Genomic DNA, 54,928 nt, shown 5'->3' on the forward strand with positions numbered 1-54,928 from the left:
AGGAGAGCATCACTAGTACCAGCCTTTTTGTAAGAGAAGACTGGTCTCCTAAAGGTGGGCATCTACCTTTAGAAGCAAGTTCCAGCCTCTGGATCCTAAATGGATGGAGGCTCCTCCCTGCTACTGTGAATAAAGGGTAACCCTGCTATGCTCTGTCATGGTTATGTTCTTTAATGGCAACTTTGTTTATTCCTTAGGAGCACACCCTTATTAATACACATGTTTGGAGGTCTGGGAGTTACTTTTGTTTGTTTTCACTGTTGATGGATGAAGCATGCAAATATAAAGAGCCAGATGAATCAGATCTTTGTGCCTTCTGGCCCTGCCTTCTAAAATTGTGGAAGTTAGAGGTGCACAAATATTACAGAAGGAAAGTTAAGGAAAAGCCACCATACTCACTATGAGCTGGGCAGAGAGCTCTGCAGTCGGGTGGCCCATCAATGGGAGCAGGTGTCAAAATATTTTTGGGGATCTGATTCTTAAAACCAGATTCTAACCATTTACCCACTTGATCGGTCCTGGTTTGACTATTTGTGGAGTAAGATGCTTGCTATTTAGAAGGAATTTAAGACTGTTAAAATCTGGCCCCTGGATGTTAAAAACCTGAAAGAAGATTAATTAAAGACTGCTAGTTAATGAGATATGAACCTGATCCTAATCTGTCACTCTGGTTTGTATTAGGAATATTAGGAACTGAGGCCAGGGGAGTTACATTGGTGTAAAACCCATGTGACCATATTTGTTTGCCCATCAATAGCCTAAGAAACAAACAAGTAAAAAGCCCATGTACAAGGAACCCACACAAGGACAATCTCATACGGGAGCCATGCAAAGTTATTATCCCAAATTTTCAGTAATAAACATAGTAATAATGGCTCATCAAGCTCAACGTTACAATATCTGTTCATTACAGGGAGACTGTCAAGTTACGAGTTACAACTCCTCTGGGAGCTGCTTTAAACGGAGGATTCTGTTAAACCTCCATCTGCAGAGATCTGGGAAAAAACAGATTGTTTATATGGAAATATTAGTCACTGCATATTTCTTTTGAAAGTCATGTATAAGCATTAATTTATTATTCAAATCCCAAACAATGTTTGGAAATCCAGAATTGTGGCTTTTATGAACTGCTAACTGCAGGCAACGTACAGAACAAAATGTCTGTATTCCATTCATCTTTCTATACACATTTATAAATTTGCATTTATCAATTGATAAGTGTCTCACAGTTACCACAGTACTATCCCTGCTGTACTGTCACACAGTGCTACCACCTGCCTTGTCCACACCAGCAAAAATCAATGTAAAAATCTGCACGGGTCCTAACTAGGATGGCCATCACAGACGACAGTCCGGTTTTCTGCTACTCTGTCCTCTAGTGATAGGAAACCCCACGCCTTTATGTTTTTCAAGAGAAAAATCTTGAATCTCTCTTTTTTCAAGAGGAAAATTGAGGCCATAAAGGCATCGGGGTTTTGTATCACTAGAGGACAGAGGACAGCCGGACTGTCCTCTACGATGGCACCCTAGTCCTAACACCAGCTCTGCTGAACTGCACAACTGGGGCTGAGGGTGGCAAAAGCGACCGGAGGGGAACAAACCCCCGCGGTGCGACACAGCTGTGTGGCACAAGCGCAGACGAAACCTGCCAGCTCAGCACCTCCCCGACAACCCACCCCCACATTTTAGTAAGTTGGGGGGCGGGGGGTCAGCGCCCCTCTCAGGAACAGGCGTGTCCGGGACAGGGAGCCATCGCGGCCGCGTGCCCACGCGCAGGCCCGTCGCCCTGACCAGGGACCGACACGTTTCTTGGCCCGGCTGAAGAAGTGGGAGGGAGCGGAGCGGAGCGGAGCGGGCTCGGAGGTCCGGGGGCGGACGAGGCGGCGGCTCTCCCGGCCGCCGCGTGTCGCGCTCGGCTGCAGCCCCCGCCCGCGGGAGGAGGGCCCGGCCCGGCCCGGCCCGGCGCCCTTCGCGCTCGCGCAGTGGAGCGGGGCGGACGAGGCCGACATGTCTGCGCTGCGGGTGGCGCGGGTGAGGCGGCGGCGGGGGGCGAGGGCGGCGGCGGGCAGCGCCCCGGGCTGCCCCCCGCCCCTCCCGCTGGTGGCGGTGCGGCCTCACGGGGGAGGCCCCGTCTCGGACCCAGATCCGGAGCGCGGGTTGTGGCTGCGGGGCCCTGCGGCCCGGGCGGGCAGGCGGCATTTCCCCGGAGACAAGGCAGAGCCCGACAGCGCCCTCCCCGCCTCCGCCTCGGGCCTGCCACACTCACTTTGGGACAGTTCAACAAAGCCCTGAAAGAGGCTTATCTTGAAGGTTGATTTCCCCTCAGTGCGTGTTGTGTTGAAACCCGCTCGTTTCTGGCGCTGGTGTCTGTGACCAGCACGAGCCGGGCGAGCGAAGGAACCGGACACAGCACGGCCTTTATTCCTGTGTAATGATATTGGCAAGGAAATGGTCGGTGGATTTGGCTCTGCTGTGTTCGTTCGTAAATCCTTTGCCGGTCAGAGGGTTTGTACTGGAACATTAGACTGACAAAGCAACTTTACTTAGCTCTCTGTTTCTTTGCTGGGGGAATCCAAATTGTTTCCTACTCGTCCTTTGATTCATTTCACCTCTGCAGTTCAACCTACTAAATATTTTCCTTTTTATTATTTCCAAATAATTTAAGAATCGGTGGGTATATCTGTTTTGGGGAAAGCTTACCCGTTCTCATCAGCCTTAATCAGAACCTGCACGCCAGCTGCTGGTGATAGCTGTTAGGGCTGTGCGAAATTTCGTTAAGTTTCGACTCATTTCGAGGTCAAAACAATAAAATCGAAGCGAAACAAAGGGCGTAGAAACCGCCGTGAAACAAAACGAGGCTAGTCGAAACGTTTCGAAAGTCAGAGCGCTGGGGATGGGAAGTCAGTCCAGCTGGCCTGACTCCCCGACCCCGGTCCCATCTAGCGAAATGTCGAAACAGCCTCACTGCTTCGAGGAAGCAAAACAGAGCAGCTGTTCTGAATCAAAATGAAATGCGGAACGGAGCATTGTTCCGTCGAAACCCCAGGCAAAACAGAACGGTGCTGTTTCACACAGCCCTGAAGTTGTGCGTGGTAGGGGGTGCTGTAAACAGAAGCAGTATCATAATTAACACTACCCTGAATTCGTAAAAACATCCAAAGCACGGGCAAAAAAAAAAAAAAAAGAGGAAATAAGTAATTGATTAACATTAGGGAGGAATGTGTACTCTGCTTTCTGCGTAATCGTGTTTCTGAAGCAGAGTAACTATAGATCAATAACCATCTAGAGGACGAGTTTATTACACAGATAGCGAAAGGACTGCATGCTCTGCAGATTTGTTAGACGAGGATTGTCCCTGCAAGCTATTCTGGCAGATTCTGATGTCTGCAGGATCTAGTATCACTCTTATAACTATATAATAGAGAAATCAAAGATGAGATTATGATAATTCATTTGAAGTGGTAGAAAGGGGTGGGATGTACCTTGCATTAGCTGCTCTGTGCCAATTCGTTTGTGCATCCGGGCCCTTTTGTGTACGTGGGCTGTGGCCAGCAGCCCGGGCATGCGGGGTCAGAGAAGACTGGGGGCGAGCTAGAATTAGTCATAGACGCGTAGTGGTTGATTTAAAGATTGTTTACTTACACCAAAGGTGGTCATGGTGTAGGCTGGACAGTTTCCAGGTACAGCTCCGCTTAAATCCTCATTAGAGGACTACGACAAATTCATTCTTTTCCCCAGAGTTGTTGAAGCTTCGCAGGTTCGGTAGTTTCTCGTACAGGAAGGGATACGTCTAGGAATCTATCAGCGACAGGGAGAGGCTAGAGGCTGTTCAGGCCTCTATTGCCTTTTAAGAAATGCATTGGGTCCGTAAGGATCCACAGCACTTAGAGATCTTCATGCTCTCCCTCTCAAACTCCAATTTCTCTCTCTCTAACTTGGGTGGAAACCACCCAAGTTCTTTATACGGCTAGCAAGCCAATCGCTAGCCGCCACGTGTGCATATGTTAGAACCGGCCAATAATGTGGCACGAATTCTCATACAAATGGCAGGAACTCCTTGCACTGTGCATTTCTTAGGTGCAAAAGAAATGCACCATGCAAACAAAGCTTCAAATTGGCGGGAAATTCTCCGTTGCACCGGGGTTCTCTTCTGCAGCAGAAAACTCCACCGTGCAAAGAAGCTGCAATTTAGCAGGAAAATAATTTAGCAGTGCCGAAGCGCACACGAACAAAAAATCACAACTTTGGGTTGTGACACCCTGTAGTAAATAAAAGCTAACCTGAGGCATAACCAGCACTAAAAGAACTGGAATCACGTCCACACACTGTATGAATAGGGTCTAAAATAGCCAGAGGCTTCCCTTATTTTTAAAAGCACTTGTAATTGCTGTGCTATACTTGATACAGTATCGGTTTTGAAATGGGGGAACTATTGCTCAGCAGTGGTGCTCTCAGGCATGTTATGTTGCTTCGCATGGGGTTGTCTTCCAAAACGGAAGCAATGTAGCTGTGACTACAATAAGTAGTAATAAGTAGACTGAATCACTTAGGGGTGAGTTAAGTAGCTTAGGGGTGGCAGAATGTTGCTCTGATTCCAGGTCAGCAGGCAGCCTAGGCCAGGGGTGGGCAAAATACGGCTGGATCTGGCCTGCCCAGGAATTTTATCTGGCCTGTGGTGGGTCCTTTGGCCCCACCCAGCCCAGGTGCGGGGGGCAGCCCATATCGTGACACATGGCTGGTCCTGCCACCCCTGGGTGCACAGCAGGGCAGGGGCAGCATGGTGGCTAGACTTCACTGCCCAGCACCCCCACAGCGGCAGCTCCTTTCAGCTGCCATTGCTAGTGTCTCAGCTGCTCCTAGACCCAGCCCCATTGACCGGGCACCCTGGCCCCGCACCCACCACCAGCGGCCCTGGATACAGTTGTGGGGGGGCGGTTCCTTGAAGACTGGCTAGGACCCCTATGAGCAAGGCACGGTCAGCTGTGTGGATGGGATGGGAGTTTTAATGTGTTAGAAAATTGCACTGGGGTCATTCTGGTAGTGTTTGGAGCATTGAGTTGTGGACATCCTAACACTCATGTTCCTCTCTTTTGAACAGGTGCTTCGTGGCATAGCTCAATGGAGATCACATTCTACTGAAGCTGCTGCAGTGTCACACAAAGTCAAACCTGGAGTTGGTTTTAATTTAGGTAATTAATGCATGTCTGAGAAATGTTGCCAAGTACTCGCTAATACAATTTAAAGATACTTTTGTTGTAGATATAGCATAGCTATCCTTCAGTTGCTTAGGAATGTTTTCAGATTATTGTAGTGCAGCATGATACTGTAATTCTGATTCACATGGGATTCATTCTACACACAATTGTTTGCTTATCTTTTTAAATACTGCTACAGCCAACACTTCTTTCTTGATCAGCTAAGAAAAGCCTTGCATAATTGTAGTTTAAAAATTCTCACAATGTGGTTTTTGTTCCTCAGTGCTGGAGGCTTCCGCCCCTGGATAACATAGTCATGGTTTGTTTTGAAATAGGGGGTTAACTCTAAATAGTTATTTCTCCTAGTGCATGGCAGCAACCTTGGACTTAGGGGCAAAGACTGTCAAACCTTAACCTTGCTCATTCCCTGCTCCGTTCCCATCTGTACAGCATTCCTCATTTATTTTGATAGTATATTCAATTTATGTGAATGTGAAAAATTTAGCTCTTTCTTTTATATATATTTATATTTATGTATATATATAAAAGAAAGAGCTAAGTTTTTCACATTCCTGAAGTGTAGACTTTAAGAACAACACCAAAAATCATGAGAATTGGAAACATTGGCTTAGGGAGTGGTGGGTTTTGGCGCTCTGGAATCTGTCAGGCTTTTTTCTCCTTCTTTTAGGTAGGAACAGATTAGTGGATAATCTTATAAGGAATCTTATATGGGAAGTTTAACTACAGTGTAGAATGCATAACTAAACCATTTTGTTTTCTAGAGCTCACTGACCAACAGAAAGAGTTTCAAGCTACTGCTCGTAAATTTGCTAGGGAGGAAATTATCCCTGTTGCTGCACAATATGACAGAAGTGGAGAGGTAGGCTTGCCAGATTTTAGAGGAGAAAAATAGTTTTATACCCTAACCTTCACACAACTGGACTATATTGGCTTCATGAACCAGGATGTTAACATATCTCTCTTTTTATTTTCAGTATCCTGTTCCTCTCATAAAACGGGCATGGGAACTTGGTTTGATGAATACCCACATACCTGAAAGTTGTGGTGACTAAGCATTTCTAAACTATAAAATTAAGAGAGAAGAATGTTAAAATCTATTTTGAATATGAAGAAATAAAGGGATAGCAAGCAGAAAGAATAAGGCTGTCTTAGTGAATGATTAAAAAGTACTAGATATTAAGAGGGATAAGATATGAGTGGAGAGTATATTGGTGCATGAATTTAAGTTGTAGACTTTGGGCAGTTATACATGTGCTATGGAGGGGAGGGGCAGGGCTTGAATTAGAATGGCTCCAAGAGCCTTTTTAATTAAAGCGCCTGCAGTGTTTTGGATATCAGTGTCCGTGGAGCGTCTTGTGTATCAGTGTTGTCAAACGAGCTTTAGTTAAAGCGCCCCATCACCATTTTTCAGCACGGGGACGCTACTGCATGTGATGCTGGAGTGCAAAAATTACTATACTCCTGACACACTGTAATTACAGCGTATCAGAGCAGGCTCGCTGCATGTGTATAGGCACCCTAAAGGACTAATCTAGCTGACTACAGGAATTCAAAGATCATGGGGTAGCAGTCAGACTTTCTGCCATAGCTAACATTTGGATTAGTGCAGTATAAGAATAGCCAGGAAACTGATTATGTCTTATTTCTCTGCCTCTCTTGGCCTCTGTTCTGGCATAGGTTGGAGTCATCTAAGGTTTAGCTGCCCCATTTGCTGGCTGAGGCTAGCTGCAGCACATTAGTGTTGTGGCAGTCCCTAGGCACATATCCTATGGTAAGAATTCTGGTGGTATAGAAGCCCAAGCTGCCAGTTTTGTGCCAGCTGAGAGCTCTTTTAATACAGAGAAATTCTTGGCTGATCAGATAACAGCTAGCTTCTCATGGGCCTGGAATCTGGGAGAGAATCTTGACTCTTAGACATAGGAAGAAAAAAAAAAGAATTGACAAGACGTTTATTATAAAAACACTTTCCCAGAGGTAAACTCCTGAGGTTAGCTCATATACAGACCTTGATGCTGTGACATGCTACTTCTTAAGTAATTTGTTATTACTTCCACAAAACTTTGAGCTCTTGTGCATGGGAAACTAACTATTCAAATGAAATGGGTGGTAAATAAAAAACAATATGTGAAGGATATGGTTTTGCTGTTTTATTGAATCATTTTTTATAATGAATCATTGCATACTTCAGCTCTAAACTAGTTTTGGTAAATGAAATATTTACCTGTAGGTGGACTTGGACTTGGCACTTTTGATGCATGCTTTATTACAGAAGAATTAGCTTATGGATGTACAGGGGTTCAAACTGCTATTGAAGCAAATTCTTTGGGAGTAAGTTACATCTCTTTCCTACTATTTTAGACTGAAACATATAGAATGTTGTTCACTATATTTAAAGAATAAATCTTCTTTTGTAGCAAGTGCCCGTCATAATTGCAGGAAATGAGCAACAACAGAAGAAGTATTTGGGGAGAATGACTGAAGAACCAATAATGTGTGTAAGTGCAGCTGCTACTTTGTAGTGTGTTTAGGACTAATTTTACCTTATTTTGAAAAAAGTTACAAGGCATACTGATAATTTGCTTAACCCATATTAGCAAACTGACAGTCTCCCTCATAACAGCTTTTATCAGGAGCACTAAAATCTTTGTAATAAAATTAATAATTTTCTTTTTAAGAGGAGTGAAATAAAAAGAAAAGTATTACATTTATGTGAGCAAATGTGCAACTCAGAAAGAAAATAGAGCACCTCATTTCAGAGTATCAAAATACTGAACACTCAGGAGCTATTATAGCTTGAAGGTTGTGAAGACTTGTGTCTGGTTCAATTAGGTTGTCATAAGTAAGGAATCCAAAAGAGAGTATTATAAAAGAACAAGATAAACATCCAACATTACTTTGCACTGTTATCTCCAGGTTTCAGAGCACTTCACATACGCTGATGCAGAAACTGAAGCAGAGAAAATTTGAGATTCTTAGGTCATACAAAGCTATAGCTGTGGAACAGAAATCACCCTTTGCTTATATATAATAGTTTTTGAAGTTTTGTTGGTGTACAAACCTAGGGGTATATGGATTCAATTAACCCAAACTTATTTGTAATACTTTTAATCTTTAGAGCACAGCCTCATAAGTAACTTTTTTAAATCTTGTCATCCAAAACTACATACTTGGGTAGTCATACCTGGGTACTGTGGCAGGGTGTGGGGCCCAGGGCAAATCAGCCTGTGGGGGGCCTGGATGCAGCGGCAGTGGGGGTGGGTGACAAGTGGCTGGATGCAAATCATTTGGTGTTCTTGCATATTCCAGTTGTTTGTAATGGGATTCCATTGTAACAGACAGCATAAGACAGCCCCAATTTCTTTAGATCTACAATATCAAAAACTGCAATATTGCATCTGGAACGCAAAACTAAAATGAATGTGAGGTTCATTTTGCTGATTATAAATGGTATTTTTAGTAAAAGGCTTCAGTATGTCCTGAATGGGCTTTGTAATGAGAAATTGCATTTGAAATGTAACATGGGAGCAGTAGATGCTTGTCTCCATGTGTTTATGCTGTATTATACTTGACAGCCTGTTATTATGTATCTGTGCATGTGCATTTTTACTGACAGGCTGCCTGTCAGAACAGAGTAGTACAATTAGTTTTCTTGGCATTGAGTACAAATGTTATCACTGCCAGTGCTATTTTTGATACTGTGATGCCACCTTTCTACCCTCTGCATATATTTAACTATGAAACCTATATACTCCTCATGTAATTCTTTTTTGTACTTAATAAAAGACTTTTTAGATATATCCAAATGTTAGATTGTGTTACTGTCTGCTGTGCTAGTAAACTCTTCTATCTTTTTAAGATAGTAGCTGATCTCAATATATTGTACAATATGGGAACTTACATTTTTCTCTCTGGTATATTACATCACCAATGTGACATTGCTTTGTCCTCCTGAGAGGGAAGTTGGTTTCTGTATAGCTCACGTGTTCTGCTGAAACTGACAACAAGGTGCCGCTGTAGACCAGTGAACCCCTAACCCATGGCTCAAAAACATGTTACCTGCAAGACCCTTTGACATTGCTCATGACCACAGGAAATTATGAAGTTTAAATTGAAATTGACAGGGAGAGCAAAGTGCCATGCTACCCGGAGCAGATTACTTGCTCAATATTATTGGTTAGGGACCAGCAAGAGTCAGGGATTACTGCCGTAGACTGAATTATTAACAGTTGTTTGCAATAAAATGCATAAGGAATAAACAGAAAGGTAATAGGGACTTAAGAATTCTTACGCACATCTCTGCCTACTTTCCCATTACTCCAGAAATCAATTACAGATCCGCTTATCAAACTTTTCCATATTTTCTAGCTAGTGATTGACTCTGAAAGTATTAAACCTACCTTGCTTTTTACCTAATATTTTTTTTGCTAAAACTTCTTTAAATATTTTTGTGGAAACATATTGCATGACTGCATACAAAAATGCAGAACTGTTACAGGTGTTAGTTTGGTGCACATGTTGCATGATAACTTATGCTTTCTTCTTCATTAAATATAGTGAATTTTGTCTTCAGTATTTTGCTTTGTGCTTTCCTTTAGGCATACTGTGTAACAGAGCCAGGAGCAGGCTCTGATGTGGCTGGTATAAAAACAAGAGCTGAAAAGAAAGGGGATGAATATGTCATCAATGGCCAAAAGATGTGGATTACAAATGGTGGAAAAGCTAACTGGTATGTTAGTTAGTTTAGTATTGGCATTACATTTTCAGTTACTGTTTAATTCTTCTACTTGCTTTAATAAAATTGAACATTTTTACAGCTTAAGTTTGGGATAAATGAACATCTTATATACTGAGCTAAAGGGGTGAGGGAGACTTACTGCAAATCAGGTGCTCCACAATAACTGTTTTGATGTCCACTCCTATCCTGTGGTAAGTGGAAGCTAAATTCATTAACTCAGAGCAGTTTCAGTTGAGGTAAGCTGCCCTAGCTTACTTTTCTGCTTACCACAAGATGGGAGTCAACTCAACAGTTACCATAGAACAGTAACATGCAATAAAGTCCCACCCCTTTTTATCTTAGTATAAATTGTCTGTCTGACATGTGTTGCATTTATGGTGAGATTACAAATATTAATCGTGCCATAAATAGCAACATGACTATGTCCAGCCAAATTATGGCACTGTAAATTAAATATGTGCATGCTTCAACATCCTGATGCCAGGAGTTGACTGATTGTCAGCACTGGGACCTGGGTAGCTCTTGTCTGGGGTTGTTTCAGTCCCAATGTCATCATGGTTCATGCCTGCTAACGCTACATCACTGTAGTGATGAACTATATCGCCACTTGTCGCTACAGCGATGTAGCATCTTGTGTAGACTTGCCCCAGTGAGTCCTGGGGCTGTTTGGGTCTGGGCCTGACAATCAGTTGATAAACCCAGTGCAGGGTTTATAAAAATCCAATATCCAATTTGTATGGTGTTTTTAAAAGAATAGACTTTTACAACTGTCTCCACCTGTTACCAGTGAGCATTTTTTTAAAAAGCAGTTCCCTTATCCTGTCCAATGTAATATCTTGTACCAGCCGCTTCACAGATATTCCTTTTAATGATTCAAATGAAAGTGTTACATTCACAAGAGGTGATAATGTCTAGGATTTTCTATTTCCTCAAGGTTTTGGGGTAAAAAAACCATGTAACTAGCCTGCAGCTGTTTTCTGGTATTGCTGAATAGTACAGGTGTGACTTAGGAGTTAATAAGCTTCTCTTTTAGAAATTAGCTACAACTGAGAGCCGAAATAATAAAACTATGCCCGTGCCAGGGATCTGTGGTAGTTGTGTGCAAAAATTTACACAAATTGTTTTGTCGCTCGATTTTATGTCTCTGTTGTGAAATGATCCATCTCTTTAGTAGATGTTTTGTGACGTTCTTAATAATGGCAGCATCACAAAAACTCACTGTGAATTCTGAGGAAAAAGTGGAGAATAGTCTTTCATATTAATTATGTCTCTGTAATTTTGTTGGTGCTTGGATACCAGTGGGTTTACTAAAAATGCACACAAAGAAATGTTTTACTATTTAAAGCAGTGTGCTTATTGTTCATGTCATCTGTAAAAATAAAAGTACATAGTGCTGCCTTTTTTTGTAAAGAATTTCTTGATGAGATTCATGTTAGGTAGTAAGTGCTAGTTTAAAGATATCTGTTAACCTGCAACCCGAGTAAAGTATCTAGTTAATTGTGAAGTCAAGTTAATTGTGAATCTCTTGTTTCTCTGTGTTTGCACTAGGTATTTTCTGTTAGCTCGTACTGATCCTGATCCAAAAGCCCCTGCAAGCAAAGCCTTCACTGGATTCATTGTGGAGGCAGACAGCCCTGGAGTTCAAATTGGAAGAAAGGTGAAGTGTTTATGTAATTTATTGTTTTAAATTAAGATACCAGGAGTTAACATTTTACAGCTCAGAAAGCAATAGATTAGTAGATCAGTGTTAAAGGAAAAGTTACCATTACATAAATGAATATTTATTATTTATATATGTATGTGTATCATAAGTCTTTGCTTTGCATATGGATCTTCTGTGTACTTAGTAGTGCTGTTTCTATGTTGTGGTTTGCTTAAGATGTTGTTTTAGGATATTTGGGATAGGACGTAGAATTAAACTGATGACTTGCTACTTCTGTTTTATTAATTTTGTTTAAGTCGGCACCAGTCAGGTCACCATGATGTTTAAACTGAAGATCTAGTTTGATCTTACTTTCAGTAGTGTAACTCTTAATAATCAGGGAGTCATACCAATGCAAATCAGGAGTCATTGAAATCAGAATTGCAGCCAAGGGCTTCTTATGTTTTGGCTGAAAATCTGAGATCTCCAGGCAAGCATAACTAGTAAGCATGAAAAGGAAGCAGCTAATCTACACCCTCTTAAATAAAAAAATCCATGTGTACTTACTCTTGCAAATAACACTGCACAGGAAAGGAAAATTCTTTACTCCAGGTTTCCCATTTTGCATGTTATAGCACTTTGTGTATGTCTGCATAGAGAGTCTGTTGCTTTTTTATGTGGATCTTTTGTAGGGAAAAGAAAAATATGATTTCAAATCTGCCAAAATTGTCCAGTCCATTCAAGTGGCAAAATCCAGGGATATCAGATTTACCCAAAAACCTTGTCTGCCTATGTCCTTAGACCAACATGGCTACAACCTATACCCCTGTAAAATCCTGGGATAGCATTTGTATTATACTGACTCAAAATGAGCATTTAACCAGAAAAGAAACATACCTTCCCTAATTCTTATGGTATGTGAGATCATTTGAATGACAGCGTTTTATGCAGCACGTCACATTTGGTTCTCTAAGCTCTTGAAATGTTGCCTAAATACTGATTGACTAATTTAACGAGATTAGAGGGACTGTCACATAGATTTAGAGCTGATGATTATAGCTTTACATTCTTTAAATGTACACTGAACAAATCATGTCTCAATAGAAAAGACTTGATTACATAACATTTTAATAGAATTCTTTTATTTCTGAAGGAATGATTTGTCTCTGAGTGTTTGGAACTGTAAATGTTACTTGTTTACAAAAGGTGAAATTATCACTTCTGATTGTATGATAGAAATAAAAAAAATAAAGGTCAAGAGGACAAAAGCAATTAATAAAACTGAAATATCTTTAAATATCAATTTTTCACCATGAATATCTCAAGCAAGGTTAAAATTATTCTGCAAGAATCTGAAAGAACAGCCTTCTTAATCAGATTTTGTTTAAAAATGTTATTTTAAAAGAAATGGGTAAAAATTTTAGTAATAGCTGATTCTACATTGGTATTTGCAGTATGTACGTATGAGTATTTTGTAGGTGTAACAGAAGTGTTTATTGGTTGAGAAAAAAATTGGTTGAGAAAAATCTATTTTTTTCTCTCCTAGCAAGCCAACATTTAGAAAACATTGCCTTGGAAGCATTTTGTTCCAATTACACTTTTGTAAACTTTCTTTGCAGGAGTTCAATATGGGTCAACGCTGCTCAGATACAAGAGGTATTGTCTTTGAGGATGTGAGAGTGCCAAAAGAAAATGTACTCATTACTGAGGGAGCGGGCTTTAAAATTGCTATGGGAGCTTTTGATAACACCAGACCTCCAGTAAGTAGCAGAAATAAGTTGTCTTCATAATATTTTTTTTTAAATGGCAGATTCTGATTTCACTACATGTTGTATCTACACAATGCAGGTAGCAGCTGGTGCTGTGGGGCTAGCGCAGAGAGCACTGGATGAAGCTACTAAATATGCTATGGAGAGAAAAACCTTTGGAAAGTTGCTAGTAGAAGTAAGTTTATTATAAAATAATAAGCTGTAGTTTAATAGCATGTGTGCTACTAAAATAGCCTACTTTCATAAATCTGCTTGATTTCATAAGGTAGCACAGCATCCGTTCACCCTTGCTCTGGTTTCCAAAATTACAAATAAAGCTAGCCATGTGCTAAGTCCAGGGATTCTTAAAGAATGAATTGGTAAGCAGTCTGGCTTTCAACCCAAGTGCTCACACTTAATGGCAGCAACCAGATATTCAGTCCTCTTCCTTATTAGGAAAAGAGTTTCACAGAAAGAAAGATTGATCCCATATTCTCTTTGATGCACATAAAACAAAATGTGAAATATACTAATATGGTTAGAGACAAAGTAGACTGGCAAACATTGAGATTAATGACTGGTTTAAAAAGAACTTTAAACTAGGTTTGCTGGGGATGGAAAACAAAGCCCTGAGGTAAATGGGGAAGCAGGTGACCTGGAGGAAGCACAAGCAGGCAGGGCCAACTGGGGAGGCTTTCTCATTCTTGAGAAAGTAGGAAAATTGGCTAGTTACCTCAGATGTCTGTATATGAATGCACAGAGCTTGGGAAACAAGCAGGAAGAATTGGAAGTCCTTGCACAGTCATGGAACTATGATGTGATCGGAATAACAGAGACTTGGTGGGATAGCTTGCATAATTGGAGGGAGTACTGTCATGGATGGGTTTAAATTGTTTAGGAAGGACCGTCAGGGAAGAAGAGGAGGGAACTGATGGATAGAATCCCCTGGGAGGCCAGTTGGAGTGGGAAAGGATTCCAAGAGAGCTGGTTGTACTTTAAAGAAACCTTACTGAGAGCACAGGAACAAACCATCCCACAACTAGCAAGTATGGCAGAAGACCAGCTTGGCCTAGCATGAAACTCTTCAGTTTACTAAAACACAGAAAGGAAGCTTACAAGAAGTAGACAAACTGCTAGAGAGGAGTATAAGAGTATTGCTTATGCATGCAAGGATGAAATCAGGAAGGCCAAAGTGCATTTGGAAGGGTTTCTACTAATATGTCAGCAACAAGAGAAAGGTCAAGGAAAGTGTGGGTCCATTATTGAATGAGAAAGGCAACCTAGTGAAAAATGATGAGGAAAAGGCTGAAGTACTCATAGAATCATAGAAGTAGGGTTGGAAGGGACCTTGTAGATCTTCAAGTCCGACCCCCTGCCTGGGCAGGAGAGAAACTGGGCTCAAGGGACCCCAGCCATGTAGACATCGAGCCGCTTCTTAAAGACCCCCAGAGTAGGAGCCAGCACCACTTCCCTTGGAAGTTGGTTCCAGATCCTAGCCACCCTAACTGTGAAGTAGTTCCTACGGATGTCTAATCTGAACCTACTGTCCAACAACTTGTGGCCGTTATTTCTTGTTATCCCGGGGGGCGCTGGGGGAAAAAAGGTCTTCCCCAAACCCTTCTGGTTCCCCTAGTTAGTTTATAGATGGTCACAAGGTCCCCCCTCAGCCTTCTCTTGTGAAGGCTGAACAGGTTCAGGTCCCGTAGCCTCTCATTGTAGGGTCTGCCCTGCTGTCCCCGGATCATGCGGGTGGCCCTCCTCTGGACCCTCTCAATGTTGTCCACATCCCTCTTGAAGTGGGGCGCCCAGAACTGGACACAGTATTCCAGCTGTGGCCTGACCAGTGTCACGTAGAGGGGGAGGATCACCTCCTTGGCCCTACTCGAGATGCACCTGTGGATGTACAATAGGGTCCAGTTAGCCCTGCTGACCGTGACCTCGCATTGTTGACCCATGTTCATCTTGGAGTCAGTGATGACTTCAAGATCCCTTTCTGCCTCTGTGCTCTCAAGAAGGGAGTTTCCCACCTTATAAGTGCGTTGCCGGTTACTACTGCCCAAGTGCAGCACCCTGCACTTGTCCGTATTGAAATGCATCCTGTTTTTGTCAGCCCACCCTTGCAACCTATCCAGGTCTTTCTGCAGTCTTTCCCTCCCTACTAGCGTGCCCACCTCACCCCAGATTTTGGTATCATCAGCGAATTTGAACAGGTTGCTTTTCACCCCATCGTCCAAATCGCTGATAAAGAAATTGAACAGTGCGGGCCCAAGGACCGAGCCCTGGGGGACCCCACTGCCCACTTCCCCTCAGGTTGAATATGACCCATCCATCACCACCCCCTGAGTACGACCCTTCAGCCAATTAGCAATCCATCTGACTGTGTAGACATTGATGCCACAGTCGCCTAGTTTTTTAACGAGGATGGGGTGAGAGACAGTGTCAAAGGCCTTGCTGAAGTCCAGAAAGACTACATCCACAGCGACACCTGCATCCAATGCTTTTGTGACCTGATCGTGAAAGGCAATCGGGTTGGTCTGACATGACCTGCCCCTAATGAAACTGTGCTGGTTGCCCCTCAGCATCACCCCTGATGCTGGCCCATCACAGATGTGCTCCTTGATGATCTTCTCAAAGAGTTTCCCCAGGATTGAGGTAAGACTGATGGGCCTATAGTTGCCCGGGTCCTCCCTCCTCCCTTTCTTAAAGATGGGGACCACATTGGCTATTTTCCAATCATCTGGCACCTGGCCCGAGCACCACGAGCACTCGTAAAGCCGTGCCAAGGGCCCTGCGATAACCCCTGCTAGCTCCCTCAACACCCTGGGGTGGAGAGCATCTGGACCTGCTGACTTGAACACATCCAGTCCTTCCAAAAGCACTCTAACCTGGTCCTCCTCAACCTTAGGTCTTGGGGCGTTCCCCTCGAGTCCATCTTGAATCACAGTGGGGGAGTCCCGGTCCCTGCCCAAGAAAACAGAGGTGAAGAATTTGTTAAAGATGTCTGCCTTCTCTTCTGGCGCGACCACCAGACTGCCCAGCGTATCTTGCAGGGCAAGATATTTGATCGCTTTTTACCTCAGTCTTCATAGACAAGATCAGTTCCCAGACTACTGCACCTGGCAGCATAGTTTGGGAAGGAGATGAGCAGCTGACAGTGGTGAAAGAACAGGTTAAGGACTGTTTGGAAGACCTGGATGCGTACACAGGGCCAGAAATGATGCACCTGAGGGTGCTGAGGGAGTTGGCTGATGTGATTGCAGATGTGGTAGCCATTATCTTTGAAAACCTGTGGCAATTGGGAGAAGTCCCAAATCATTGGAAAAGGACACATACAATGCACATCTTTAAGGAAGGGAAGAAGGAGGATCCAGGGAACTACAAGCTGGTCAGCCTCACCTCAGTCCCTGGAAAAATCATGGAGCAGGTCCTTAAGGAATCCATTTACAAGGACTTGGAGAAGGTGATTAGAAGGAGTCAGAATAGATTCACTGGGGGAAAGTCAGTGACCAACCTGATTGTCTTCTGTGACAAGATGACTGGCTCTGTGAATGTAGGGAGAGCAGTGGATGTGATATACCTTGACATTAGCAAGGCTTTTGATATGGCTTCCCACAATATTTCTACAAGCAAACTAAGGAAGTGGGGGTTGGATGAATGGACTGTAAGGTGGATAGAAAACTGGTTGGATTGTTGGGCTCAAAGGGTAGTAATCAATGACTCAAAGTCTAGTTGGTAGCTTGTATCAACCAGGGTGCCCCAGGAAGCAGTCCTGGAGCCAGTTTTGTTCAATATCTTCATCAACAATGTAGAAGATGTGATAGAGTGCACCCTCAGCAAGTTTGTGGATGACATCAAGCTGGGTGAAGTAGTAGATATACTGGAGGATAGGACTAGCGTTCAGAGATGTCTAGTCAATATGGAGGATTAGAGCAAAAGGAATCTCATGAGGTTTTATAAGGACAAGTGCAAAGTCTTGCACTTAGGACAGAATAATCCCATGCACCACTACAAGATGGGGATTGACTGGCTAAGCAGCAGCTCTGCAGAAAAAGACCTGGTGGTTATAATGGACAAGAAGTTGAATATGAGCCAAGTGTGCCTGTGTTGCCAAGAATGCTAATAGCATATTGGGCTGCATTAGCAGGAGTGTTGCCAATAGATTAAGGGTAGGGATGCAAATATTGTTTTAAAAAATATTCATTTAACTTCCTCTAGTTATATCCATTAAAACGATTAACCGATAAAACAGCAACTCTGACAGAGCTGTTGCTGGAAGCCACTCCCGATTCCTGGAGCCCTTTGACTAGGAGAAGGTGGGGAGGAGGCAAGCCCAGCCAGACAACACAGCTCATATAAAGCCCTGCCTGGGAGGGAGGGAGCAATTGTGAAGAGCAGCTAATTGCTTAATTGATGAGTCATTAGGCTGCTTGCTGTTTTCCTCTTAGGTTATGGGTACTAGCAGTGGCGACACATAGCTGGTGTCAGGGGGTGCAGCATGTGCACGGATGCAAGACCAGGGGCCTTGCAGGATGGATTTAGACCAGGGGCGAGCAATTATTTCAGGTGGGAGGCTGCTTAAACAAGGTTTGGTGAGCTGTCGAAGATCGCATGGGCAGCCCTGCCCCTTGACAGTTGCCCTACCCCCTGGCAACATCTTGGGACCAGAAGTCCTACCCTTAACCCCTCACATTTGCTACCGGAAGTCCTTCCCTTGTGCTGCCCTAACCCCCCCGAAAATACTCCCTTGGGATGGGGGGTTGCCATCTTAGAACCAGAAAAAAACAAATCATACACTAAAAGTCAAAGACCTACTAAAACATATTTTAATTTTATTACAAAAATATTTTTGTCATGATTTGCATTTGTGTAGTGTATACAGAGGTGATTGCATAAGAACTCAAAAATAAATTCTTAGTCTTTTATATTGTGTTGGGGGTGTGTCTTTGTGTGTGTATATGGGGGGGTGTGCGTGTATATGGTGTGTGTGTGTGTATATGGTGGGTGGGGAGTGTGTATTGTGGGGGTGTATGGTGGGTGGGTGGGTATATGTACAGTGGGGGGGTATATGTGTATAGTGGGGTGCGTGTGGGGGGGGGTGAGGAGAGTTTGTGAGGGGGTGTGGCTATGTAGGGAGCCCCGGGGATACAGACAACCTGGCCGGGGCTGCATTCCTTGCTGCACAGTGCTGGCACCAGGACCAAGCACAAGTACCCCCGCCTGCTGCTGCACCGTTGCCTGTTGGGGCTACGCACTATGGGGGGACTGTGGAGGGGAGTTCCCATACCCCCCACCCTCCCTCACACCCTGCCCAGCTGAGCTCTGTGCTGCCGCCACCCCCTGGGCACAAGCTCCTTGGCTGGAATGATCTCGTTGGGTCTGGTCCTGCTTTGAGCAAGGGACTGAACTAAATGACCTCCTGAGGCCCCTTCCAACCCTGATTTTCTATGATAACTAGAATAAATAGTAGGCTGCAATATAGATCCCACTAACAATGTAGGGAAACAGAATAATTCAAATCACTCAAAACTCAGTCTTGTCATTCAGTAGTTTCTAATTCTTCATCTCTTAAAATCCTTCATGGACTTGTAATATCCTGCCATCCCCACCTATATACATCTGCAATAGAATTAATTCAATTTTGATATAACAATATTAAATATATTGTATTTTCTTTTAATGTTCTATACAGAATTCTTAAGTAGGCAATATTAACCTTTTTTCTTTCACCAATCATAGCATCAAGCAGTGTCCTTCATGCTGGCTGAAATGGCAATGAAAGTGGAACTAGCTAGAATGGCTTACCAAAGGGCTGCATGGGAAGTTGATTCTGGTCGCAGAAATACCTACTATGCATCCATTGCAAAGGCATTTGCTGGTGACATTGCAAACCAAGTAGCTTCAGATGCAGTCCAGATTTTTGGAGGAAATGGATTTAATAGTGAATATCCAGTAGAAAAACTAATGAGAGATGCCAAAATCTACCAGGTAAGTAAAGCGAATAATTAAAATAACCCTATACAAGTCAACTTAAGTGTATAAACACAAGTAATGGTTACTAACTTAAAAAATAGACTGCTGAATATGAAAAACAGACTAAAAATAATTCACCTGTTATCTGGGGGCATAGATACACAAGTTTAAAAGAGAGAAACTATCTGAACTGTAGTGCTTTGCACTTTTCTTTATTGAATTTCATCTTGTTGTTTTTAGACCCTTTTTCAATTTATCAAGATTCAATTTCAATTCTTACCCTGTCTTCCAAAATTCTTGCAACCCCTCCCAGATTTGCTGTTCTCAAGTTTTATCTGTGAGCTCTATTCCATATCCAACCTGTATGAAATATCGAGAAGCAGGAACTGGGATTGGGGAAGCTCTCCCCACCCCTGCTTCCCTACGCATCTGGCTTTAAATCACCATGTGTGCAACCCATCTGGGCTGTACACATGGCAATTTAAAAACTTGTGGGCTGTCTTGATAACCTTCTCGGGCAGGGGAGAGGACAGGCTGTCAAGTAATGGGCTCTCCTAACAGCAGAAGTGGGCCAGCAAACAGCCTTATTTTTATTTTTTGCCTGGAGAGCTGGAATGCGTATACACTCCTGTTCATGGGCTGTTTTTTCACTGGTTAGAATTTCTGACATTCTGAAGAGAGTTTGAACTTATGAAGGAAGCTTTGACATTAATCGGATCAACATAGATAGATATTCATAAATTACTGCAAAGCAGCTCCACCTCTGTCATTGTCTCCTCAGATTTTTTAATTGTGTACTCAGGGTGCCTTGGATTTGTGATATGGTTTTGTTTTATTTATACAAGTGGAATTAATTTTTCGCAATATATTTTTATATTAGCAATTCCTGTTATATTTGAGGAATGCATTCACATATGACTTGATGTTTCTAAAAGGGATCAGATTCTGGGAATTTATTGCTATTATCCAAAATGACTGGGACTTTCTGATTTCAAAGTTATTTTGTAAGAATTTGTAGTATTAAGTCTTCCACCCAGAGACTTGGATTTTTTGTTATCAAATCTCTATTGGACTCAAAAGGAAGGTTAATAATCAGACAGGTGCTCCAACTTTTCTGTAGTCATCTTTGGGTCTTACTGGTTTTAAGGTTATTCCTACTAACCTCATTTCAAGCAACACTTTTTTTCATTTATTTGTTGGTTGACTTCGGCTCCTTTTTAATTCCTGAAAATATTTTCTTTTGTGGTTTTGATTGATTTTCTGTTATAAATGCTTGCAACATGCTTAATTATTTATAAATGCTTGCAACATGCTTAATTATTTAACTTTGTATTGACCTCCCCCCGGTAATAGAAAGAATTTCTTTACAGCATCCTTCTGAATGTGATCTCAAGAGTTTTAATTCTTCAGACATCAATTACTCACCAGCTGTGTTGTAATTCATTTTCTAACAATTTTATCCAGCCACACTTCTGGCTGGGGAGTAGGTGGGAGTACCTTTATTTTTTGTGTAGCTTAAGGAAAAAGATGATCCACCATGTTTGTTTACAGATTGAGGAAACAATCTTTAAATGACATACCGCTTTTATCCACTTTCATTTTAAAAGGAAGTATTCCACTCTCGGATACATGGATATGGTATTTTATGTGCTTCTTGTCTTTGATTATATTTTACACGTCATTGTCAGCCTTTCTTTATTACTGCCTCATCCTATGGTATATACTTGCTGACCATATGCTTCAAAACTGAAAACTTTTCTTTTCCTCCTACTCTTTTATTTCTGTATTTGATTGTACTCAGTATTAGGTACATTCTTCCATATGGTGTTCTGGTATAATCCTTTCACCACATTCTGTTCTCAGTTTAATTTAATCTACACATCTGAGCCAACAATGATCCTGATCTTAGAAGCTCTGTCTATGCAACTTCATTTTTTGAAAATGGCCTTTGTGCTTAAAGTGCAGAAAATTCTTAAGAGCCTAAAGCTAGTTCCAGTTGCTTTCAAACTGAAGTCCTTGTGAACCTTAACAAGACTTAAAAGTTTCAGTGTTCTGATGATACTTTGTAGTGTCTTTGATCAGAGAACCTAGCAGCACCTTATTATAAAAGTAGAGAAATTGAGACCGTGTAACCTTAAGCAAGTTGCCAAATTTGTGCAAGCCTTTGAAGGAGTTTGGAACCAAAGTCCGAACTCCCAGGGCTGGCCTTAATTACTAAACCATACATTCCTCTCAGTTTTAGTGTACTTGAAAAGGACAGAGACCATAATACAGATGTCTGCATTAACACTGAAACCTTAGTTTATATTTTGTAGTTGTGTTTTTGTTTTCCTGCCAGCACACTGATTAGAACACAGGAGTAATGAAAAATAATAAGAGAAAAGGTGGGAGGGAATATATGAGAATGTGGCATGAACACTGGAATAGTGGTGTGGGGCTGGGTCATAGCAAACAAAAGGAAATGGAGAAAAATGGAATAACAGAAGGCGACAAAGAGGGTAAGTAAGAAGGGAAAGCGATGATGGAAAATTGAGGTTTAAGGAAATGTAGATACAGAGGTACTGAAGCTTCTACCATAAGCAGTTTCCTTTTATCTCCGCGGCTGTTCTCAAACTCAATTTTACAGGCTGAATAAAATGCATTTCTGTGTAATGCTGAATGGCAGCTTTCTGGTTGTGCAAGTGACTTGTTAAAACCTGTACCTGAGTGCATCTTGCCAATTCACAACTCTGCACCATTACAGTTGTCATGTGTAGGGTCCTGTATCCTCCTCACAGCGATGCACTGTAATGTTTCCCCCCTCCCTGGGCTAATATAGGCCTGGGCTAATACAGGCTGCATGACCAAATGCATATTTTGAAGTGTTTCAGCTTACACCAACTATGTACCAAGTAGCCACCATGCTAGGATCCTGTATCTCCTTCATTCTCTACAAAGCCATGTAACTAACTACGATTTTTTAACATTCACTAATAAAGTTTTTAATTTTTGCTTCCCTTGTACCGTGGGTGAGTAAATGTGCCCACCCCGACTGAGGATGCTCAGCAGGCTACAAACTGGCTGGGCAGGTATGTCATGTACCTGCTCTCATTCTGGATGCATAACTGCATCTAAATGCAAAAACATAGCCAGCACAAAACCCATGACTATTGAGTGTTAAATGCCAAGAGAAGGAAGAAGGCCCTCCTGTGTTTTAGCCCCTACAGCTCAGTGGGTAGAGCACTGGCCCAGAAAGCCAGAGGCCTGGGTTCAGATACTCAAGATATTCCTGACCACTACATAACCTACTGAGCGTGCTCAAGTCTGCATATGCATACTTACATATCCACAGCACAGAAGCAGGGCCTATAACAACCACCCATGTACACAGCTAGAAAAACTGCCATTTCAGGTTCACAAAGGAAATAGAGGTCTACCCTTTTCTTTCCTTTTTTTTTATATGATCTTCATTGAATTTACAGTGGTCAAGAGACAGGGACGGTGATTTTCGGTGTTCTTGTAAATAATTCCTCCCACTTAGCCTGTTGTTGTCCAGTTTCACTATTATTGTTTTCAAGTCTTCTTTTTATCTCCTTACTTTTCATCTATGGTCCCAGACAGGATTAAAGATTTAACCTGTTTGTGCTTTTTTAGATTTTTCTGTATGCTGTGTCTGAATAGATTTTTCTGCATTTTTAAAAGCAATGTAACAATAGTTTAATACTGTTAATTTTTTTTCTTTTCAGATCTATGAAGGAACAGCTCAGATCCAAAGGCTAATCATAGCCCGAGAGCACATTGGCAAGTTTAAAGCTTAAAGACATTTCTATAAATTGGTCTGGAATTGAAAATCTCTCTCAATATCCTCATTAAAGAAAGAGATTGTTAATATATTTTTAAGTGGAAGAAGTATAAGAACATTTCTTTCACAAACTTTTGTGTTTTCTGTACATTCTCTCATATAACTGTAAGTTTTCTTCCTCCTTGTGGCTTACAAAGTTGTTATTTTTTAAAGCATATCTTTGGCCTTCTAAAATGGTGTTTTTCTGAGCATATTTTACCTGTCAAAAGTCTTCACAATTAAATCATATAAGTATCAGAAGACTTTAGGGATCTTCTCATTGTTAGTGACAACATTAAAAATTAAAACTTAAAATACTAGACTTCCTTAGAATTTCTCCAACTTTATAATATTCCAAACTTTCTCCCATTAAAGTAAATTGCAGTTTTGTTATTTAATTTGGTATAAGCAGTTATGGATCTTAAATGAAGAACATGTATTGAAATAGTCAGTAAAGCTACTATTCTTTTTTTCTCAGGGGTTACATTCTGCTGCATGTGGTCTAAAAAATAGTAGGTTTCATTTTCTTCAAGGTTTTAGAGCTTCTGGGTTCTGGACACTTGCACTTTCAGAACATTTAAAATGGAGTATAGATGAATTTTTATGCTCTGCTAAGTCATACCATATGCTTACAAATTAAACTGTGATTATGTTAGAAAAATCTTTCATATTGCAGCTGCAGAATTACTACTTGCATATTGTCTGTAAGATACTTGTCTTCAAAAGCCTACTTATGTGAGCAAAATATGTTTTTACAAGGATATATCATACTATGATATTTGTTTGCCTTACTCATCAGAATCCAGTAATGATGACACTTTTCTATTCAGTTTATTTTGGGTATGTATTTACAGTGCCTCAGAAATACTCTCATTATACTTTTCTTCTCTTCAGCCTTTCTAAAAAAAAACATTCTTTTTGTAAGCAAATACTATGAACAACTTTCAAGAAATATATGCACGCTAATGTATTTGTTATAGTAGAAAAACGGAAGTACAATCACTCAGGTTAGAAAGTTTTAGGTTGAATTGTGTGCATTCAAAATAGCATTGATTACTGTGCCATATTTTTGGTTATAGTAATCATATTTGACATAGATATTACCTCATAAATTCAAGTGTAGTGTTGGCTAGAAACAGTAAATAACTCAGTACTGTTTTTGTCAGGGTTATTTTATGACTAAGAAGGTGTTTCTGCCACTGCTGAATTACAGTAATAAAAAGCATCCTTTTCTCAAAACAGAGATGTGTGCTATTTCTTCTTCTTGTTTTTATTTTCACACTGGGAGTGATTTTTTTCTAAGAGACTGCAACAGAAAATGGAGACTGTGAGAGGTTACTACTCCTAATAAGATACTGAGCTCATTGCATTTTAAATTATGTTTAAATAAGGCTAAACTTCCAGCTAACAATAAATAGACTATATGATCTTTGTGAATCATTTGGTAATTATAATGTAGTTCCTACATATTCACTGAAGGTATCGCAAACCACTTTTGCAGTTGACTATCACAGTCAAAGCCAGAGGTTGAATAATTAACATTGCTCTTAGAGGAAGTAACTCACCACTTCAGAGTCAGAAAGATGTCTTCTATCTGTTTTGGGAACCTAGCTAAATTCAGGATTTAAATGAATGCTGGGCAGTATTCAAAAAGTGTTCCCACATCTTCCTTTCCTGAAATACTAGTTCAGTGTTTGCTTTTAAGTTGCTAGCTCTGACGGAATCATTTTTGTAGGGGGAGAGCGTTGTCTAAGCTTCTTTTTTAAGTAGTTAATTTCAAATACCAGGTGTATACTTTACTTGGTAGTAGTAGCAAACCTTTATCTCTTCTGTCAGTCTGAAATGTAACGGCTTGCTGAAGGGAAATGTGTAAAGCAAGCTTGTATGACAGCAAGACGATGACCACTGCCGAACTTACCAAGAAGCCTGTATCCATGCTTGAGAAAGAAACATGTACATTTGAAACACCTTTATTTTCATATGATGGTTCTGTGGAAGAAAGTGATCAAAACAAAACAAAACAGGAATTAGATAGGTTTTTTGTTTTGTGATATTGACTTCTGAAATATTAATTATACCATTTCACTTTTTACCTTGTACAATTGAGTCTTAGTTGTTTGGGCCACACTTAAGCAAAACTCTGACATATCTTATACATATCTCTTACTCCTGTTGATCCAAAATGAAGTGAAACATTTTACTTGGCTACCTAAAAAGAATAAGGGTTATTGCTTTCCTCTCTAAAGGAAAAAAAAAATCTCTGCTTTTGGAGTTTAGTGTATATGGCTTCAGCTTTTTGCCAGCAGTCATGTATCTAATTTGCAATATAATTCAAGATAATAAGAGTACTGGAAAGCCCCAAAATATTCTACAAAGTGAAGGTCACTTATCTATTTTGAACTCTCACTTTTTGCAGTTATATTGTAAAAAGATGTGCTACGCTGCCAATATACCACCTTGGCAAGGGGCTAGGAATGAGCCTTTTGTTAGCTCCGTAGTAGCTAGGGAGGAGGATATTCTCAGGGGACTATTCCTGCCAATTTGTAGGCTAGATTATACTAATGGCATACATCTCTACATTGTGGTGGTCAAGCTATTCCAAAACATTTTTTTCTGCTTTTCTATGCACTTGGCACCGATTCAAAGTGTTCTTAAGTTGTCACAGCTACAAAAATCAAAATTATCCAAAGGAAGAAACAGAATAAGGAAAAACACAGAGAACTACTACTATATTATTGCCAGTACCCCTATGTATGGTTTTATTAAAGAGAAGCTGGACAAGTTGCAAATTACCTACACAGATTGTGGAACACCCTCCTTGGGTGTTTTTAAGAGCAGTTTAGACTGGGCATGACAAACTCATCTGTACCCTCCCCCCAACCAGCCTTAACAGAAGCACTGTGTTCAGTTTTGAGCACCCCAGAGCTGAACTACATGGAGAATCCAGAAGAGAGCAAATAAAAATTACAGTAAAATCTTTGTTATCTGGCATTTAAGTAACCGGGAATTCTATTAACTGGAATTACTGGCCGGACATGAGTGGGCACAGGGGAAAGCTTGCACCTAGCAGTGCCTCTTGGGTCTGGGGGGGCACCCAGGGTCCCCCCACGGCTGATTGCTGAGCCGGGGGGGGACCTGGCAGACCTGGAAGTGGACTGGCAAGTACTTCTGGTCCACTTCCGGGTCTGCCGCTGAGCACACAGGGCCCCCTGCTGTGCTCCTGTGGGACACTCCATCCACCCCACCATCTTAGCTTTCGTGAGCCGTGCCTGGTACCTCAAACTATGTAGAAAAAACATTTAAAGCTGTGTCTATGGCCAAATTGCTGATTCTCCGAATTGGCATTGAATCTTCAGATTCAGATTCGACTGAATTAAATCGGGACAATGATCCAAATCAACAGATCGAATCACTGTCCCCCAATTTTCTTTCCTACCCTAAAGCAGGAGGCACCTGGAGCTGACATTTCTTTACTGTTGCTGCCAGGTCCAGTAAGGGAGTTGAAGCTGACTGGGTAGGAAGCTATCTCAGAGTAACCTTGCTCTGTTCCTTGGGGCAAGTGGCAGCACTGGAGACAAACTCGGGGCTCTCCTGATGAAGAATACTTGGATTTGAAAGCTTGTCTAACTATTCCAACCATGCAGATGGTCCAGTAAAAGATACCCCCAAAAATCTTTGCCTCTCACATAATTCCTGGACCACGGGCAAATCGTGCTGCCTTAGTCAGGGGTGAAGGGACCCGTGGGGGGAGGGGTTCCCCTGTGGCAGATCTCACTGCCCAGGGGGAGTTTCCCCATTGCAGCTCTCAGAAGCCACATCAGTTCTACGTACTCCCTATAACTCTTTTAAGTACCCCTAGGGGTATGTGTACCCTCGGTTGACAACCACTGCTTTAGAAGATTCATCAATCCAATTCACTTGGTTAACCATAACATGCCTGAAATTCAGTTAAACTTTTAACTTGTTGAGTCACACAGGCAATGGAAAAGGAAACAGAATGATTTCCACCAAAATGCTTTGAGATTGCTTCTTCTTCCCACTTCACAAAGCTGTGCATTCTTTTAGAGCTTGCTCTGTTGGGAAATCTGTGAGATTATTTAGTGCTTACTTGCCTTACAGTGACTTACATAATCTTGTTTCTTGTACATTCAGCATTTGCAGTCTGTCATTTCTTCCATCAGTCCAAACATAGAAATAGGTGTGGCAGAAACTGCTGAACGGGGCAATTTCCTTTGAGATGTTTAGTTCAGTGACAGATGTTTCTTGATCACATTCTCAGATGCCTATTTACTTAATTTCTTGGACAGATTCTTTTGAGGGTGATTCATTATTATGGCAAATCACCAACTGAAATGTAATATCCAAAGTCAAAAGTACTGATGGGTCTGTTTAATTTTTTTTGCCTTTTGTGCTTGATGTAATTCAAAGAGGAGAATCTATTCAATCTATAGTGCAGGTAACTGACTTCCTTGTGTGTTTTAATCTTGTTATTACAAATGATCTAGCTGGAGAAAGTCCATCATGCAAAGTTATTGAAGTGATGCAGATAGGGAAACACAACATTCATAATTCACATTTAGCAGACTTTCCTTTCTTGGCACAGCTCTACATGCTACTTTACATTTTATATAAAATTTTTCATCCTGACTGGTCCCTGAGTACTTTGCAAACTTATAATCACATATCTTTTTATCCTGTTTTGAGAGTGTGCCCACTTTTGGTGTATAACACACAGACAGCTTAATAGTACAGTTGCAATAATCAGCATTTTATTCTAGCAAAGGAAGAATGCCATTTCCTTCTGAGACTTCAAGAAAAATATTGCAAAAAAATATTGAAAAATCTTCTTTGCATCTTTTCTGGTCTAGAGTTCTGTGTTCTAATACAGACTTGCCAAACTGTGTACAGGCAGTCCTCGACTTAGAACTTTTCGAGTTACGTTTCGCACTTACAACATTTATAACTTGACACCCTGTTTCAACTTTATGATGTCAGTTTTGACTTTATAATGCTTGATCCGATGCGACACTACGCCAGCGAACAAGTTTGCTGCGTTGCTCATCTCCCTGGAAAACATCTGTCCAAACTTCCTTGGACACTTTAAGAAAACAGACAAGACTCCAAAAAAACCTGCAGCCAAGACTTCTGAGAAGACTTCAGCCAAGAACCCTTCAAAAAGTCCAACCAAGAGCCCTTCAAAAAGTCCAGCAAAGTCGCTTCAAAGAAGTCCTTGCAAATCAATGATTGCTATTTACAGTATAAATACATTAATGTAGCTATATTACTCATATAATTGATCGAGTACAAGATTCTGGGGTATTTTTGGTGAAAATAGGGTATCGGGCCTTGGTTCAGGAACCAATCCCACATTTATAACATTGTTTCTTATGAGAAAATTGGTTCTGAGTTGCAATGTTTTGACTTAAGACGTGGTTTTCAGGAACCAACTGCGTCCTAAGTCCAAGGACTGCGTTTTGACTTAGGACACAATTGGTTCCTGAAAACCGCATCTTAAGTCCAAGGACTGCCTGTAGTTTACTGTGTTGAGAGATTGCCCAACAGAGTGCACCAACACTGAGAAAACTAGAGCAGCAAATCTGCAGATTCTCATTTCTTTGCACATAACTGTTCAGCTCTTATTTGATTCACTTCCTCAGCTAGAAATTCTATAGAGCAGGGGTTGGCAATGTTTTTGGCCAGCGTCAAAAATTCCCCAACTTTTACCCATGCCTCAATTTGGTGTGCTGGAGGCAGACAGCAGGGGAGCTGCAAGGGGCTTTCTTTGCCATTTCTTTGCAAGCTTTCGGATACCTGCGCCCTTCTTCAGGCTGAGGAGAATTCAAAGATTGTAAAAGTTTTAGGTAGAAAAGAAATGTCATGTCTCCATGGTGCAGGGGTTTAGGTTGTAGCCGTGTTGGTCTAAGGATATAGGCAGAGGAACCCAAGGAACCTTGTCTGCCCATGTCTCCATGGTGGAATAGAAGCCAATATGGAAAATGTAGGTCTGTGGAAATGCAAATACATGACAGTGAGGATCTGAGGGAATGGGAGACAATAAATAGGTGGGGGGAAAGGAGGGGAATATTGTTGGTAAAATGTCGTAGAGGTTACCTAGGGTTATCGGACGGCAGGCGGATTATAATGCACCATAAGTCCAATGTCTATACTTGGTTCATAATTTTTTGTATCCGGTAGATTGAAGTGAAGTTTCTAGGCTCATGTGCAAAAAGTGTTTTGTAAATTCTGGAGTACTTTTAAAGTGAATTAAAGCACGCTAAACTCAGGTGGGATTATGACATATCATCAGGGTGATAGCAGCAGCCTGAACAGATGACAAGAGATGCCAAGGAAATACCAGCCTTTAAAAGAGCAAAGGCCCCGAGAGCACGGCCCCAGTGGGGCGGCAGCACAGGACCCTGAGCCATTCCTACAGCTGAGGAGGCAGGGTGTTGCCTGCGGGTCCCCTTGGCAGTTAGCCCCGGAGGGCCCTGCCACAGGTTCAAATGGAAGCAGGAAACCAGCCATAAGGCTGCACTTTTTTAAGCACTAACTTTGTCGCCGGTTTTCTTTTTTTATAACTGGACGGCCGTGTTGATCCCGCGACAATACCTCGCACTGTGCGGCCCGTCCAAACGTATTGCCTGATTAACCAAGTCATCGTATAACGGCTGTAACCGGGACTGAAGGGCCCGCTGCTCTCCCGGCTGCAGAACTGGCGCATCACGGCTGTGACGCGGCGCGGGCGGCCTCCTCCCACCGCGCAGGCGCAAAACAATAGGGCGCGAGCGCCCATGGGGCGGGGGGCAGAGTCATCTGGGCGCTGCTGTTTTGCGCAAGGCAGCTGGGGTCCTCGTGCGGCGCTCGGGGCAGGCAGCGCGCCAGCCACCTCTGCTCAGCAGCCGGACTCCGCCCCACCCGGCAGAACCCTGGCGCTGGTGCCGCTGTGCAGGCAGCGCCGCAGACACCTCTGGCGGGTCCTGCGCGGGGGCGGGCGGGGGCGCCGCCTCCTCCCCTGGGCCCACGGGCGCCGCCGACATGGTGGGTTGCTCTCGCCGCCCGCAGCGGGCGCGGCCTCGTCCCCTGGGCCGGGCTTGGCTCGCCGGGGCCGGGGCCTCCGCTTCCCGGGGCGAGGGGGCGCTTCCACGAGGGATCTGCCCCGGTGGCGGCGGGGAGCAGTAGTGCGGGCAGGCGTGGGGGGCGCGGTGGCCCTCGGGGAGCGCCTGGGGATTCATTTATGGCACGTCTGCCGGAGGGGTTCCCCCTCCCGCCTTGGGCCGAGTCCTTGTTCCTGTAACTGGAAGAGGCGGTGACGGGAGACGTGACCGCTTGGGCGGGGGAGGGGGGGTGTCTGGGGAGGGGGGCGGGGGAAGGAAGGGGACAAAACGAGAGGAGGTGCGGCCGTTGTGGCTGCTTCTGTTCTGTCTTGTTGAAAGCCACTATCAAAAACGTTAGGGCGGGGGTCAGCTACCCCCACCACGTGCCAGAGCAGGGGACGGAGGCCATTTTGGTCCGCACATCACAGCCACCTGGCGCTGGGCGGTGGCTGCCGGCCGCAGAGCAGAGCAGGGGCTGCTTGCAGCAGGTGGTTGGGAGGCTGCAAGGGTGGCTGGCAGCAGGTGCAGCTCTGGGTGGGTGGCAGGGGAGAGGCCAGGCTTGCATTGCTGCAGCCCCTTCTCCATCTTGTGCCCAGAGGCCCACATGCAGCCAGTGCTCCAGAGCCCAGGGCAGATGTTTGCAGTCTGCCACAACTGCCTAGAGCCCAGGCCGGCTGGGGCAGGCAGCCAGCCGTTCGCAGCGGGATCCAGGGGTCCAGCACCAGCTCCCTGCCAGGCGGTGGCTACACGTGCATCTCGTGCGCAGGGCAGGGCAGGGCAGTGCAACCCTGCCCTTCCCACACAGTCTACCCAAAGGCATGTGCAGCCACCGCCAGCAACAAGGATTGGGCCCTTCATGGCTCCCCTGTGATCTGCCCCTGGCATCCCAACCCTGGCCTATGCCTTGACTTGGTGTATTTTTAGCACTCTGGTCAAAAACATTGCTAACCCTTGTGTTAGATGGTAAAGACCTTACCCGCTTACCCGGTAACAATTCAGAATTTGATTTTTATTTTGCTTTTTTGTTTTTTAGGGGACACCACAAAAAGATGTTATAATAAAACCTGATGCCCTAAGCACACTGCTTCTGGAGAAACATGCAGACTATATAGCTTCCTATGGAACAAAAAAAGATGACTATGTATGTAGCAACTGTTATTTTTCCCATTCTCTTAGAAATGCTGCATGTTGCCCTTTCTTGAACGGACAGGGTGGGAGGCTTCTTGTGTTATGGTGCAAAAGAGAGAAGGATTTAGTTTTGCATAGTGGTAATGGTAGTTTTCCTAGGTCAGTGATGAGCCTTGGCATGTATTATCTGACTAAAGTTGAAGATTACTGCTTTAGCTCTAGAATTACTCTGAGACCTGGGAAATGTACTAATTTGCTTACTAGGCTAAATAGGTGAGTGGTGAAAAAAAACTTGATCTTAAATGTGTTTTATTCTATCTACTGTAGCAAATCTCTGTCCAAAACTTGCTGGCTTGCTAGATTTAATCTGAATTCGCTAGAAGATTTCAGTTCTAGTTTAAAATTGGTATTTCTGATCATAGCTGAAATTTATCTTATGCCAGATGCATACAGCAAAATAAGTAATATATAAACAACTATAAAACAAATGCCATATGAAAATCATGGGTACAGGTGACTTGAGAAGGATTATAATAATGGCTTCAGATAAATGCAAGATTTTTCTTTTACTGTTCCTACTTTGTGTTTCTTTAGTTTTGGCAGTTAGCAGCAATATCATTCATTGACTGCTGAGGGAGCATTTGTGGAGGTAATGTAAGCAAAGGACCTTTAGCCAAGAAAATTTTAGCTAGTGGTCTGGGCCAAGCTTGTTGCATAAGGATGGGTAGGTAACTTAACCTTGTGCCTTAGCCATTTGAGATGGAAAGTTTAGGGAAAGTTAGCTGTTGAATTCATGGCTATATTTAGTAGGAGTGTACCAATAGAGATTTTGGGGGCCAATACCAATAACCAATATTTATGAAGGTGTATTGGCTGATTCCAATCAGATTTCCAATACAGATGCCTCCAGCTGGTAAGCCTGGTGTGATGGAAGGGATATGGGGCAGGGAGCAGATCAATGCCCCTGGCTCTTGGGGGAAGGAGGGACGGCTCCCACCACTGCTTGCACCCTGGGAGGGCACAGGGACGTGTGCCCTGTAGATCTGTGTGGGGTGGGCTGCAGCCAGGGCTGTGCGGGGCTCTTCTCAGTGGGGGGCTGGGCTCAGAGTGAACGCTGGTGGCACTGGGAGGATGCTGCACGCACTCCATATTTCACTGCTGCTCTGTTCCCAGTGCTGCCAGCCACCCAGCACAGCCCTTGCTCAATGCCTTGCCTCCACCCACACGCCAGGAAGAGCTGAGGCAGTGCTGGGAGCGGAGCGTCAGCAGAATTTGAGGTGGATGCAGCATCCTCCCAGTGCTGCCAGCACCTCCTCCGAGCCCAGCCCCTGCCGAGAAGAGCTCCTCACAGCCCTGGCTGCAGCCTGCCCTGTGCAGATCCAGGGGTTCATGCCCCCCCACCCTGCCATCATGGCGTGCAAGCAGTGGTAGGAGCTGCCTTCTTCCCCCCCCATCAAGCTGCAGCCCTGGCTCATCTGGGCAGCACCTGCCCCTCCCTCACCACGGGGGGGGGGGGGGGGCGTGCCCACGCGCACGTGCGTGTCCAGCATCCCTTCCCTTCTCACCTTCCACTACACTGGACTTAACAGCTGGAGATAGCTCTCCACGTTACTAGCTTTGCTTCTTGCTTCCTGAGTGCTGTACTGTGGCTGTGTGCAGCACAGGCATTTATGGGGCCAATATCCATACAGCCATTTTTCTTTATATCAGTACCGATCCGATATCGGACCAATGTATTGGTGCACCTCTAATATTGAGTCAATCTTATGTATATAAGCTGTTTAGACTAAAAGGCAGTTTGCCTTGTTGATGGGATGGGGCATCTGCTTTTGTTAAGGTCTAGATATAGTGTTAGCTTGAACCTGCAGCCTCACAGAATTAAAGCATACTAAACACTTTATATTTGTAGCTGCAGTAACAAACATTACCTCAGTTTGTGGTTGTGTGTGTCTTTTGTCTATTTTAAGAACTAAAATGTTGTACTACTTAGGAGTACTGTATGTCGGAGTACTTGAGGATGAGTGGTGTCTACTGGGGACTGACAGTAATGGATCTCATGGGACACCTGCACCGAATGAGCAAAGAAGAAATTCTAGCTTTCATCAAATCATGCCAACATGAGTGTGGTGGAATAAGTGCCAGCATAGGTCATGATCCTCACCTTTTATATACCCTTAGTGCTGTCCAGGTAAATAAATATATAGAAATAAAAGCATTATTGGTGATAGTTAAATTAATCTGACTGTACAGGTACCAGCAAGGTGTATTATTTCTTTAGCACCTTGAAATGCTCTATTTCAGTACCTCTTGTTCACTAGAAAAAAAGTGTTTCTAATTTTTAATTATGGTAGTATTAGGGTGATACTGTGTCCTGATGAAGAATGCCTTGCTTTTCTTTGCGGGTTGGGGCCTCATGTGGTAATAATTTTTGTTCATATCATGCAGCAGTTTCAAGAAAATTTCAAATGACTGTCTGAATTGTCTGGATATCTTTTTGGGTGGGGAAATAAGCTGCTATTTATATAAGACAGAAATAGTTATAGTTTACGTCTTTTCCTTTATATGTCATGTCTGAATTGTAAGTTTTAATGAAAAGTTGCTATTTCAAAGTTTTAGTAGCCTAATAGGTACACATTTGAGGAGTAAAATAGTAATGTAATCTTTAAATTAACCTATTACAAATTTTTATCTTTTTGGTGTGAGGGCTCCACTCACAAAGGTTGACCAGGATGCATCTTGTCATTCTCAGCCAACATTTGCCTTAGTTTTTCCCCAGCCTGCCTTCCTACCCATAATCAGCTAACATCGCAGAGCCTTCTTTCAAGGTGAGGGTGAGGTCATGCCACAGCTGTAGCTGACAGGAAACGTTGAAAATGATACAGCAGAGATCCTCCCAGTTGCATTCACGGTCTCTCTTCCACAGATCAAAGTTTTTTACACCTGTACAGTCAGGCTGCATTTACATTGTGGTGAGAAATGCTACCCAAACCAGATTTCAACACCCATGGGGGTGGGGGGGAAAACGTTTAACTTCATGTAAATGTATTTCTATACAGAAATTAGAAACCCTATACAGAAATTAGAAATATTGCAGCTTAGATCTTCTATGGAAAATGAGCTGGGGGAGAGAGGAGGAAAGAGAGAGGTACATTTTGGATAAGGTGAAAGAGAAGATCTCTGGTTCTGAGAAGTGGCAACGTAGCCTTCTAGGTCAGTGATGAGTTGGCATATGTTATCTGATTCTAAAGTTGATGTTCATTGTCACTTTAGCTCTAGAATTACTCTGAGACCTAGGATATCATAACATTGGGTTCTGCAGTCTCTAGAATTTATGATAATCTACATTCATCATAAATGGGAAGATAAAAGCGGTTCTTAAAGTAAATTTGGGCTGCACGCATAAATGGGTTTGTCTGTTCTGGTTAGTCAAATCATATGTACTTCCAGCTCGTGGACGGACTAAGACTTGAGGTTCCTCTTTCTTTATCTGAAACATACTTGTTTAACCTTCCTTTCCATAATGTTCATGTTGCTAGGAGGCATTAAAATACCAACTAGATTTGCAGCTTAAATGTGATTAGGGCTTGAGGACAGTGAAATCCTGTGTTGGCTAAGTCTGCAACTTTTAAAACTTGGGAAATACCAATTCAAAGTACAAAATATACACAAGTTGGGTAAATGTTACCATAGGAGCCTTAGCTCATGTCTTTTTGGTTTTCTGAAGTTTCAAATTTATTATTACAATAGCATAGGCATCTTAACTTTTGTTTTAATTTTCAATCCAAAGAGTATTGGATATTCATGTTTTTACTCCATGGTAAGAAACGGGTCTGACCAGTTCTGCAAAGTTTGTTGCCCAAAGTAGGTTAAGGAAATGGCCAAATCCAGAGTGAAATTGAGTATAGTTGCTGGCACCTGACACACAAATGAGTAACCCCTTTTCTGGGTTATATTTACTTACAACTTCCTAAAAAATCAAATTGTTTTTTTTTCATTTTTTTTGTTTGTTTGTTTTGTTTTTTGCTGAAGAACAACATTTTATCCAAAGTAAATGTTGTGCACTGTGTTGTCAATTTCCAGAGAGAAAAGTGGATTTATACAATATGCTGGAGGAATCATTTAGTGTGATCATCCTTAAGGAAGTAGACTGCAACACTAGTCTAAACTAAAGCTTCTGTGTGATGCTAAACTCTAAAGATCTTAATTTGGATTACTTCTAACTCCATACTTGGAGTTAGAGTTGAAGAGTCTTTTCTTCAGGTTCATTGAACTTAGGCAATGATCGCTGGATCAAAAAGGTGGTTAAAATTTTCCCGAAAATTAAAAATTACTGAAATTGTCCTTAGCTATTTTGGAGGAGAAATCGGGGGAATGGAGGATGGTATAGCATCAGACATAGAAATCCCGAGCTCAGACAGGTGCATAGTGAAAAGTGAGCTGCAATTTAACTGATGGTTTCAGAGTAGTAAGAAACCTTGTCAATGCTAGTTAAGTTTCTATAACTTAGAAATTGAGTCCTGATATTTTTCTGGTAAATTCTAGGGAGCATTACTCTATTTCTAATATTTTTTGTTACTGGTTTTTATTTTGCAGATTCTTATTTTATATGACAGTCTCCAGGTTGTTGATGTAAATAAAATTGTGGAATATGTACAGAGCCTTCAAAAAGAAGATGGGTCATTTGCAGGAGACAAATGGGGTAATTTTTTTATTTTTAAAATGGAGAATGGGTTGATACACTTCAGTCTGAAGCAGTAAAGAAAAAGCTCTTGTGTATACAGGAGACCCTTGCCATTCTTGGGGGATACATTTTTGTATCCCCTGCAAATGGCAAAATCCCCGAATAAGGCACGGCATTCGTGAATGCCGTGCCCCCAGCAGCTGGGGGGTGGGGAGGGGCAGGTGGGGCATGGCTGTGCTGACAACAGCGGGAGCCCAGCTGCAGCCAGCGCAAAGTGCCCAAGTAGCTTCTTTAAGTGTATTGAAGATGCGGGTTCAGCATTTGCAGATATTTGAAACCGTGAATGCTGAACCCGCAAATAGTGAGGGTTTCTTGTATTGTTGCATACAAGTTTCCCTCACTTTATGCTATACATGCATTCCTGGAAAACAGCATATAACTTGAATTTGCATAAAGGGAACCCACTTTACAGTGTAACAAATAGGGTTACGTTCCAAGACCTTGATTGTACTGACTCCCAGACCCATTTCTTCCACTTTTACAAGACATTTTTAGTACTCGCCAACAGCAGAGAGGAGTAGGATATAAGCGTCCCGCTAGCTTAGAAGGCATAATGGGGATGGCAACTACAGAAACACATGTCGCAGGCAACAAGCAAGGAGAACAGATCCACACAGGAGACTATTTTGTGCGTGTCACTCCCACAATGTACTGCACAAAGCAGCTGACTGCGGGCTTCCACCACACCGATTGCATAAGAGTGAATTTACCTTGCATAAATCAAATTTTTGGTATAAAAAGGGTCATCGCATAATTCGCACATACAGAACCTGTATAAAGCGAGGGAAACCTGTAGTATGTTTTAACTGTTATTATTTCCAAAGCTGTATGAAAAGGCTTCACTTCATGTAAATCATTGGCATGTTTTTCTAGAAGACCCTGAACTTACACGGGAATAGACCTAAGAAACAGAAACTACTTAACCTGCATAGAAGTAGCTGTAAGCTTAAATTTGTTGGAGTAGTGATTGCCAACCAGAATATTGTGGTACCCTGGGGTGCTGCCAGATGCTTTTGAAGGGTGCCCCAAGGTGTGAGGAAAACAGGAGCTAGATAAACTAAGCTGATAATCGCAAGCTTCTTTAAAATCACTGCTCATCCTTTTTAGCAAGTAGACAGGCACTGAATAAATAAACTAATTATTTATGAATTGAGTGGCACCCAATTTCAAAGTTTTATGGAGAGGTGCCTGGAGTATAAAAAAGGTTGAGAACCATTGTTAGAAGCTATACATTGATGGTACCTTACTACTCCAATATAAATTGGAGGGGGACGACTGCCATCTCCGCACCAGGTCTCTCCCCCTTGCCCCCCCCATGGTCCGACCTGTCTTCTGGCTCTCCCCTAGCCTTGCCTCACCTCCGGTTTCTCATGTCCATGACTTGCTGTTATTTTGCTTGCTGTTGGTGGAGGTGGTCCCTGGGGTAACCTTTCTGGTCATCTTGTTTGCCCAGCCAGATCAGCTCCCCACTGGGAGCTGAGTTCTTCCTCGAGTGTATCCCCACAGTCTTCTGAGCACTTGTTGGGGCTTCAGTGGCCCCCTTTCTCTGGCCACACTATCAGCCTTGGTCTACTATTTTAAGACTTTAGCTCCAGGATATTGGCCCTGCTGGTGGCAGCCCTTCCTGGGATTCCAGTCTCACCATGCCTTCTCTGGCTTGGGGCTAATTTCTGACGCACCTAGCAGGAGAGTACCATCCAGGCTTTCCTGTTTGTGGCCTTCTCTGCCTCTATAGCTACAACCTGGTCCTCCAGTCTTAAGTTCAAAACAGAACAAAAACACAAGGTAGCTGCTTCACAAAATAGTCTTTCTCCCTTAGAGTAAATGTTGCCCCTCAGACCCTATCTCTGTCAGCAATCTCACCCCAGTTCCCCTAAGTGGCTTGGTATCTGCCTGTCCATCTCTAGCAGCCCCTCTCTCCTGGGAGATCCTCCCCCTGCTGCATGCAGGAGCTGTCCCTTGCATTGTCAGAGCCTGGGCTTGTATACCCAAGCCCAGTCTCCTTTGGCCATGTGACCGGGTCTTCTGTACAGCTAATTGCTTCATTAGGCAGCTGGCTTTTTTAGTCCCTAGCTCAGTCTACCTAGATTGCTGTTCCTTGCTACCCTTCCTGGCCCCAGGTTTCCTGTTCTTTCAGGCCCTCCTAATCATAGTGGCAGGGGTTCCCTGTTACAGTAATATTTTAGAGACCTTAACATTATGATGTATATTAATTTGGTTTGCAAAAGGAATTTTCTGCTTAATAATGAAGTAAACAAGGATGTTGCAGTCAGTAGCTGTTGAGACTATTGATCTGATTGCAAAACAATTACTTTGGAGTTATATTGTCTTTAGTTCTGTTTTTGTAGGTCTAACAGAAATAATCTTTTAGTCACTTTAAAGATCTTGCAGGATGTTAAAGCTACAATAGTTGAAGCATTTTGTACTTTGCCCAAGATATAATTTTTTTTTTTTTTTTGGTTCAATAAAATCAACCAGCCAACCAATGAACAACCAGCTGGCTTAGTTTACATTGCTTTGCCAAATAATATAAGCAGCTCTTTTTAGTGGTATAACCAGAACTTCACTAAGACTTTTTCTGTTATATTTAAGTTTTTAAATATTAAATTTAGGTTAAAGCACAGAATTCTTGGTGACCCGAGACCATGGGGTTTTTTTATATATTTTCGTGCTAGTTGCCTCCAATATGCTCAGAGGTCGTCTAATGTTAGGATATTTTGAAGATGCACTTTGAAGCTTTTTACCAAAGGCTTTTGAGTCTGTAGATTTCCCATCAAGATGTCTGAAGGGGTTGGGTGTTAAGGATGATGGTGGATTTATTTTTCACTATTGATGTTGGCTAACAAGTTCTGTATTTTTATATTCAGTGCACAAACTAGTGGGAGCTCTTTTTTATAATTTATTAAGAGTATTTTAGCTAATGGTAACTTCTAGAAATAACCTGGATATTTCCTCACTAACACAAAATTATCCAAGGGCTCATGTGCAAGAGACATTGTTTTGTTTAGTGCAATTGGTTAAAAAGCATTAGGGGAAAATGCATATATACTGGCTGATGGTTCTCATCTTGTTAGAAAATGTGGGTGCAAATTCCATTTAATCAGCTCTTCACAAGAATTTTGTGTATAAATACATATTTCTGTCACAATTAATTTTCTATAGTGACTCTCTTTCTCACTCCCTTAGGAGAAATAGATACAAGATTTTCTTTCTGTGCTGCGGCAACATTAGCACTTCTGGTAAGTTGTTCTTTAGTACATGGGCATTAAGCTTTGACATACATGCTGAACATATTTCTCAACACATGACAGGCAGAAGCTTTGTTTAATTTATGTGGTTGTAGTAAAAATGCATTGGAAGTTTTTCTGACTTTCAGGGGAAGTTGGATGCTATTGATGTGGAAAAAGCCGTAGAATTTGTCCTGTCCTGTATGAACTTTGATGGTGGATTTGGTTGTAGGCCAGGATCTGAATCGCATGCAGGGCAAGTAAGTACTTCTGCTTCTGTTGTGGAATTTTTTAAAGTTAGCAACAATTGCTCAACTATCGAATATCTAGTTTCTTAATTTGATAGGTGTTAGAAATAGTGATGCAAACTGAAGCTTGCTTTTTTTTTTTTTCTTTTACCTCTTCCCAACCATATATTACTTTTAGTCTCTGAATTTACAACAGGTACAGATAATTGGTCTGTTAAAGATTTAGGAGTGAATTGATTTTCAAATGTAAAAATCCATTGGAATGATATGGTACTTTTTTTTTTCCATTTTAGCCTTCAAAGATGAGCTGAAACAATGCTTAACTTAAAAAAATATTTAGAATAATTATTGGCATTCAGGCTCCACAGGTATTATTAGGGAGGAATTTTTGAATTTCATAATGTAATTATCATAGTTTAAGTCTTATCTACTATATTAGATAGATATATCAATTCACTTTGCATTCACTGGTTTTCTCATTGGTTAATGTCTTAACCATTCATACTAAGATATTAATTTGGACTGTAAATAAATAGTAAAGTAAACAAGTAGGCTGCAAAGTGAAAGGGAAACTTGAACTTTGATTAGTGGAATCTACAATGAGGTGGCATGTTGCAATGGTGATGTAACAAATTCCTTGATGAAGATGCTGGCAGAAATCTTTTTAAGATGACAGTCAGGCTGATTGGAAGAGGAACCAGTACAGTTAAGGGTGCATAAATGCCAAGGAGGAAAACCTATGAGGTTTTTTTTTTCTTTAAATTTACACATAATTGAAATAAGCATGGGAAGCAGCTTCCTGCCAACTCTGAACATCCAGTGGATAGAAATAGTCAACTTGAGCATAATATGTTAATACTTTTAAATGTAAATGTCACAATAATGAGTTAAACTTTCATATTTTATGCTGAGTGCCACGATGCGAAATAATTCTTTTGTAGTAATGAAACTATAAAAGCTGTTTAAAGAAATGTTGAAACACGTAACACACATAATATAAGTTATCTCTGGGGACCTTCATATATTAAGACAGGGCTGCCCAACTTCTGAGTGGCCGGGGGCTGCACATACTCTCCCCTCTTTTCCCTTCCACCCCTTCTTGCTCACCACCCCTCCTGCCCCCTCCCCACCTTGTGTTGGCAGGGCCAGAAGCCCCTGCTGCTTCCTTGGCAGGAAGAAAAAAACAGAGGAGGGTGGGGGTGCCTGGAGACCCCAGCTGCTTCAGCAGCAGAAGCAATGCAGGAAGTGGCGTCCAAGCAAGAGCCTGCAGGCCAGCAGTTAGACAGCCTCACTAAGCTTGTTTGGTCTTTTAAAAAAAAAAAAAAAAATTCTTTTGAAAGAATTTAAATGAAAAGCTAAATTGGAAAAAAAAAAAACAATTATGAAAGTGGGTTCCAGATTGGAATTCTGATTTCATCCTTTGTTTAGTCTGTTAAGCTGTATTTAGTTCTTAAATACACATGAACTTTATGTCTGTAATTTTAGATCTATTGTTGCACAGGATTTCTGGCTATAACAGGCCAGTTACACCAAATAAATGCTGACTTGCTGGGCTGGTGGCTTTGTGAACGTCAGTTACCCTCTGGGGGACTCAATGGAAGGCCAGAGAAGGTATTTGGATCATCTTAAAATGAAACATTGTTTAACAATCCTTATTTATGAAGTGGTGGTTTTTATTTTCTGGGAATGAGGAAGTAATGAACCGGGGCTTGGTAACCTATAGTTTATGTACAGGATTGGCCCTCCAAAGAGGTCTGATTTGGCCCAAAAAGGTACAGTCTGGCACAGAAGATCAGTGGCATGGAGCTGTGCTGTTCTCCTCATCCCTTCTACAGCGTTTCCTTTTGCTGTGGGGCCTGCTGCTCTGCCCTGTCTGCATTTACACTTACTGGAGAGGGGATGGGGATTGTTAACAAGGGTAAGCGCACGCGGCTGGCCTCTCCAGGGAGCACAGTTATGGCCGTGGCTGGTTCGGAAACGGCAGCCTGTGCCAGCAAAAGATTTGCCCACCTCTTTTCATGGACTTTTTCAAGTTCTTTTTGAAGCTCCAGCATTTTTAATGTTAATCTTGATTTTTCTAATCCCTGGCTTTAAGATCCAGCCTGGACTGTCCTTAATGTATGTTTTGAGGCCCCAATTGACCCTTCTCATTTTGAAATTACTTGTCTTGTTAAACTGGACTGTAATATATTGTGATGATTTGAGGAATTCTTTGTACTAACATATTTATTCTTATTTGTAAAACAACGAGGAAAAAAGTTGGCTTTTGTTGTACCTTTTATCTTGTGTAGAATACCATTTAAAATCAACAAGGGAATGACCTTAAAAGCGGAGATTTCGGTTAGTTTGAAGTCTGGAGTTTTTCAGCAGAGAAATGCTTTCAGATTTTAGAGATATTTGTTAAATTATTTAGTATCAAACCTCTTGTGACTTCTAGTAAAAGAAACGCTCCTGTTTAAGTGAATCTCCTCTTCAGTGCCAAATCCTTTAGAAGAAAATGGCAAGTATGAAAAGCAGCAAAACTCTTGTGATTGTGCAGCCAGGGTCTCCTGCCTTTAGTGTGTCTGGCCACAGCTAGTGGCCCCTGGATATCCTCCTGCTACCATTTTTGGTGTCCTTCCCATAGTCAGTGCCTAGGACTCATACCGTGGTCACCCAATCCTAGTTCTGTAACCTAAGTAGGGAAGGGTAAGCGAGGCACCAACTAGGAGGGGGTGCCAGAATTTTCCTCTGGTGGGGAGGTGGAAAGAAGGAGGGATATAGATCAGGCTGAATAGAGCTCTCGCTGTCCTTTCCTCCCTTCGGGAGCCTTTGCCAGAGCAGGTATAGCTCTGCTCCCAGTATGCATGTATGAGGGGGTGGGGGGCCATTGGGCACAAGGGCTTTTGCCCCATTCCCTGTACGTCCCCTCCCCCCCCCCGCTCAGTCTACAGTAGTTAGCACGCCCAGGTACCCCAGTGAGCTTGCTACGTCTCTGTCCTAGTTGTGCTGCTGTATGCAGCCTTAAGAGGGAGAAAGAAACTTGACTGTGTAGAGGACCTCTGTTCTCTTTGGGATAGAAGAACAGTGCTCCAAAGTTTTCTTTATTGGTGATATGGTGATGTCTCTGCCTACTGTAGTGTGGTGAGTGAGTTAACAAATATCAATGTTACTTCTGCAACCATGTGTTCAGAACCAAATGTAACTTTAACATCCTCTTTCTATACTTGCCAGTTGCCAGATGTATGCTATTCATGGTGGGTGTTAGCATCCCTGAAGATAATCGGCAGATTACATTGGATTGACAGAGAGAAACTGCGGTGCTTTATCTTGGCTTGCCAGGATGAAGAGACTGGAGGATTTGCTGACAGACCGGGAGATATGGCAAGTTATATATTTCTGTAGTTCATTTGACAACTTATTTCTATCTCAAAATGTACATTTCTCATTTCAAACTTACAAGCCAGATGTTCAGCTTTGCAAAAACAAATAAAAACAACTTATTCTACACAAGTGATCATGTGAATAAGACAAGTAATGTTATCTTGGCTTGTCTAGGTTTCCATCAGACTGGCTTCTAGACCTTTCCCTATTTAAACTACCACTTGAAGATTGAGAGTAAACAATCCCTAGTTTTTTTTTAATAAAATCTGAGTGTAGGATGTACCAGTAATAGTTCTATTCTAATGCCCCAGTAAAAAGCTGTATGATAGTTAGTTACTAATATATCTTTAAAATAGTCTGGTTGCATTTATTGATGTGGATTAATTTAAGTAAAATCTGGGAGGAAAAAAGTTGAAGGGAACTACACAAAAAAATGTGAAAGTAACACTTAAGACTTCTGAGAACTATATTTATATATTTTAGGTCAAATTGCAATCCAGTCAGCAAAAAGAGTGTGTGGGCATGTATACACAAGACACTTTGAGCACAGTTGACTGTAATTCTACTGCACATTAGTGCGGGTTTTGCCTGCTATGCTAATGAGCAGTAGATTTCGTCTACTGCGCATTAATGTCACAAAAGGACTATTCATTTGCACTAATATGCAGTAGTGCTGATTACGGTGCGTTACGTTAAGTACCTGTCATTACATTTAGACATGCCCAGTGTGTCCTCTTCTAGTTAAGAACTGTGACTTGCTGGCCAAGATGAGAAACTGGTATGTTTGAGAGAGCTAAGCCCTTAGGTGGAGGTGGGATACTCCTTTTAATATACCTAAACCCCTTCTTAATCCTATTTATAAACTTTGGAGCTCATACCAACTTGGGTTCTCTTCACTGTTTAAAAGACTTAGTTACTGTTGGCCTGGTCTCATGTGAGTTTTGAATTGTTGTGGTGGGGTGTTTTGTTATGCTATCTTAGCCCATAGGTGTAAATCTGCATTGACAAATAAATGTGGGAAACAGGATTTTTTTATCTTGCCTCAAAGGGATTAGGTCAGCTATAAACTGTCACTTGTTTTACTTCTCTGTATAGCTGTCTAGACCAGCTTTCATGGCTATTGCTCGTGTTTATCAAAGGTCTTTTTCATGCCAACCTTAAAGGGGAGTAGCATCAAGTTGTGCTTTATCTGGTCTGTTCCCTGTATTTCCAAGTAACAGCTGTTGGGAGTGTGAAATTGAAAGGATATAATTTCCATTTGACTTTCTTTTTGAACCACTAATAAGATAGAGTTGAGGTACTATAGGACTTTGCATGATGCTATTCACATCTACTCTTTTTGTATCCTGGTAGAGCAATCTTTCTTGCTAAAAATTGAGGGGAAAGTTTTACTGTGTTTTATTCAGGCTCTTCCTTCCCCTTTGACTTCTTAATTTTCTTAGTGATTTGAATCAATTTTCAATTTTCCTTTCAAGCTGGTGTCCCATTTCCACTTGGGAATGAAAACTTCTTAACCCTGTTTCATCTTGCACTTGAAAAAGTGCTTTAATATGCTTAGAGTAGAAAGCTTTTGTATTCAAGAATTAGAAAGTCAGATTAACTCTTTTTCCTCTTTAGGGCTTTCCAAGAAAGGCTTAACCTGTAAGCTTCAATGCCTCTGGGCTTGAGACCAGTATGAACCCTTAATCTCATGAGGTAAAGATGCTGATCTGTCTTCTACCAAAGGCACACAATGGAAACCATTTCTTTCCAGCTGCAAAGGAAGCTTTCTTCTTCAAGCTGCTTTTCAAAGTGTAGATAGCCACCTGTGGTCCTCCCACACTTCTTTACGTCATTAGGCTGGATATAGCAGCCAGTCAGGTTTCCCCCTCCCCCCAAGGTTGTTTTTTTTTAACACTCGCATCTTTTTTGGAGTTTGGTACTGCAGTCCAAGTGCTTGGGGTATGTTTCTGTGTTATGAAGCAGAACTATGCTGAGACATGCTGCCCAAGTTCCTACAGAGGAAGCAGTGCAGCCTTGTAAGTAACCACATAGGTTAAGTGTTGCTTTTTAAAGCATTAATGTGACTACACTGCTTCTGGTTTAGAAATTAGCACCATGCTGAAATATAGTACATTGTCTCACAATATATGGCATACCCTTGAGCCCTGTAGAGAGTAGTGCTGTAGAGGGGAGGGGGAGGTGGGGAAACTGATTAGTGATTTGCTGTTTCTGGTTTGGTGTCCAGAGCTTTTAGCCAATCCAGATAATCTCCATACCTGTTTCCAACAAAATCTTGTTTCTCTTTTTTACAATTAACCCTGTTTCCCCCCTAACACTAAGGTCATGCTTCATGCTAGGTAACATTTTGCACCTAAGATGCCATAATATAATTTTTTAATATTATTTTGCAGGAACTTTCAATTCCTGTTTTAATCGAATAGGACCCAGAAAATGACATACAGATAGACTTATTTTCTCATGATCCAAGCCTTCTGATTCAAGTCTATATCTAACTTCATTACTATCTCCAAATGTAGGTGGCTTTTCCCTCCTGTAACTTGGGGCCATTCAGGAGTCTGTCTGACTTCCTGTGTAAGCTACAAGAGTCTCATGACTGCTTCAACTCTGTTTTTGTTCTAACAGGCCGTGGGAAGTTGTACGTTCTCATCATACCCAGGACCTCCCCCTGTGTTGCTGTATGGAACAGGAGCAGCCCTTTGTTATGCGTTCACTGTGCACTATTGCAATACTAATGTGTGAATATCTGGTGGCATGGTCAGTGTAGGACCCTTAAATCAGCTGTAGGCTGGCCTTTCAGGCATCTTCTACAGTTCATATTCTGAGAGGACTATTTCTGTCCCTTTTAATATCTACTTGTGCTGCCAGAAAATTGAAGAGCTTTTGTAAAAAAAGAGAATTCCATCCAAAAAGTATGACCTTGATGTAGAGTTAGTACGGGTTCTTACCCATATATTGTCTCAACCCACCCACTTGCACATTCTCCTGTCCAAGCTAACTTCTTTTGTTGCGCTGTTGTTGATACTTGTTTTTGTTTCTCTCCGCCCAAGCTACATACTCCTGCTGCTCATATGGTTAGAGCCTAGTGTCTTCCCACTTACAGTGCACATGCAGCCCAGTCACTAAACTACCTGTCAAATGGCTTAACTGTTTCTGAGCTTGCAGGGGAAAAAAGACGTTCTCCCTAGTACACTGCAAAAGGACTATACAACATCACAAAAAGAAACAGCAAACATGTCCCAGAATCTTTACAACTCAAATGATGGTGGTAGTCACTTGGGCAGGATTTTGCAGCACAGCTCTTCATGCTCAGGCTAGGCTCAACTGGATACTTGCAACCAAGTGTTAGTTATCTAGGTCGACTCTAACCTCAGGACTAAGTAAGAGTCTTCTGTGTTGTCAGTATATAATAGTAGGTGAATAGGGTTTGGAAACCTCTTGGGGGAAACTTGCCATCTCCTTAAGAAATCCTTTAGAACCCAGAAAATAACCCTCTTATATCCCAGTTTTCCCCTCTGCTTTATCCCTAGTTACATGTTTGATGTCTCAGGCTCATCAGTGCAGTTTTCGGTACAGAGAAAGTGCTGAAATGCAATATAATGTTGCTGAAGAACATGCATATGGAGTTTATGGAAGAGCTTCCTTTAGACAACCAGCTTGGTCTCTGACATTTAATAGTGTGGAGCTGTTCTGATTCTTCCATGTTGTGGTAGTGTTTGGGGGTATTGGAGTAGAAGACCAAAAAGCATTTCCCAGTGTCTGCCTGTATGCTGTTGAACTTAGATTTTAAATAGTGTTTTGGTAGTAATACACAATTTAAACATCTGGGACATTGCATTTTGCTGCTACATGCATATAACTTGAAGTTGGCTATTGTTCTGTTTGTTTGTTTTACATGTTTATTAATATTTATTTCTGACAGCTGAAAGTATTTTAGAAAATATTTCTACAGTACAAATCCCTGTTGCGTATTATACAAATAAACTTTGAATCACTATTGAGGTTTCCCAGTCTCTATGAACCATCTTGCTCTTTGAGGCTGAGCACAGACAGTTAAAAAACCCAAGGGAGAATTGATCCAATCTTCAGAGGTTTCTCTAAGCTGCATAGATAGGACTGTTAATGAATGGAACTCAAGTTTGTCTTCACAAGCTGAAGAGTAGGCAAATGCCAACACTACACTATGTGGCAGGGATACAGTACTCCATAGAGGGAAGGATTGGGCCCCCCTGCAGCAAGGGGGCACCTTCCAGCTGGGCAGACGCCAGCTTGCAAGGAGGCCGGAGAGTAGGGACTCCATTCCCCCACCTCTCTTCTGCTGCCCCCCACCAGGCCAACAGGTACAGGCAGAACACAGGGCTGGGAAGCAGAAGCTTTGCTGTGATAGCCCTGGGGGCGAAGCCAGCCCAAATGGTCCAGACACAGAGAGGAGCACTAGCCGAGAGTAGCCCTCCCTTACAATGGAGAGTTAGCGTGGGGGCTGCAAATCATACTGGGATACCAGGGGACTGATCTGTCTTGAATCAGGAAGGGATCAGGAACAGAAGTTTGATAGACTGGTCTAACCTAATCTGATACTGGTCTATCTTAAGCTGGGTTCTGCCATTTTTAAACCAGTATGCTTGTATCGAACTTCTGTTCTGTTACAGGTTTAAACTGGTTTCCAATACGCTGGTTTATGTGTAATTTCTGTCCCTAGCCCCGGTATTGCTTTTTACAGCTCATTCCTAAAGGATTTTAGCTGCCAAATGTAAACTGGTTCTTGCTTCTTTTTCCCCCCCACTCAGGTTGATCCTTTTCACACCTTATTTGGAATTGCTGGACTGTCTTTGTTAGGAGAAGAACAAATTAAGCCTGTCAGCCCTGTCTTTTGTATGCCTGAAGAGGTCCTTCAAAGAATAAAAGTACAGCCTGAACTTGTGAGCTAGACCACAAATGGCTTCTGTGTTGAGCTGCATTGATTTTATTGAATGGAAGTCATCTGAATATTTGCATTTTATGTTTACATTAATACAGTAAAATGGTTGATTTACTGTAAGCTTTGTCACTTTGTATGTGGACTATGTCAAAATTAGCTTGTTTTAATTATCTGGGTATAATAATGTACTTTTAGATTGTATTAGCAGATATAGAAAAAATTCTAATCTGTAATATGTGGGCCTTTTTTGTACATTTCATTCTAATAACACTGTTAATAGTCACAGCAGTATTAGAATACTTGAATGAATTTTGTTCTCCACACCACCATAAGAGCATTTCTTGATGATAGAAGCATGTATTGACAGTAAGTATGGAGCACTGACTGTAGAAAAAGATGATGGAACTTATCAAGCCTTGTTTGTTAATAACACTTAACTTTTGGTTTAAATTAGCCATTGTTTAATACTGATAGCAACTGGTGATAGTGCAAAGAAATAATTCCTAGTTCACATACTTACTGTCCTAAAGTCCTCTAACAAAACTTTTTTAATACTTGAAATACAATCTGCTTTCAGTATTTATTGAGGTTTGCTGACACTTAGATAAAGACTTCCCCTTTAACCTGCACCTCCAGTATCCTAGGTGAGTGATACAGGCTGTTTTGGGGTGGTTCCTCTATTTTTGGAGAAGATCTTTCATCCCAAAACCAGGGCAGGACTTAAAAACATCTCAAGTTTTCATGAGACAGGAAAATCCATTCTATTCAACTTGAGCAATGAGAGTAGTATGATTGGAATAGCTTGGGCAGTACATTTCAAGAACACCATTCTAGAGGGAGGGCCCAAGTCATGCTCAAGAGCTGCTGTGCACTATTTAAACAACAAGGCTGCTGACAGATGTGGAAAAAACAAACAAACACATGCTTTACCAGCAGCAGAAGAGGCAGCAAATTAGCTCAACCCAGCTCTGCAGCATCTGTATAGATCAGGTGCTTCAGTGGTGTTTTTATCTAATAGCTGATTTAATCAGATAGATAAAAGTGCCAAAAAAGCCCCACCTGAAGTGCCTGTTCTATACAAACTAACACAATGCTTCTTCTGGGCATGTGCTGGGCTTGGCACAGGTGCACCCAGTTAGAAGTAAAGTACTGTTTTGTTCTGTTTTTTTATTCTTGTAAGCAGCCCAAATGTAGAAGCTTTTCAGACCTCATCCTTTGCACTTCTTTTGCGTGTATGTGTGTGTGCCAGACAATCACAGTGATTCCTGTTCTACTTCAACACTGAATTTTGGTGTTAGACAAGAATAAAGAAACTGTTTGAAAACCCAGTGGCGCATATCCCATCAAACCTAGTTAAACCAAATAGTTGCAGTTAATTTCTTTCAGCTAGTTTTAGGAAACATACCACACTCAATGTAAAATAAAGACGCTATTTTTATTAACAATGAAAAGAAAAAGTATTATTCTAATTTTGTTTTTTGTTCTATACTATTTAATATTCACTTCGAAGTTTACACATGCTGTCCTCCTGTAATGACTTGGTTCTTTGCGGGCTTGCAAGTATAGACTCCCTCCCCACTTCGTATTTCTAACTGAAATGGTTTTACTTGCTTGGGTGTTAGTTGGCACCTCGCAATGTCACTACAGCTCTGAAACTCTTTAGTTACTTGTTGCTGATCATTAGACACTAGGGGGAGCTCTTACCTTAGTTTAATTTAAAAGTTCTATAAAAAATAAATACCAGTTCCTCCGCAAAGTGAAAGACTAAGTAACACATAATTAAAATTCAGAGAACCTTCAACCAGATTATAATCTTTAAAACTGGTCCAATCTCATAATTGAAGTTACACTTGAAAGACAAAACATGTAACACAAACTATGCAATAGACTTATAAAATATTGCTTATACTTAAGCAATAATGGCTTGTTATTTAGTAAATGCAAACTTAAAAAAAATGAATCTATTAAAGAAATGTTTAAATTTGCTATTGAATTTGATGCTGAAATCAAATTCAGTATGTTCTATAGGTAAGTCACCTACAGAACATGAACCTACTGTAAAGCCAAATGCAATGGAGTAGTCTGGAAAGATACTTTTTATCTTGAACAGTGGTAGAGTGGAGTCTGTGAAGGGCTCCTTGCAACTTTGGGCACAGATCAGCTGTAATTGTTTCCCAGCTGCTTTTGTCCCTAAAATCTTGGAAAGCCAGCAGACTTCATCTCCACTTCCCTTGTTAGGTCGACTCACTTCAGGTGCAGTTGTTAGTAACCTGAATCGGGCAGAGAAGCAGGGAGCAGCTGTGTAAATCAGTTCAAGGTCTCAACTAGGAATGATTTCATCTGGGCATCACCATGGTGCCGGAGAACTTCAGCTCTCCCTTGAGAATGCCTGTGTGGGTCACGAGCAAAAGAGCCCGCAGTTAAAAAAAGATGTCTCAATGACATGTAACTGTAGTAGCTGCCTTAAAATTGTGTGTGTCACTAGGCTTTGGTTGCTCAGACAGAACAGCCTCGTGCTGCTGCGCTGCCAGAAGACGGGTCTGGCTGCCCTGGCAGGAAGCAGCATCCACTGCACGAAGAAGGGCTGACAGTCACCCCACCCCACCCCGGCCCGGCCCGGCCCGGCACAGCAGATGTGCCGGGGCGTCTCTGCGAGACTCGTCCACGACACTAGAACAGCGGGCAGCACGTCGGCAGCAGGTGACGGGGAGCGTGGCAGCGCCCGGCCAGCCTGTAAGTTTTCTTACTACCGCTGGGCCCGAGAGAAAACCTGAGGGCAGAAGAGATCCCGCCCCGGGTGGGGACAGGTTGCGTCCAACCGCCTCTTCCCTGCAGTAGCTGGGCAAGGACACGGCCCCGCCCTGCCACGCGCGCGTCCCGCAGCCGCCGGCACGTGGAGCCTGGGGGGGGGGGTCTGGAGGGCGCCCCCTGTCGGCCCAGGGGCCGCCTTTGCGGCTCCTCCCTGCCTGCACACGCGCGGGCGGCGCCATCTTGCGCGGGATGCTGCGGGGAAGCGGCGAGCGGGGCGTGGGGGCCTCCACCGGCCCCGCCTCGGGCTCGGACCCGGACCGCGGCTCCGGCTCGGCGGGGCCGCCCCGCTACAGTTTCGGGCTGCTGCAGACGCCGCGGGGCCCGGCGGGAGGCTCCTCGCGCGGCGGGGCTGGGCCGCAGCCTGGGGCAGACTCCTGCAGCAGCGGCCTCACGCCGGGCCGCCGAGGAGGAGGAGGAGGAGGTGGGGGGCAGCGCAGCGCAGCGTAGCGGGGAGCCGCCTCCCAGGGGTGTTTCCCAGACCTCGGCGGCTGCTAATAACGTCAACAGAGTGAATCATTTGGGAACCCCCCCCCCCCCCCCCCCCCGGCTCCATCTGTATCCTGCCCGGACTTTAATTTTGTTTCCCAGCTTAAACCAACTCCTCCCTGGGACCCTGGAGGCAGCAGTAGGTTGTTGGAGGCCATGGCTCCTTGGCCTGGCAGGGCACAGTTGCACCCGTCTCCTTCCAGGCCAGTTTTTCTTCTCAGGGATCATGTCCGACCCGCTTTTGCTGCCTAGGCTGGCATTGGAGGGACGGTGCCTGAAGCTGGAGCCACGCCAGCATCGCTGAGGTCCATAATGGGGCAGTTTCAGCTGCCTTTGGCCCCTCTTCGTGCACGCCTCGGTGCTGTCAGCTTTATAACACTTGGATAAGGTTGAGTGGAAAGGCCTTTAAGGGGAAATACCATGACCACTAAGGTAGTTTTCCTAGTTGCTGGGGAAAACCCACTTCCTTGCCAGGGAAAGGACCGTGACTGAAGTTAGCCTCTCACTTTCCCTTCCAGTGGGAAGATCTTGGCCATGCGCCGACTTTATGGCAATGGGAGACTCCTCCCTAGCTTGCTCCCGCGGCGGTATGGCTGAGGCCAAGTAAAACCCAGGGGCATCTGAGCCCCAAGGCTTGCACCTGCGTGTAGGATGTCTGCTAAAGGATTTGGAAGCGTGTGAAGCCCCAGGCAGGGGTGGAAGTTGCTTGCCAGTACCAGGGTCATGTGGTTCTTGAATAGCTTACGTATTTGAAATTGATTTGACTTAGGACGCAAAAAACTTTCCTTAAAAAAAATAAAAAATAAAAGGCCTTTTAAGTCTTTGTACAAATGCAGTCTTAAATATGTTGCTGTTGTGTTACGCTAACTTTAATGAATGTGATTGAAAGCCATGGTTTCTTTGTCCTTCAGGGTAAGGCCATAGAAGTCAGTGGTAAAATTCCTGCCTCAGTGGTGCATTATGAGTCCTGGAGATGGGGACCCTGCAACTTGCTACTCATTGTTTTCTTCTGTGTGCGCCTCTAGTTCTACTCACCCAAACATACACTTCTTTTTTTTTGGATTGATATGCCACCCTTCCCAACAAAGGCTTGATGTAGCTCTCGATAAAAGAAGAGAATAACATACAACAGAACGAGCAAGAGGACAAAACTATAGAGTATCAACATAAAGCAGACCTCTTTTTCTGTGCCCCTTTCCCTCCCACACCCTCCCCACAAGAAAAAGAATCCATTCTTAGCTTTATTTGTTAAATGCCTGCCCAATATGGAAGGTCTTCTAGCACTTCTGAAAGATGTCTAGGGTTGGTCTCTGGTGAGCCTTAAAAAGCAGGGAGTTCCAGCACTGAGATGCAACTACTGTAGATGAACACATTTTTGTCAGGTGGACTTAGTGCATTGATGGTACTCTTGACTGACCCAAAGGATCACAGTGAGGCACAAGGGAAATGGCAGTCCCTTAGGTGTGCAGGCTTCTGGCTATTTAGGGCCTTGTGGGTCAGATTCATGTGTGGTAGCATGCAATGTTCAGGAAAAGCTGGGCCCCCAATTCAGTACAGTACATAGACAAGAAATGAGAGTTAAAGTACACTTTACTAGAATATTAAATACTAATACTAGTTTCCTAGTAATCACCAGTGAGCAAAACTCAAAGCACAAGCCTGTGTTTGGCAGGATCATTCAGCTTTTAAGCACTTCATCCTAGATATACTAGGTTATTTAAGCACATGGAATAGGAAAGCTTGCTTTAGCTTGTGTAGAGGTGTAAAACCTTAAGACAGGAGTTGTCAGCTGGGGCTACGTGTACACGTAGGGATACTTGGCGGCAGCGAGGAGAAGGGGGGGCAGCACCATGCACCACCAGCACTTCTGTTTCAGTGCCATGTGCCACCGGCATGTCCAGCTTTGCTGCTGCACACTGCACGGAGGACCTCCTTCTTCCTCCCCCTGCCCCTCCCACTCGTTGACTGTCCGCCGGGGACTCCCTGCTTCTCTACTGGTGGCTGGGAATATACCAACCAAAAAAGGTTGAAAACCCCTGCCTTAAGAAACCATTCACATTCGTGTTTACATTTTCCATCACCCCATCTGATGAAGTATTTTTTTTTGCCTACAGAAGCTCATCTCTCTCTCGGTTAGCCTCTATGGTGCAACTCTGCCCTATATTCTCCCTCACCCCAGTCTATTACAAGAGTGTAAATGCAACACAATGGTACATGTGAATAGTTTAAATGGAAACCACTCAACACCATACAAAAGGAATAAGCAGGAGGAGCTCATCCTCCTGCTCAATGCAAATTATGATGTCATAGGGATAATGGAGACCTGGTGGGACTCCACCCATGACTGGACCACGGGTATAGATGGCTATTCCCTGTACAGGAGGGATCGTGTAGATAAAAGGGGTGGGGGTGTAGCTCTCTATGTTAAGGAAAGCTACGCATCCCTGCAAGCCGATATTGGCGATCAGGGTGGACGACTGGAGACCCTCTGGGTTAAAATCCATGGGGAACACGGCACAGGGGACACAATGGTGGGAGTCTACTACAGACCTCCCACCCAAAGTCCTGAGCTTGACCAGGAGTTTGCCCGGGAACTGGCTGAGGCACCATGCTCCAGGACCATGGTTGTCATGGGTGACTTCAATTACCCGGACATCTCGTGGGAGGATCGCTCAGCAAAATCTGAGCGGTCGCAAAGCTTCCTCTCGTGCGTGGATGACCTCTACCTGACTCAAGAAGTCTATGGGCCAATGAGAGGCAAAGCGCTGCTCGACCTGGTACTGGCTACGGGGGATGACCTAGTCGGCGACCTAGTGATCGATGGGAAGCTGGGTGACAGCGACCACGAGTTGATCACCTTCACCATCCACCAAAAATCTGGCAAGTCAGTCAGCAGCACGGAAGTCCTTGACTTCAAGAAAGCCGACTTTGACAAGCTCAGGAGGCTTGTCAGTGAGGCCCTAAGGGACCATGACCACAGGGAGAGGGGAGTTCAAGAAGAGTGGTTGCTCCTCAAGGGAGCGATCCTCAATGCACAAACTAAGTCTATTCCATCTTGGAGGAAAGGCAGCAAGAGGGCACAGCAGCCCCCCTGGCTCTCCAGGGACCTAACAGACCTCCTGAGGCTAAAAAGAAAGGCCTACAAAGGATGGAGGATGGGAGTCACCTCCAAGGAGGATTATTCTGCACTGGTCCGGTCCTGCAGGGAGCAGACCAGGAAAGCCAAGGCCGCAACTGAACTCCAACTAGCTTCAAGCATCAAGGACAATAAAAAGTCCTTTTTCAGATATGTGGGGAGCCGGAGGAAAAGCAGGGGTAACATTGGACCCCTGCTGAACCAGATGGGGCAACTGACAACTGGCGCCCAGGAAAAAGCCAACCTATTAAATAGGTACTTTGCGTCGGTCTTTCATCAGTCCCATGGGACGCCCATGCCTGCTACGGGACAGGGAAGTCCGGGTGAGGGTGATCCCCTGCCCTCCATTAATGCTGACTTTGTGAAGGAACATCTTGAGAAGCTGGATACCTTCAAGTCAGCCGGCCCTGACAATCTTCACCCCAGGGTACTCAAGGAGCTGGAGAGCATCATAGCCCAGCTTCTAGCGCGGATCTTTGAAAACTCTTGGCGCTCTGGTGTAGTGCCCGAAGACTGGAAGAAGGCCAATGTGGCACCTATCTTCAAGAAAGGGAGGAAAGTGGATCCGGCTAACTATAGGCCCATCAGCCTGACTTCTATCCCAGGGAAGATCTTAGAAAAGTTTATTAAAGAGGCCATCCTTAA

At 43.0% G+C, this 54,928-nt stretch overlaps 2 protein-coding genes, 1 long non-coding RNA gene and 2 other non-coding genes across 6 annotated transcripts; 4 read left to right on the forward strand and 1 right to left on the reverse strand.

Moving 5' to 3' along the window:
* Positions 1–1,912: 1,912 nt before the first annotated feature.
* Positions 1,913–24,370, forward strand: ACADM (acyl-CoA dehydrogenase medium chain). The gene is made up of 12 exons (XM_059727952.1): positions 1,913–2,031; positions 5,099–5,189; positions 5,978–6,075; positions 6,191–6,260; positions 7,444–7,544; positions 7,631–7,711; positions 9,812–9,942; positions 11,500–11,608; positions 13,213–13,353; positions 13,442–13,537; positions 19,078–19,326; positions 23,037–24,370. The coding sequence occupies exons 1-12, from the start codon at positions 2,008–2,010 to the stop codon at positions 23,106–23,108; spliced, it is 1,263 nt and encodes a 420-aa protein (XP_059583935.1). The 5' UTR covers positions 1,913–2,007; the 3' UTR covers positions 23,109–24,370.
* On the reverse strand, positions 24,011–29,969 carry LOC132250750 (uncharacterized). Its single transcript, XR_009462352.1, has 2 exons — positions 27,259–29,969; positions 24,011–25,120 (listed from the first exon to the last, which is right to left on the reverse strand). It is a non-coding gene; the product is annotated as an uncharacterized LOC132250750 (long non-coding RNA).
* A 119-nt stretch (positions 29,970–30,088) lies between these two features.
* Positions 30,089–49,178, forward strand: RABGGTB (Rab geranylgeranyltransferase subunit beta). 2 transcript variants are annotated; one of them, XM_006276539.4, is made up of 9 exons: positions 30,089–30,169; positions 31,259–31,366; positions 33,344–33,541; positions 35,947–36,052; positions 39,281–39,333; positions 39,471–39,581; positions 41,055–41,180; positions 42,783–42,932; positions 47,720–49,178. In XM_006276539.4, exons 1-9 carry the CDS (start codon positions 30,167–30,169, stop codon positions 47,858–47,860), a joined length of 996 nt encoding a protein of 331 aa, XP_006276601.1. In that variant the 5' UTR covers positions 30,089–30,166; the 3' UTR covers positions 47,861–49,178. The 2 variants fall into 2 exon arrangements, with proteins under 2 accessions (XP_006276601.1, XP_059583936.1); XM_059727953.1 differs by lacking the exons at positions 30,089–30,169; positions 31,259–31,366 and adding an exon at positions 31,383–31,626.
* On the forward strand, positions 31,512–31,592 carry LOC132251046 (small nucleolar RNA SNORD45). The gene has a single exon (XR_009462851.1). It is a non-coding gene; the product is annotated as a small nucleolar RNA SNORD45 (small nucleolar RNA).
* Positions 34,563–34,646, forward strand: LOC132251045 (small nucleolar RNA SNORD45). The gene has a single exon (XR_009462850.1). It is a non-coding gene; the product is annotated as a small nucleolar RNA SNORD45 (small nucleolar RNA).
* Positions 49,179–54,928: the final 5,750 nt, after the last annotated feature.

Source organism: Alligator mississippiensis, chromosome 5, assembly GCF_030867095.1.
Source record: "Alligator mississippiensis isolate rAllMis1 chromosome 5, rAllMis1, whole genome shotgun sequence".
Taxonomy (NCBI): Eukaryota; Metazoa; Chordata; order Crocodylia; family Alligatoridae; genus Alligator; species Alligator mississippiensis.

What these genes read in the sequence shown, in the direction of transcription:
- RABGGTB (XM_006276539.4), top strand. An exon ending in GAACAAAAAAAGATGACTAT is followed by an intron (nt 31,367 to 33,343) that starts GTATGTAGCAAC and finishes TGTACTACTTAG; the next exon opens with GAGTACTGTATGTCGGAGTA. An exon ending in TCAATGGAAGGCCAGAGAAG is followed by an intron (nt 41,181 to 42,782) that starts GTATTTGGATCA and finishes TATACTTGCCAG; the next exon opens with TTGCCAGATGTATGCTATTC.
- ACADM (XM_059727952.1), top strand. Translation starts at nt 2,008, where the DNA reads ATGTCTGCGCTGCGGGTGGCGCGG. An exon ending in CTGCGCTGCGGGTGGCGCGG is followed by an intron (nt 2,032 to 5,098) that starts GTGAGGCGGCGG and finishes TCTTTTGAACAG; the next exon opens with GTGCTTCGTGGCATAGCTCA. An exon ending in GAGTTCAAATTGGAAGAAAG is followed by an intron (nt 11,609 to 13,212) that starts GTGAAGTGTTTA and finishes CTTTCTTTGCAG; the next exon opens with GAGTTCAATATGGGTCAACG.